The sequence below is a fragment of the Sesamum indicum genome, linkage group LG3 (genome assembly GCF_026168435.1).
Source record: "Sesamum indicum cultivar Baizhima isolate 11 linkage group LG3, ASM2616843v1, whole genome shotgun sequence".
NCBI lineage: Eukaryota > Viridiplantae > Streptophyta > Magnoliopsida > Lamiales > Pedaliaceae > Sesamum > Sesamum indicum.
The window spans coordinates 22966045-23037079 of NC_142659.1; the positions used below are offsets into that span (position 1 = coordinate 22966045).

The window sequence follows — 71035 nt, forward strand, 5'->3', positions numbered from 1 at the left end:
ACCATCTCCCGGTCTTTGTCTAGGGTATGGAATTAGGTGTTGACTCCCATCCTGGACTAGACGCTATGGATAATACTTGGGATTGCGTTACGCCAAATTGCACGATAAAAGAACCTCTTTTTCCTATTCCACCAATGACTGTGGCCACAGGAAAAGCATAAACACATCTCTAAGTGCATAGGAGATACCTCTATCACGTTTTGACAGGGGATGGATCCTCTTCTTCAAATTCACCGTCCTTACTATATGCTTTGACTGCACTAGAAAAGGCTTATGATGACCGTATCTGAGACACGATCACTTCTCGCACAAATCTAAGATAATGTCATTGCATGTACGTAGCTGTCGTGATTCCTCAAGTCTGAGGATTACTTCCGTACTATCGGAACTGGGGATTCGAGTCAATCGATCAAGCCTCTAAGTATTCCATATGAAGATCGCCACGTATCAGTTCAGCCGATTTAACACCTAGCCAATCGACCTAATAAGATCATATAGATGTCTCACGTCTTTCGCTGATGAAACACGACACTCATCAAATGAATGCGACTCTTAATGCAAGTCTCCATAGGACACTCGATGCCCATTCTCGAGGTCCTCGACTTGGAATATTTCAGACCTAATCCTTGCTAGTTGGTTTCATGACCGCCATCAATGCACAGTCCAACTGTTGCATGGTTGTCAAAGTGGCCTGTGGGCTTTGTTGTGATGTTTAAAAGAAATAAAAACATATGTGTAATGAGCACAAAAATGAAATGCCAATAGCGAATACTCATTTTATTCACTGAAGAATATTACATAGAATCGAGTTATTGTCAAAATGAATTATAAGTATGCCAATTTAATTGGTTTTCAGGTCACCTATTCTAACAAAAAGTACATTAAAAAGAAAAAAAAGATTGAAGGTATTTGACCACAGTAGTACAACACAGAATGGTATTTAACCATACTAGTCTAAAATAATGTTTTTAAACTCAGATCGGACCTACCGGTTCGATTGGGAACTGGACCTGAGATCGGTTCGAATATATTGGTATACAAACTGGTATGATCAAACTCAACTTGAACCGATATAAAAATCGTCAAAACCAATGAAAATTGGCCAACTTTAAACTGGGCAATTCGGTTAATTTAAAAAAAATATAGAAAAGAAGAAGAACAAAGGCGTGAAGTTGCTTCGGCTAGCTGTGCGCGATGCTCGACGATGGATTCTTGAGCGAGTTGTGGATAGGGGTGGGTGTTAGATCAAGTTTTTCGGATTCTTAATCGGCCAACTTCTAGTTTTTCCTCAGTTTCTGCATGCAGAAGAAGACTCTTAGTTTCTAACTAATGCATGAAAGTAAGCGGCGATACTACAGTCTGTGTCTTACTCCTCCAATCACCACGATACCTTCAAGGTCACAACAGTAATAGGACAAGATGCATATGAATTGGAAGACCCCGAATGACGTCCTCTATCTCGACCTTCGAATATTCACAATCTCAAGTGGTATTACTCGTGAAGATGGGTGCCTCCGCCCCACATATGGCATCCTCCACAAAAGATCCTCCGGAAGGACCCCTTCCTAAAATGTCTTTCCATAGGGCATCTTTCGAAAGGTGCTCCAGAAGGACCCCTTCCTAAAATGTCCTTCCATATGGCATCTTTCAATAGGTCCTCCAGCATGACCCATTCTTAAAAATTTATCTTCCTGAAGGACATCTCCAACTAGTCCACCCGTAAGCACTCCCTTTAACAAGTCTACCTCTATAGTGTCCTTCTCGAAAAAGGTACGATGCATTACATTTATCAAAATGAGGCATAAAACTTGTCTAGAAGTAAGCCCTGTCAAAGCTCATGCAGGTTTCCATCATTAAAGGGACCCTTTAGGGCTCCCATCCTATACTTCATTACTTTTTATGGAAACATATATTTTGTGACGTACTTTTCAAACACTCATATATGAAAAAGGTGTATCCTATAAGACAAAAATAAAGGGAGCTGACCAGCCTAAAAAAGTTAAAGGGGAGACCCCCCCTAAAGAAGTCAAAGGTGACCTCCCTACCTAGAATCCCTAGAAGGTACCGTTCAAGAAGAGTGACAGGAAGTTTCGGCCAAACAACTTCATATTTGGACAAGATGAAAGAGAGACAAAAGAGAAGACAACAAGAGTAGTTTAGACTGCATCTTCATCTTGTAAATGGCCTTTTTTTTTGGGTAAATGTCCTGTTCCTTTTGTAAATGTGAAAAAAACTGTCTATAATATGGCACTAAGTTCCTTTTGTAATGTGGCAGTAAAAAGAATATCAAGTTTCAATCCTTTCTAATGGAATTCAATTTTATGTTTTTGTCAATTTTATTTAGTGTTGGTGTTTATTTTTTCTGTACATTTTCAACTCCTATTTCTGAAATTTAAGCATGAGGATTCCAGTCACAAAAATGCCAAAAAAGTTAAAATATGGAATGAGGTAGATGACCTTAACATTTTCTCTATTTTTAAAGAAAAAAATGTGAGAAACAAGTGGAAGAAGGAGAAATTGCAACAACATATGAGCAAGCTGCTACACTTTTATTTGGGAAAAAATGCAGGGGGGTAATTTGCTCGTTACACTAACACAGGGGGGTATTTTGCACTTAATCTCTTTCATTTGATGAAAGAGGGGCAAAATTATCAAAAAAACAACATAAATATGGCCCCCCCAGTCGCAACATTGGCGCGTGCCCCACACCTTCCACTCGCAAGGGTTCAATTGCTCCAATAAAATTTTCACAGGGAGGTAATTTGATATTTTTTATATCACAGGGGGTATCATGCACATTGCCCATATCACAGTGGGTGCACTGCATTTTTTTCCCTTTATTTAATGGTACCAAAAAAGCATTTTGCCGGACTAATCATGCAATTACAACTTTTTACTAAAAAAGATTAAATCTAATCCAATTTGAAATTATGCCTAAGGGACATTAAGGAAAAGGTTCTAATTATCTTGCTGGAGCAAAATTCAGAAAATTACAGGTAAAAATATTTTTCTATTCAGAAATGCCTGTTAATTTACTTACCATGTGATCCATATAAAAATCTCATAAAGTTAATTTGAACTAGATAATTTTTTACTCCTAAATTAAATGCGCGCTCCGACACTATATATATTCCATCATAAATACAGTATCTATCAATTTCAAGTGCTATTATAATAATTTGTTATTTCATTATAATTTGTAATTTGATGGTTATATATTGTTTGTATTAAAATGATGTTATTACCACCTTATAACGAAACATTCATCTCAAATATTTACGTGAATTATTATAATTTATTATTTATAGTATGATATATATATATAGTTCATTGAATGTTGCATTAATCGAATGATGCAATTATTATTATTTTTATAAAAGAAAAATAACATTTATCAAACCGGACATAAAATAATATTGATCATAATAATATCTAAAAATGCAACCATATAATAAATAAGAATAATAAATATTCAAAACGATAAAGAAGGGTACGTATAACAATATCTAACATATATCTCCAAATGGTTGATAGGTTATATCAAAAGGTGGTCCTTTTCTTATTCTATATATATATATGTATATAAATTTGAGGTCTCATTTCAGTGTCTTTTGAAGGAAGCAAAGGGTTCATGCATGCATGCATGCAGAAAAGTGATTTTTTTCTTCTGATATTGACACTGCAAATGCTGTTTGATTTTGAGAGTAACGTACAAAGCAAAGGACAATAACCATAAAGGTGAAGACGACAGCTTCTTCATATGGAGACAACATTTTAAGGCTTAAAATTGTTCCCAAAAATGCTTTCCTCACATGCTACTTACAAGTTCAGAAAAGGAAATTTGAAGATTGAAGTTGACAAATGTTAGGTCTTGCCATCTAAAAACGTATGTTTATTATTACTTTTTAGAGTAAATTATGCCCAACTTTCGGGTATAATTACGGATCACCTTTTTATTATTTGAAAAAGCATTGATGTTTATGATATGGTGTTGTATTTGATTAGAAAAGAAATACGATTTTTAGTCTTGTAACTCATGGGACGTGGCAATTTTGATATCCTATGAATTAATTTTCTTATTTAGTGGTATGACTTTAAAATTTTTAGTAATTCTAGTCCGATTTCGGTCAATTTGACTGAAAAATCTTGAAACTTAGAGGGAGTTGGCGTTTTTAGTCTTGTAACACAGAGAGTTGGTATTTTTGGTCTGGCAAGTATTGATAATTTATAAGACTAGAATTACAGTTTAATTGGGTGATGTGCAAATTATGTACAATTGTTATGCCAAATTGACTTGAAAATGACTATAATTACCAAAGTTAATTTTAAAGTATAAGACTAAATTGTGAAAATTAATTCATATAGGACAAAAATACCAGCGCTCATAAGTTATAGACTAAAATTATAATTTTTTTATATAATTATGTAATTTTTGGGCGATAAGGTGAAAATATGAACTATATTTTTGAAATTTTTTATTTTTTTAATTTAAAAAAATATTAAAAAATCAAGTTTCTGCAATGTCCCATTTGTCCCTTTGTGTTTATGCCTTGTATATTTCATTTTAGTGCATAAAAAAATTTAAATAAATATGTAAAATTACAATCCAGGATAGAGTGCTCATGGTACGATTCTATTTCTTTAAAGTTATTTTTAAATTGCATTGTTATCCATGATTTTATAAAATAATTTTTCAAATTCCCACTTTAAAAAACAAAATGGTACGATTTTGTACGGTTTGACGATTTTAACATTTATAATAAGAATAAGATGTCGAGATTAACAAAATCAGAAAATGAAGTAAGTATTTATGTTTAGCAAGCAATAGAGACTAAAATCATGCACCACACACCGCCAACATTCTCCACAACTTTGAGTAAATTAAAATATAAGAACATATATAGTAATTAATTCTTGAACATGTGAGTTTGAAATCAATATAATCTAGAAACTTAAATAATAAGGAAGCACTTAACTTCAACAAAGGTAAGCATATCAAATTTAATTACAATCTTAATAAATATTTGATAATTAGTACTAGATAATAATCTAGATTATGCAATTAAGAATCTGTAGGCACTAGGCATAGATACCGACTTTCTAGGCATAAGAGAGAAGAGGGAAAAGAGAGAGAAAAGGAGAGAAAAAAAGAGGGGGGAAAATGAATGAGAAATGGGAGGAAGGATCTAGTGGGCTTATAAATATAAACACTTTTTTCTTTTTCTTTTGTTGTAAAGTTCAAATTTAAATTCTATAAAAATGGATTTTGTAATATGGGTCTTGAAAAATATATGAATTTTGGACTTATATAATTTGAATAGACCTTCTCAAAATTTTATTATTTTATCAAATTATTATATATACTTTTAAAACATAATTATATATTTAGCGATTTTTTGTTCAATTTTTGATAGTTATTTTTAAGTTTTAAATTAAAATTAAACCAATAGTGTAATACGATTTTACTCTAAATTTAGATTAGTGATCTTAAAAATAAATTATAATAAATGATTTGAATCTGTTTGGTTTGAGCGATTTTAATTTTTTTTATTATCCCTAATCTAGAATTTAAAAAGACATTTTGAACAGTTCAATACAAAATCTAAATATAATCCTAATGGAAGTTAGCAGATGAATCTATATTTTTGGATGGATGTTAATTTTAGAAGAATATCGATATATAATTTCTCAAATAACGATGAGAAATTTATAATTATATCAAACGCCAAGTGAGCTCAATGTAATTTACCATAGTTTTTAATCACTATTATTGAACAATTTTCATGTTTAATGTATCATATTATGTGTGAGGGTTTAAAAATGGTTTAATAGTAATATAGCAAAAAAATATGTAGTTTTAATACACTTAGGATAATTCTTTTTTCGATAAATGTAAATTTCATTAAGTAAAAAAGGGGTATATAAGTACATTACGTCGATCATCAACTAGGTGGATTCCTCGACAGGCCAAGGAATCCGCCATAAACGATAAAGTGCTCATGTACTAACAGCATAAGGAAGTTGAACACTAAGAATCCTCTGTCGCACATCGTCGAGAATAAGTGTATCCAAAGTTCGTGAATCACGATGGCTCCCATCAAAACGTCTAAGATTACGCTCACACCATATGTGATAAACTAAGGAACTAAGTAAGACACGATAGGATACATCACGTGTTTGTCCCTCCATTTGCTAGCAGCCCACGACACGTCGGTAGGCCACTGACGGTTCGATCAAGGGAAGCCAAGTGTGAGCCGTATCACCCGCAAGCAACTTCTCGAATAGAGGCAGTGAAAGAATAGGTGACTGTGACTTTCCACAGCACCGTCCGTACAAAGAACACAGGAGCTATCCAAGTGGGATAACCGAGGCCTGTCTATGGTAGAAAGCTTACCAAGTATGGCTAGCCAAAGGACAAAGGATGTCGAGGGATTTTATAGGGACCCAAGAGTAGTGAAAACCAACCTAACTTGGAACCCTCAGCCTGGAGCGATTGGAGCACCATAGCTGACGACGGAGTCGCAGTCTGAGCTTGCCATGAGATGCGGTCATCACCCACATGAATGCATGGAAGGAAATGTGTAATCTGCTGAATATCCGTGAGCTATCGTAAAGGGTATGCGTGGGATCGCAGGAGGGGCCAACGCCATTCCCTATCCTCAATGCAAGCATCAACTCTGTTTGTCAGTCATGTATTCGTGAGGTTCGGTCCATTTGAAAATTGTCGAATAAGAGGGCCTAACTCATGCCAGGGATCCTGTCATAAAAAGAACGTTGCTCCATCTCCAATAACATACTCAACAAATGGTCGAATAAGGGGACGAAGGTGGAGGAGTTTCCTCCAACCCCATGAACCCCCTCAATCTGACACCATCCAGATAGAAACATCTCGCAGTCTCGTGTGATAGATCCAATCCACCCAGATAGAAGCCCTATTACCGCGAATAACTTGCCACAGTTTAAATCGCAGTTTCATGTGATAGATCCAATCCACCCAGATATAAGCCCTATTACCGCGAATAACTTACCACAGTTTAAATCGCAGTTTCGTGTGATAGATCCAATCCACCCAGATATAAGCCCTATTACCGCGAGTAACTTGCCACAGTTTAAGTCCCATAAGAGCACGATTGAGGGCAGTGATGTCCTGGATGCCTTGATCACCTTCATTAATAGGTCGACATACACAATCCCAAGCGACCTTCGCATATCCATGAGCAGTCGCACCCTTCCATAGGAAAGCCCACAGTCGCTTTACTACCTCCTGAATGACACTCTTGGGCAACATAAAAGTAGAGGCCCAATAGACACCAAGAGCAGTAAGAACAGATTTAATAATTTGTACTCGTCCCGCATATGACAAAGACGTACCTTCCCAACCCTTGATACGCTGATCGAGTTTGTCAAGCAGAGTTTTACAGTCCAAAAAAGTAAGTCGGGACGATATAAGGGAAAATCCCAAATATTTCATCGATAAGTGTCCTTTCTGAAATTGCAGGCTATCAAGCAACTGGTCACGAATCTCAGAGAGAATCATGTGACTCTTTTGAAGACTAACGCGAAAGCCAGACAAGTCACCATAGATCGAGGGCTCGTTTAAGGAAGCATATCAATTCAATGTCAGCCTGACAAAATAGCAATAAATCATCAACAAATCCAAGTTGAACCAATCATAGATTGGGCTCACAAAGGAAAAACGTTATGGAGATGCGGGGTATCGATCCCCGTACCTCTCGCATGCTAAGCGAGCGCTCTACCATCTGAGCTACATCCCCCTGCCTTAGGATAATTTCAGCTCTGAATAATAGCTGGTGGTTTAGAACTAATCAGTTGTCTTTTCTTCTCAAATATCATCCTCCTATTAAAAAAATTTTATTCAAATAAAATTTGGAAGAGTTTAGTCATACAATAAATACGATACATTTATCATGTGACTAGTCACTCTCCCTTAAAGCCTTATTTACTTATGGGGATTGGGATAGATATCCAGTCCAATCCCTTGTTTCTTTACATTTAGGCCAGTCACTCGAGCCCCTGATAGAGAATGATAAAAAGATGATCTAAATCCGGTTGAGTTTGGTGAGATTTATTATCCTATCAGATTCGCTTGATGGAGTTGCATGTGATTTTATACATTTGACCTTACAGATAAAAATATTTGGTCCAAAATAAAGCCAATTTTTCAAATATCTACAAATTTAGTTGATTCTTTTTTTTTAATAATTTATTTCTCAAACTTAATTTTATCTGAAATTGTAGCAATACAAGTAAATAAAATATACAGTGTGATAATTTAATCTCATCTTATATTTTATCGATTATTAATTGATTCCAACTTAATCTCATCTTTTAAAATAAATAAGGTCTAATTATACGCTAATTATATAATAAGTATATCAGAATTGTGGTCTAATCAATTCGAATTTGGTTACACCCCATCTGAATTGAAATTTCCCGAGTCACATATTTACATAATTCTGTAATTAAGGAAAGTAGTCTGCATTGACCGATTTGTCCCATTTTTTCCATTTCTCAAGGCTATATTTGGTACCTTTGTTAGGGGCGCCCGTGTAATTTCACTTCATTGACGTCCCATTAACCGTCACTTGATTACTTAACTTCATTATTATGTATTTGGACTAAAATACCCTCAAGTATTTCTAACATATTTAAAAGTTAATTATTTTATCAGTATTAATTACTTATTCATCTTATATTTAATTAAATAAATATAATAAGTCAATCAGTGTACTTCGATCACATCTACTACTATTTATTAAGTCGGGGGGGGGGGGGTACGTAGAGTTACTACATTAGATGTATTTAATTTATTTGTTAAAGGAAAAATGACAATAAAATATTTGTCATTTTTTTTCTTTTCAAATTTATCATTCAAACCCTTCTTCCTAAATTATTTTTTTTCATATAATTAATCAAGAAAATATTTTAATGATAAAAGTTTTTAGCATATAATAAAGAATAAATTACAATGAGCTCCTCTAAGATTTGACATAAAGACGAATACCTTCTTGATGCTTGAAAAATTATCGATACTTCTTAATATTTGATGAAATTATATAATTCTTAGATTGAGGTACGAAATTATCAATTTTATCTTTATTGTATTTTTATCTTTCTTTTAATGAAAAATTAGAAAATTATCAGAAAATCGGACGAGATTGATGAAAAAAATTAATTGTAAAAAGAAAATCCTCAATTACTTAAAAAAAAAGGTTTCGTATAAAGAATAGCTGAAATTAAAATTTATAGTCCACAAAGCATTTTCGTCAGTTTATCACAAAAACTGAAGGAGGACTGATAAATTAAGCTAGACATTGGACGACTGTTGAAATATTAAGGGAATATTGATAATTTTTTAAATAACGAGGGGGTATTTATAATTATGTAAAACTTTTGGAAAGCTCGTTCCAATTTACCAAAAATAAATTTAAACACACATCAAATGTGTCACCAACAAATTAGATTTTCTAATTCAATAATATAGACACATTATGTATACAAAACTAACGTAATTTGTTTTATTTAAAAAAATTATAAACTTAATATGTATATATTAAATAAAATTAATGATAAATTTTGAAAATAAAAAATTCAATTCGATTTCACCGAACGCAGTTCCATTTATGCCCTTATCCGTTTAGCGCCTTCATAATTAGACGCATATCATTTCCGAGTCAATGAAAATACAATAAAACCACAACGCGCCGCTCATTTAAAATACCGTTACTCCAAATTTAGCAACTGAAGAAGTAAGCAATTGGCGCGCACATGGATTTGCAAGGTGTGAACATCAATGATACGAACTTTGGTTTTCACGATTTTAGTTTTTCTTTTCTCCATAGTGGATTGAAAGAAGTTATGATTGTTGAATTTTTAGTTTTCGGTTGTTTTTCTTTTTGTAATTGTAATTAGTGCTGTATCTGTTTGATTTTAGTGAATATTATAATGTTTAGGGCACAGAGGTTTTAATAATCCGAAAGCCATGCTTTCTTCTCTGCTGAGCAAGAGGGAAAGGCTTCAGGAGGAGCTCCGAAGTGTTGAGAAACAGGTGGGTTTCTCAAATTGGGTCTGTAGTTACTTTAGGTTATAGTTGTTATGGAATTGGTTTATATTCTGAATATTTCTACAGTAAAGTGATGGTTGTTTTCCCCTTTTTGGCTAATTTATGAGTAAATATTCTCAGGAAATGCAATTTTTGTGTTTAACTTGGAGCATCCAGGTTGTGAGATGGTTTATTGGACTGCAAGTTTGATTTTCTATTAATTGAATTCTTAAAGGGTTTTTGAAAATATGAAAAGAGTGGATACAGAATCGATTGGTTGAATTTAAAGAATTCCATAAATTATAATTTTTTTCTCCATTTTGGGTTTCTACCTGATGGAAATATTTGTAAGCAGGGTATCTCTGTTTCTTTTACTGTTTTGCTCTGGAAGTGTTTGTTTATTTTTCTCACAGGTATATGAGTTGGAGACGAGTTACTTGCAAGAGACGACCACTTTTGGTAATGCGTTGAAAGGCTTTGATGGGTTTCTTTCTTCGTCAAAGAACACGGCTAAGTAAAGCGGCTTCATTTTATTTGTATTCTCTTAAAATCTAATTTTTTTTAACCTATTCTTTTTTGAAGTTTAAGTTCGTGATCCTGTGAATTACTGCATGTGCATTTTTTTTTTAAAATCTTTTTTTTTTCCATCTTTCATCTAAGAGTTTGTCCATGATAGATGTTAATATTTAACTACTTTTTCAGTACTTCAGGAAAGCTGAGTGATGTAATAATTGAGTAATTTTTTTCCCACAATTGTGGGAATTGAGTGGAATTTACAAATAAAACAAGTTAAATATCAATATTTACAGTGGATAAGTAGTGTTTGCATAGAGCAGTGCACCGTATCGGAATAAATGGGAACTATATAACTTGAAGAGTATACTTTAGACTCTTTCTGCTTGCGGGATTGTGCGCACTTTATGAGATTAAGAACAAAGTTGCAATCCTGTCACCTTTATGCCAAACCTGTTTGGCCGCTGTCATGCCAGATGGACTATCGATGTTAGCGTTTCTTCTTTATAAGAATGAATGGAGTAAAGAACATTTTTTATTTATCATGATAATCATGAAAAATGATTAATTAGTCTAAGATGATACATGGGTGCTACTTTTATTTGATTATTTCCACTTTTATTGTCTGTTGTTTACGTAGTTCGATGCTAGCAGCATATGATACTTACTGCTTTTATGTTCCAGCTTAAAAAGGTCCAGAAAGTTTCAGCCCGAAGATAGGGTATTCTCACTGTCTTCAGTCACCTCACCCGCGGTATGTGCAAATTCATATATTAAACGTTCACATTTTAATCTTAGACCCATTTAGCATTTTCATAAAATAGTTTTCAATTTACTTGTTTATGAAATGACTAGGACGAAGACTTTTGGTTAAAAATTGGGTATTTTAGCCGAAGCAGGTAACTCCCATGTAACATCGAGATTAATATATGATGTTCCACTGACAAAATTAAAATTGAAGTCCTGTGACTAAAGGTGAATGGCATTTTCAGTCCTGTTACAACAAAGGATGGAAAGTAAGGACAATGATTAAAAATTCACACATTGACACCAAGTTTTGCGGGAAATTGGCCTAAAGAAACTTGCTTGGGAAGATGCAACTGCTTGGGTTCTGTTCTTGGCTGAAGACATTTTGTTTTATGGTTTATGCAGTGTCCATGATATGTTTTATCGCATTTAATTTAAAATAATTGTCCGTCCTGAATGCTTATTAAGTTCAAGTGTTTGATCCATTTTATGGTGAAGTGACTTAAAACCAGCAGATGCTTCAAGTGTTTGGTCTCTTTGCTGTGGATCGAGATAAATTTAGCTTAGATTCCAAACAAATCAGGGCTAACATCATCTATCTAAGTGTACTTAATACACTTAACTTAGAAAGATAATGCTTGCTTTCTGAAACTTTAAGGGGGTACTAGCCAAGGAATAAGTAAAAGTTGCATAACCATGACATAGTAACATTTTAGTCCTTTTTGGTTAACATGCCACAGATGATATTAATTGAAGAATTTTTCTTCTTGCTTTTGCCACTATCTTATTTTGTTGCTTTTAGGTTCTTTCGCCTGTTTTTTGCATTTGTTGTTCTCAAAAAGCGGATTGAGCATTTATAAATGAAATTGAAACAAAACCTATAAGGACGTGCCTATGAGGTCTTGGTCTAATTGTGTGAAGAACAAACTCAGTGGCCTAAGACTAAGATGTCCCTGGTTTGGCCATTATGGAGAAATCCGGTATGAGTGAGATACTTAGTTATATTTATACGTGAAATATCAAGATCTAGTGAGATAAACCTGGCCGTCTGGGGCTTCAAGTCCCACCTTTACGTGAGCTCATTCTTGATTATCAAACAATCATCTTTCACATAAAGAGAAGAGAAAATTGGGGGGGGGGGGAGGGAAAGCATACTGAAAGGTCATCTATATTGCCTCAAATCTACTAATCACTGTTGGATTACCAGGGGAAGGAGGTGGTTTCACCACCCCTCTCCACTTTATCTAATGGTTTCGGATAAACAATCTCCATTTGAACTGGCCCATCCAATAATTATCCATACCAAAACCATAGTGCTTGTATGTGATCAGCAATATTCTCATTTAGCCTTTGTATTGCTCATCTTGTTTAATTACTTAATGCGTAGGTTGAGGAGCTTGGAGTTGGAAAAGAAGGTGAGTCTTCCGTTCCCTTTTTAGTAATTGTTTATCATTTCTTGCTTTTTTGAAGAACTGCGGTAGCCATTCCAAGGTAACATGCCGAGATGTGACACTAAAACCAATTTGACCCCTTCCCCCTAAACTGTATACTCCTTTGTTTCGTGATGAAGTAGTATGTCATGGGAGTTTTCCTTCTCTGCTGTTGGTAGATGGCAAATCAGATATGGTTCAAGGTCGGCTAAAAGGTGGAGCCTTGGTCACCACCTCACAGTAAGTACACTTTGAACTGTTCAGACTTTGAACAAACCATTAAGAATATAACACAACTAACTACATTATTTTCAAGTCTGATGGATGGATTTGTCAAGTAGTTAATCCAAATGAACGTCTACCTGGTGCTCTTCAGCTCTTGTATTCACCATTTTAGTCTGGTATATAAAGCAACTTATTTCTTTAGGGGAAAACCAAAGAAGGGAAGAACAGGCCAGAGGGATCTGAAAAAGAACAGGCTTTCAAGCGACGTACATCCCGATGAAGACGAGGATCTTTGATCGAGACAACTCGGGTTTTTCAGTTTTGCAGTTGATCTCGGATGAATCATATTCTGTTGTAAGTTATTGCCACTTTTTTCGTTAAATTTGTTAGTCGTTTTTCCTGCTCATAGCTTATGTTGTAAGGTCACCGTGCACAAATTTCTGTATCTTCCAATCTCTTAACATTATCAAAACGAAGACTTAAAGACATGTACACGTATTCTTACTACGGCAATTTTTCCTGGGTCTTTTCCATTATGCTTGGATTTGTGTTTTAGTTGTTTTGTTTTGTGTTTTGGAAATAGAGAGAGAGAAATAGAGATAAGTGAGTGTGTGTTGAAAATAGATGATATGTTTGGATTTGTATTTTGAGAAAATTTAAAATATTTTAAAATAAGTTGTGTAGGCTTGATGTTGGGATTTGGGAGACAAAAATTATTATTCATTGTCAAATCATATATTTATATATATATTTTTACATATTTAAAAATATGTATATATATAAATATTTTATGTTTAATGTTGTACTTTTGGGAGACAAAAATTATTATTTATTGTCAAATCATATCTATTTTATATTAAGTATATATATAAATGTATATATATATATATAAATGTATATATATATATATTATATATAGAAAGTTGAAAAACAGAAAAACAAGCAGATAAGGTGTAAAAACACAAAAACAAATATTGAGTGTGATTTATCTTGTCTCGGGAAATGCAAAAACACAAAACCAAACAAGCCTTCATGTTTCTTTGTCTTGTAGTTTATGGTTCAAGTTCTTTCAAGGACAAGGAAGGATTTTTTACATGACTTGTATATATTAAGGGAAAAATATTATTTTAGTCCACTAAGTATACCTAATTTTAATTTTAATCCGATAACTATGTCCATTTTTGTTTAGGTCTAGTAACTTACGAAATTGCTTACTTTTAGTCATCTGACAGATTTTCGGACAATTTTACCCCTATGAGTGCATATGGATTAAAACTGTCTTTCAAAAGTTGCATAGGGGTAGCAGAAGATGTAATATGATCTTTTAAACAAGTGAATTTTGCACCTAATTAATAATGATAAATGATAAGTAATATATTAATTATCAATTATATTTAGTTTTTATTTTATTTTGAAGCTTACTAAATTAACTGCATGTATAAATAGCCAATTTAATTGATATTCTATATATATATTTATCATCAAATCAACGGCCCACAAGTGTCAAAATGAAGTATTTTGGCCAATCAAATCTTGCTTTTGCAGTCAAATATTCGAGCCTATCAAATCGCGCCACCTGGAGTACTTGCATGTATGCTCCAATAGAATCAAGACAAATAATTTGATACTTATCTCTTTAGAAAATACAAAATACTAAAGAGATAATGCCAAATTGACCAATCATATCATTTCAAATATATGATGTATTTATCTCTTCAAATTAAAATTATAAAGAGATAATACAAAAGGTGTTCAAATACATCATAACTTTACCTTTTTTAGGGTTCATGGAACTCATCCAAAACATACAAAGATAGAGAATCAAGACTCAAGCAAGCGAAGAAGACAAAATAATTTTTGCGTTCTAGAATATTCAAAGCGCTCAAGGTGGAGATTGTTCTTTCGTCATAGGTGCGCAACAAATTATATCGTTTAATCGAAATTATAGGCACCAATGCATTGTATTAGCGTTACAACTATCTAAATACATTATCAAGAAGATCTAAGTGGCAAATCCACTTTCAAATCCTCAACTCAAGTTAAGACTTTAGCGTTTAGTTGAGAATACAGGCGTGAGCCCTCGACTTAACGTTATAAAAATTCAAATTCAAGTCCAAAAGAGTTCTCCACGAAAATTTAGCTTTTGAATGTAAAACATATTTTCGAAGAGAATAATAGGGATAGAATAGAGATTGTATTCATTTTGATATTTTAATCCAAATTTATTTGTGATTTGATTTTTGGACACATTAAAATTAGCACTCATAGATTTTGGCATGCTTGGTGGGACATCTCTACCCTTTATATTTTTCCTCCATCAAGATTCAAAGCACTTAAATGGATACTCAAGAAAAAGTTGTCAAGTCAGTGATCTCTACACTCGAAATCTTTGATCTCTAGTATCTAGGATACTTGTGTTACTACAAGGAGTATATCGAAGAAACTTAAAGAATCTTCCTAGATGACACCCCTCGTTAAATCTGCCAAGAAGGACTTAATTCTACCTAACTATGCAAGTGAAGATAACGAAAATAAATTTCTTCCTTCCTCTTATCGCTCCGTTCTAGTTACTCCTTCACAACGAATGTGGCTCCGATTATGGTGATGAATGCTATAACTACAGAGGAGCAGCTTGCAAATCTAACATGGGTCATCAAAGACTTACGGAGCATGTCCAAAAGCACAATGCTCAAATTGCTAGGTTGATCAACACTACAAATAATGTTGACATGAGCTATATTATGGGGAAACAAGTTGAGGCTCATGATGAAGCAAAGGTATCCATGAAGAACATTATGCTGAAAAGGATAAGTCTGCGAAGGAGTTTCTAGTTTCATTTGATGGGTTCATGTAAACTAACTGAAATAATACATTGAAGGAACAATTAGAAGCAAGAATCGAGGGAAGCTCAAAATAATCCCTTACTTACTCCAAGCCCTACACTTAAAGGATTGACAGCTTGAAAATGCAGATGGCTATCAACTAAAAAATAACCAACAATTTGATGGCAAGGGTAATCCTAAGCAGTAGGAGGCTCATTTCATGGAAACGTGCAACAATATGGGAACATATGACGATCATCTAGTCAAGAAGCTTGTTCAATCACTAATCGACAGTTTATTTGATTGGTATATTGATTTGGAGGCAGCTTTAGTCGATGGATGGGAGCAATTAGAGTAGGAATTCCTCAATCGTTTCTGTAGTACTCGGCGGACAGTCAGCATGATTGAGCTTATTAATTCTCGCCAATAGAAAGAAGAACCAGTCATCGGTTATATCAATAGTGGAGGAATCTAAGTCTTAAATGCAAAAATCGATCATCTGAAGCTTTCGCTATTGAGATTTGCATTCAAGGGATGCATTAGGGCTTTCGGTATATTGTCCAAGGAATCTTACCCAATCCTTCAAAGAATTAGCAATTCGAACACAGGATATGGGGTTGAGTATAACAACGAGTAGAGTTTAGAGACCACCTATTTAGGAGCTTTGCAGAACTAAGGAAAAACAAGAAGTAAAGAAAGGGGGCAAACCCTTTTCAAAAGCTCCAAGCAAGGAATCAATGACTGTAAGTGTAGCACCCTTCAAGCTCAGGAGCACGATATAAGACAATGTTATTCCAAAGAATAATGCTCTTTACGAGAAACCACAAAGAAAACTAACTTTGAAGAAAATGCAAGCCAAATAATATTTGTTCCTTGATTTCAATGTCTCTCAAATATGTCATAACTTTTTGGAGACTAACCTTATGAATCTACCACAAATGAAGTGACCTGAGGAAGCCAAACGGATGATGATCCAAAATATTGCAAATACCATCGCTTAGTTGGGTATTCAATACAAGATTGCTTCGTGTTTAGGGATAAGTTATGCAACTGAGTTTACCAAGATAAAATCTCTCTTGAGGAAGATACTGCAGCAACAAATGTTATTACAATCAACTCTGAATCTTTGGATGACAATAATGCTTCATGCAACACCTGTTAAAAGCTCTAACTTTTCAAGAGATTATGGTAGATAATGTAAAACTTAGATGCCCTAAAGGATGGAAAGAAATACAAGTTATATTTGATATCACTAAGAAATAAAACTATTTCCCTTGTGATGGCTTATATCATTTGCAGCAACCTGTTGTTGGTAGCTGTGAAGACATGCTAGAAATAGTCGGTCATGAAATTCTAGTTGTAGACGTTGCAGGACGAGAAAATGGGAGTCCGCCTATCTTAACTTGTTTCAAAATTCGATAGGTCAAACTCGTCGAACCTGATTTATTATTATTATTTTTTTTTAACAAAGCTTATGTCTACAAATGTCAAAACTGACTGTTGTTATATTAAATAAATTTTTTTTTGCAAATACATTTTGGATATATATTAAAAATGTGAAATATATTACTTCTACTTTATATGCTTAGTTCAGGACAAATTTTGGAGAAGCTCAATCTAAAACCCAAGACCCACATTGAATTTGACTAAATTCATAAAATTAAAATTTGAATCATTGACTAAGGCTATGGCTATGCAACAATTATCGGTCTTAATTTTTGTGAGTGCAGCTAAAATATTTATTGTACTCAGAAAAATAATTTTCATAGTAGATAATTTAAGTTTTTGTATCGATTTTATTTAACCATAATTAATATAATTATTTATCAAGTTTAGTCCATAACCAATAAAACTATAATTAATAATAATCTTTTTTCAAGTCGGTCCCGTTTACTTTGATGTATTAGCCCTAAATAAGAAAATAGTAATTAGCTTAATATAGTGTTTACTTTGAGGTATAGAGACCCGATTTTAGACCATGGCCGTGTACTAATCACTGTTCCACAATGATCTACAATGTAAATAGTCTTTCTTCTTTTTGTTGTTGCTTGAATATAAAATATCCAATTGAGTATAATAATATAATAAAAAAATAAAGTATTTTGTTTTCAAATCAGATATTAGATAAATCAGTATTTATCTATAATTCCTTGGAACAATTAAAAGGCCCGGCTAGGTACTGACCTGGCTAGGCCGTCAGAATAAGAAGGGCCTTTTCCACCTCCGCATAACTACGACCAACCTGGTAAGTATGTGATTTCTTAATTTTGCCCACATTATTTTTGTTTTTAATACATTTCAAATCGTTCAATAGCAATTTCTCTACTCAACCCAAGTAAACATATGACTAAATTTTATTTAAATACAATAACACGTATAAATAAATAGCATATAATTAATTCAGAACTTGTTTTATTATTTATTTAATTAAAAATAATCATATGACTCATTTTACTCAAAATTTACGGGACCTAAATCTATTTAATTAGTCTCAAACTAATCCACAACGGGATAGATATGAGGTGGGACCTTTTAATACTTGGACTCATTATCAAATCTAATATTTTGCTCACAAAAAACAAAAAATAAAAAATTTTAATTCTATGCAACTTCTTTATTTAATTATAGAAAAAATACAAGCACCCTCTTGTGATATCGCAAATGAGCAAATCACCCCCTTATAAAAAAATAAATAGCGATTCACCTCCCTATATTTTTTAAAATACAACAATTTACCCTCTATGATTTCTAAAATGAAGCAATTTAAAAGTACAAAGGGATAAATTACTATATTTTTTTTCGTATGAAAGTAATATGCTCATTTTCAATATCATGGAGATAAATTGCTATTCAATCTTTAATTATAGTAGGAACAACTGTACGTAAGATTTGACACACGAGTCAAATAATTTAGTGTGCATATACGCATTTTTCTCGAACTGCGTACAGTTTGACGACGTTGTTCTTCCGCTAGATTTTGTGTCTGATGTTGGATTTTTGTGCAAAGACATAAATTTTGATCTCATTTTTGCAGGTTAAGTGTTGAGGAGATAAGTCTATTAATTTTACTTAATCTACTAAAATTAACTTTATTATTTACTCAAATCGCATTGTCTCTTTTAAAATAAATAAAAGAAAGTTTATTGAATTGGGTTTTCATGATTAAAAATAGGAAAAAATACGAATTGACACTGTGATATGATAAATGAGTAAAGTATTTATGAGAAAAATAAAATAGAAAATTATTTCAGATATTTTTGGAAATTGAAATAAATTACTCCCCCGTCTAAAATCATTGATAGGGGGTAATTTGATAATTCCTTTTTTCATAGGGGGCATTTGCTCGTTTCACATATCATATGGTAAATTGCATTTGACCTTTAAAAAATAATTAAGAGTTTCTTGAATATTGTTTTTAGAAAAAGATTTAGATATGTTCATCCTAAAATATTTAATATTTAAATAGCCTAAATAAATTGAATCACAGCCTCTATCTATTATTAATTATTGAATTGTATAGATGTACATATATGTTAAATGTCTGCTTCATATAACAATTTAAATTATTAGACATAATATCATTTAATATTCAATAAATTAAACCCCCCCACCCCACCCCCACAAGACAACTCTGCAGCTGGGATTCTTTTTCCATAAATGGATGCAATGAAATTCACACCCGAAACCTCTTAGTTCAATGTAACTTTGAAATTATATTAAATAAAAATTTTATTTAAAAGTTTAAACTATTAAAAAGAAAAATTATTTAATATTTTATGTCTAAATATAGGGAACTATACGTGGGTGCAAGCTTATAGTTATTAACGTTAAAACAATGCACACAAGACTTGACCCATTAAAAGACAAAATAGACCACAAAAGATTGTCTTAATTAAAAGATTTGGTCGCCGAATTCGCACATAACAAATAACGTATGTTAGTGTCCGATCCGAACTGAAAATTTTCAAATCCGGACTAAAAATTTTCGGATCAATAAATGGATATGTTTGCTTTCGTGGAGCAAAGTATAATTTTCATAAAGTTTCTTGCCTAACATCTCAATCCAACTCTAGATGAGTTCCTCTTTATTTTATTTTATTTTATTCAATTTTCGTGCTACAATGTGTAATTTTTGCTAGGGATAGTGTTCTAATTTATATCACATATAATTAAAAATATTTTATTGATGTCTTTAATTTATTCGTATATTTATTTTTTTAATTAAATATTTTTTTTTTGTATTTCTCCACTCATCATAATCTTTCATAATTGTCTTTTAAGTAATTTTTAACTGTATAAAAAGTATATAATATATTTTTATTCTAAATATTTTATAAAATTTTATGCAATGTGTTGCATTTACTAGTATTATAATATTTAATGTGTGGTTCAATATAAATAGTTCATAAGTGGTGTCTTATAGCAATTTACACGAACCTATTTTATTAGCAGAGAATTCTGAGCAACTGTGGGTGTAGAAGAATTTTCCGGACAACATAAATCTTGTGTTGTGTATTTATTTTTATTTTTTTTAGTATTTCTTTTGCACATGTTCACAATATATCGAAATGATTTCCTAACAATTAATATGTAGTTTAGATATAATTATAATACCATATGTCCCCAACATGAAAATTTTTCTATAGTGTAATAATGCATACCAAGGTTCCAACACAGTGAAAATCAAAGAATCCGATTATTGAAGGACTATTTTGTGATAAATATGTTAGCACTCGATACTCAAATTGGTAAAGTTCTGAAATAGGGAAAAAAAGAAAAACAGAATGCTTAATGTTGCCTAAGGAGTATCAGACATGTGAAGAAACAGGGTAAATTACATTTTTGGTCCCATAAGTGGACTCAATTCCAATTTTAGTCCCATACTAAGGGCAATTCGCACATTTGGTCCCATAAGTGGATTTTTTTTCCAATTTCAGTTCCGGTTGGGGATTTCCGTTAAAACTTAACGGCAGCTGCTAAAATCCGTTAGGTGCTGTTAAATATGGAGGGAAAGCATGTAGAATTGGAGGGAAAGCATGGAGAATTGGAGAAAAAATCAACTTGGTGGAAATTACACTATACCCTCTTCCTTCTAAAACAACACCATAAGCCAAGATACAATCAAAAAATAAACTAAAACAGTTTGTCTTCGTTGCATCTGTGCAATTTTGTCCTCCATTCTATTCAGTTTTCGAAGCAATCCGGGTATGATAACCTTTGCCCTTGTTCGGTGGATCTTCCCAATGAAAAAAACCACATCCGATTCTTTTTTTCGTATACCCAAAAAACCTCCTACCTGAGTTGTCGTCGGTCCATGAGGTTTTCAAAATCGCAAGCCTTCCACAATGACAAAAATTTTCTCTATTACCAGTCATATTTTGTGAGATTTTTTTCTACTAAATGCAAGAGAGAAATGAAGAAATGGGATTTAAATAGAAGGAAGAGGGTATAGTGTAATTTCCACCAAGTTGTTGATTTTTTCTTCAATTCTCCATGCTTTCCCTCCAATTCTATATGCTTTCCCTTCATATTTAACAGCACCTAACGGATTTCAGCAGCTGCCGTTAAGTTTTAACGGAAATCCCCAACCGGGACTGAAATTGGAAAAAAATCCACTTACGGGACCAAATGTACGAATTGCCCTTAGTATGGGACTAAAATTGGAATCGGGTCTACTTATGGAACCAAAAATGTAATTTACCCGAAGAAACATGAGGAATTTGTGCAGGGAATGTTGAAAAGTATACAAGAGTGTCTCAAGAATAGGGATGATGCAGGCAAGTTCGCATAAGATTAGGGATGACAATGGGCAAGTTTGGACGCGTTATTCAGAATTTAAGACTCGCCCCATTGGACCTGATATATATGGTAATATTTTTAAAAAGGTGAATAGCAATTTACTCTCCTGTAATATTAAAAATAAGCACATTACCCCCTATAAAAAAATATAGCAATTTATCATCCTGTACATTTTAAATCATAAGGGGCAAATTGTTGTATTTTATAAAATACAGAGAGGAAAATCGCTATTTTTCTTTCATAAAGGGATATTTGCTCATTTGCGATATCACAAGGGGGTTGTTTGCATTTTTCCATTTTTAAAATATTAAAAAAGTATGTTTTTTTAAAAATAATACTATCATTATTTTATAAATATTAGACAATAATATTATTGAAATGTTTATATTTTTTTAAAATTTATATGTACATATTTTAGGCATTAATAATATTAAAACTTTTAGAATCTATATTTCTTGTATAAACTTAATTTATAGTACTATTATGAGATAATGGAGTTTTATCCTAAATTCATGGTCAGCCAATAATACCTCCACGTAATAAGGAATCATCTTTTTAGGACAGCAACAAACGTCACCACTCTCCACCGATGCAACTCATTAATTTCTAATTTTGTTCAATTTATATATTGTAATAAATTATTCTGTTGATATTTATATCTTTTAAGATAATTTAAATACAAATCACACCATTTTTACAACAGTTTTAATGGGAGTTGTGCAATTACGAGGACTAAATTGTTCTAATCATAGTTTCAGGGGTTTCCCCTAAAGTGAAAACACATAGATAACTATGCACGTTATGCATCTAATTTGTCCATATTAAAATTAAAGAAAATTATATATATATATATATATATAAAGAGAACTGATTTTTCGAGAAAGATGACAATAGAAAATGGTTTTCTTATCTGCATTTCAGTTAGTATATAACTAATGTAATTACCCGTGCCATGAAATTCATGCGGACAACACCGTTGATGTGTTTTTTTTTTTTCCCATTATCGGTTTCCCAATCTCATATTAAAAAAATGAAATAAATTTTGTTTGAAGGGAGTGAAAAAATTAAATCTTTTCTATTGAAACTTTCATTTTAAAATTTAATTCGCTTAATATGTATTAATAACGTCTTGGTCCGTACATGTGAGGAATATTAAAATATCTATACTTTTATTAAAAAAAAAAAAAAATGAGTTCCACACTACAAACGGTATTAATGACACTGTCGTACCAATTTTTTTGTGAAGTAAGAAAAGTCCTTCAGCTATAAGATAACTACTTATTCAACTTCTTAAATTTTACATTAACTCGTAAATTAGTTTTTTTTTAAATTATAATGTATTGATTTATATATTTTACTCTTATGCATAATATATTTTAAAGAGCAGAAGATTATTTATTATATGCACACAAAAACAGCGTACCACAACTACTAGTGTATCAAATTGAAAGCGATAGTTGATTTGGTACAAAAATATATTGATTCCAAATTGAACCTTCAAAGATAGGGTTCTTTTGCTATTTTGGACACAATTCATTGCGTTTTGGACATGTACAAACTCGTAAGCATATACTAAAGTCCCGACATGTATTAGGATTTTTTTCTACTTTGATGAGAACAGAAATAAGACAGTGATGCAGGTCAAAATTACACGTACATATGTTTGAGTATTTCGATCTGAAAAGCTTGGAATAAGTAGAGAACAAAGACGGACTAGGTCTTTGGGGTGGAAATAGTTTATAACTATTTCTTGTATATTTCTTCCTTTCAAATTGTGATTCAAAGACTGAAAGTATATTTTTGGATGTGGATACGTAATCTCTTCTAATTTTATGGTATAAACCACGAGTCATCTCGAAATATGGTAACTAGACTATGAGAATGTAGTGGTAAGGAAAACGTAAAACCTTCACAGTTGTAGAGCTTGGAAGTGATAGAGAGCGTTGGATTTTACGCTATGACAGTGATTTGTTCTTGAAGCCCCTTCTTATATGCATGAATAAGGATTAAATAGTTTGAGTCCACCTCTATTCGGTTTGAACACAGTGGACTTTGACATGGATTAGTCTCTAATGAGTTGTACTTAAATATATTTTTCCAGTTAGTCAATCCAAAATAAAACAAAATTTTGTATTTTTCTTCGATCGGTCTGTAAAAATGCATAAGGACCGATTTTGGTATAGGGCTTACTGCAAATTTATTATCTTGAACATATGAAAAACTTAAATTTGTCATTGACTTTAATTTGGAATTAATTATTAGCTAATTTGTTTGGATTTTTAATTAATTACTTCAAAATTCAACTATGAACATCCCAAATGTTGGGAGGGATAGGATTTGAAGTAAAAGTAAAAATGTTTTATTTTCAATCCCATCTTTTCATGCCTCAATCAAAAAATTGAAGCTCAACGAAAGTGACTTTGTCATCACAAATGTATTCGAAACAAATTATGATTCCTTACAATAGTATTAGTTATAGTAACAACTTTGTACTCACAAAAGTTTATGACATCGTTACAAAAGAAAATGTATTCATTGCTAAAAGTATTGACTTGCAATAATATTTTCATTATGAAAACGTACTTATACTGAGAACATACTGTCTTTACTAAAACTCAAAATGAATAATATTTTAAGTTTATTCATAATAATATATTTGTCACAACAAGTTATTGTGAAAAATTCGATTTCTTACTAATGGTAACTTTTAGTGATTTATTTTTTGCTGAAAAATACTTACAAACCCATTTTCTAAAATGAAAAATAACAATAATACATGTCCATAATAAACATAAGGAAAGTAAACTTAACATAAAGAAATCAATAATAACTACATAGCAAGCCAACAATTGAAACAATACATAAGTCTAATGTAAAATATGAATGCACTTGCTACAAAAGCGCAGTAAAAGAATATCCTAATAAACTTTCAAATGTATTAGCTTCAACAAGTCAAAAGAATGTAACGTATTTTCAAACATAGGTATCGTCAAGAATTTGTATGTGATTCTTTAAATTCATTTTTAGTTAGATTTGGATTTGTAAAAGTATACAATTTAATTAAAAACTTGTATGCTCGATATTAAATTAGATCCTATCATAATTTAATCGTCCTCAAATTAATTACTCAATTGGAAGGTACCTATTGCATATTGGTGACCGTCAAGAAACGATCCATGGGACTAATATTAGGTGAATTTAGCATGAACCTGTGAGCTACAGTCCTACTACTGCTAACCTCCAAATCAAAGTCTAGGATATGGAATTGATTACCAATTTCCATTATTGACTTCGATGTCTATGTATCAACTATCCAAATTATTATGCATCCAATTTTATCAACATAAAAAAAAGAAAAAAAATCTTTTTCTATTTGATCAATCGTCATGGGCTTCATGGAACAAATACTGAAGAGAACATATGAGGTTAGTTATCATCTCATGATAAGGAGTGGATTCTATCTTGAAATTTACCAACCTCCATATATGCTTTGACTATGCTGAAACATGATAGATTTAACCATATAGATCCTTAGACTATGCTGGGCATGATCAAGTTATAGTCTAGTGCACTATCAAAGTTTAAGAGTTCTAGCCATACCGATCATGCTACACAGGATCTCCATATGACAAGTCATGGAAGTCATTTCAGTGAACTTGACAATCACCTGTCAAGCACCCACTAAAATGTTAGACGACATATGTGTATTATCAATGAAACACGACACTCATCGTATGAATGCAAGACATAGTGCAAGACTCTATAAAATCCTACAATCCCCCTTCTTAAGAATTCTTGACTAAGAACATTGTAGACCAGATCTCCGAAATTGGTCTCTTGGTTACCATCATATGCAAAACCCCAACTTCCCTAGCTTCTACGATCTAAAGGCTTCAACCATGATATACACAGATAAAATGCATGAATTAAATATGATGAAATTTGGCCAAAAAGCAATTCCAATAATACTTTTTTTGAATAAGATCATTTACAAATTGGTTACAAGAAGGTCAACTGATTGACTTGCCGATTACCTATTCTAACAACCGCTAATACAAAAAGCTCGCGAGCCTGAACAGAGAGGATTGAGCTCGTGCTGGCTTGACTCGAGCTCGATTTTTTTGATCTTGAGTCGAACTCAAAATTGAGTCAGCTCGACTCGTCTGCCACCCCTGGATCTCATAGGACTTGCTGAGTTCGAACCATCAAAATGGATCGTGTAAACGATCTTGCCCTCAATCAGTGGAGGATTGACTAGTAGGGATGACACCAAACAACGTTTTTTCTATTCATCGTAAATCGATTCTTCTTTGGTGGCGTCGAGTGTTTAGATGAGAAGAATTGAACTTTTGACATAGGAGGAAGAGATTAGAAGTAGAGATTGTCCTACTGAACGTGCGTAAAATTTGTTAACACAAATTTCAAGTAATCTCTGAGTATTTCAGTAATCTCATGATTTTTGTATCCAAATCACAATCTGAAGACTAGAAGAGTATTCTTGGTGCAGATGCGTAATCACCTCTGACTTTCTAGAGTAAACTAGTACTCACCTTAAAATATGGTATCAAAACTTTGAGGATTTGATGTCATGAAAGATGTAGAACCTTCATGGTTGCCATGATAAAGTCTAGAGTAAACTAGTACTCACCTTAAAATATGGTATCAAAGCTTTGAGGATTTGATGTCATGAAAGATGTAGAACCTTCATGGTTGCAAAGTTTTATCATGGCGTAGATTGAGCTTTAGACTTGGAAGCTTGGATTTTGTTGTTTTATGTAGTGTATCCTGGAGACCCTTTCTTATAAGTATGAGTAAGGGCTTATATAGTTTGGGTTCAGTTTTATTGAGCTCGAAAGCACAACCTTTGACATTGATCAATTTGCTAATGGTTCATAGTTGAATATGTATTGACCCAATTATCTAATTAAAAAAAATTATATTTATCTTTTCCCGCCCACGCCACATCATCAGCCCCGCAAGCTGCTGGGTGCTTAAGTTGGGCTCACGTAGACGTCGGAACCCTAAGCCCCAAATTCTCCTCCGGTATTTTGGCCAATTTTGGTCAGAAGGACCAAAATTGTCACAAAATCAATACTTATAGGACTAAAATTGCCAGTCCTGTAGTTCTTTTTTTTTTGGATAAATGTAAATTTCATAAATGAATGGTAGTACATCGGTACAAAAAAAGACAAAACTATAATTGTGGCTGCTGGGATTCGAGCCCAGGTCTCCACGGCCACAACGTGGAATTCTTACCACTAAACTACAGCCACTTTTGCTAATCTTATAGTTAAGGCCCTAATTTTGCCACTCTCATAATTACAGGATCGATTTTGCAATTTTATTAATCAATTTATTTAAACTTTTAATTAGTCATTTATTTTTAGAAAAACAAATTGATTTCAACACTCACTAATAGACTTTGGCTTTCTTGCTAAACGATGCTTGCTAATGCTAATTAGGAGTTATGGATTGAGTCGATTGACACATTATGCATCACATGTAATTACAAAAATACAAATATAATAGAAAAAAGGACCAACATCATTACTATCCTTCCAAGTTTGGATTTTTGTGTTACTCTAATCCTTAACATTTAATTTATAAACATTTATACAGCTGTTCTGCTGAGTTTATAAATCCGCTGTGTTATCGAGCACTTTCACTAATTTAATTTGTTGATTTTTACTTCATATTTTGTATAGTAAGTCATTCAATATATTTACTAACTTTTATAGAATAGTTGAAAATTTTCTATTTATTATTTGAATTTTTTACTGCAAACTATTTGATCTTTAAATTAATTTAATTATTTCAATTAAGGGAATGTTTTCACTACACAATATGTACCGTTTAAGTTGAAAATTTTATCATAATAAATAGCAGATGCTTATAAAATGTATTGGATATTGAGTTAGGTTAATTAGTGAATTCATGACCCAATTGGCATTTATATTGGAGATAGAATTTGAAATCTGCAATTTGATGTTGGGATAAGAACTCCTATTAGATAAATTCCATCTGATAGAGTCTGTAGTTACCGAAATGCAGAAAAATTGTAATTTTCATCCTATAACTTAGGTGGGGTGGCAATCTTAATTAATACTTTAGAATTTATTTTCGTAATTTAATCATTTGGTCCCATTTGGTGGGAGGCTCCAATTTTATCGGTCATATGCCCCGCACATGCCTTTTTGGGCCAAAAAAAAGATCAAAATTGTCAATTTTTTAAAGTTACGGACTTTACTCTGAAATTCAATTCGTGCAGGACCAAAATTGTCAATTCATAAGTTATAGGACGAAAATTGCAAATTCTCCCCCCCTCCCCCCCAAATGCATTTCCAGAGAAGGATTTCTCTAAAATAGGCTCTATATAAGATCCAAATGTATGTTGGAATAATGTCTAATTGAAATAGGGTTGAATACTCTCATAAAGAGGGTATATGATTGTGATCAACAACACAAATACAATAAGTGAGCGATCACAACACAAGTCTCCTCACAGAACACTTTATCCAAATACTCTATGGATTTGAAGTATATAAACAAGTGGTTTGCGTTGGTAGTAATCCATTAAGGCGAGAAAGGTATGTTCATGTATTTTCCATAATAATTGGAGCAAGGCCTAGAATGGGTGATCTTGAATATATCCGTGTGGGTGATCTTCAAGGTAACAAAAAAAATATGCTCGTGATCTAATCAAGATAAGGGTTTATAAATGAGCTAAATTCTGATACATGAATCGACATACGTCTGCTATCATAAATTCACTCGATCTGTGATTTTGCGTCAATGTACTAAATATTTTATGCACATAAGTTTTTTTATATTGCGAGATTATTTTATTATTTATTCTTCGTTTTCCAACAAAAAGAATATCACAAATTTTTATCATAAACTTGATTGCCCAATTAATTAAATAAAACCTTTTGTTCTATAGTCTCTTATTATGTCTTGACGATTTTGCCTATATATTTTCATCAAAAAGTAACTGGAATGATTGAGAAAAGCATAATCTAGAAGTTAGAATCTGTAAAAAAGCAAATTAAATATTAGAGGAATTAATTAACGTGAAGAAAATTTTTTATTTGGATTAGGTTTGGTCGAACAAAATCAATCATAGAGTAAGTGTATGATCACAATAGCTATGTAACTGGTTACTTTTCCTGAACTGTACACCAATCACATGACAAGTGTATTTCATTTGCCATATGATTGGTTCAAGAATGACCAAAATATTTATAATATATATATATTTATCACATAATTGATTAACTTTATGGACCCATTAATAATATTTGCCCGGTGAAAATACTTATACATAGGGTAAGTTATAGCTACCTCCACTGATATTTGATATAATATTTACTAATATCCCTTATTGTATAAAAAATTATAAATACCCCCCTCAAATAGAAAATAATTATGTAGCCTTAGAAGTTGAAATAGACATTACTATTTTATCCTTGTTGAAATTTTAAAAAAAAAATATTTAGAAAAATGTATAAAAAAATAGAGTGGGTAAAATATTCCATAGGGAATATTAATTCATAATAGTATTTTAAAAAAAATTCTAAAAAGTATATAAAATTTTAATTTAAAAGGGCATTTTGGTCAGTGCAACACAAAAATTTGATGAATGGGCTCATTGTTAGATGGACGTTAAAATCAGGAAGATATTTATAGTTTTGCAAACAACAAAAAAATATTTACAATTATGTCAAACCTCAGAGGAAGTGGCAATAATTTACTTTATATATATGCATATATATGAAAAAAATTGCAAAATTAATCCTGTAACTAAGGAGGGGGTGGCGTTATTAGTCCTGTAACTCTATGATTAGCAATTTTAGTCTTGTAAGTTCCAAAAAGATCGCAATTTTAGTCCTCCTTACAAATCTGGCAGAATTATGGACGTTTTTAACCTTTCCCAGTTTTAAAATGAGCATTTTAGTCTTTTTTCAATTATTTTGCATTTTAATGCATATTCTTGCACATGCTCGACTAGAATGGTATTAGAGCTTATAAAAAACCCCAATCCTCTACTGCGTGACATGTGGCGGCCTTGCCCAATCCTGAAGCGTAGCTCTGCGTATGGGGTGACCTCTAAGGGCCTGGCCAATAAGCCACCGATTTTGGGTTAGCAAGTTGATAGGTGCCTGCTATTGGGACACCCCAATTACAAGGGGTAAGCGGCTAGAATGGTATCAGAGATTTAGATTTATTGAAAAAATATTTGTTTATATTGTATTTAGATATTTTTTCTACTAACGGAGGAGACTCTTCAAGAAAAATGAAACCGAAATGAAAGTTCGAGTCACAATAGGGAATACATTCAAAATTCTGAAAGATCAAAAATGGAATTTCTTTATGGAAGTTCTAGAAAAGGGAGAAGATTAGCTCCAAACACTGAATGAGGGTTCGAGTGACAACCAGTAGTATTTTCAGATCTAGGAAAAATAGAGAAAGAATTTTGTCCTAGGAATTCTAAAGAAGGCTACAAAGTCAGATCCTGAACCACTTAATGAGAAGGAACGAGAAGAATGGTGAAGAATTCACCAAATTTAGAAGGTGCTGACAGGAAATAGGGTGAAAAATATCTATGCAACCGAAGCTCCCTTGTATCAGCTATTACTGAAGACAATATCTCTACTAGAAGAGTTTGGGGATTATGGGTCTATCTCACTGAAATAGACAAAGTCAAGCATCAATTCAAGATTTTCTTAAACAAAATGAATTGATCATTCCTATTAAACTCCATGATGGAAAAAAGTAATGAGTTTGCAGAAAGCTTATTTGAAAAGAAGAGGATGTTGATTTGAGGAAATTAAGCTACCAGTGGCCGAAGCAACAAGAATGAAGACGTGCAACATGCTGCATGTTGGACAATGGCATAACCATGTATGCCCTTGCTCAAAGAATCAAGAGAAACCCCTGTACGGGACAAAAATTCGGGTTACCCAAAAGAAACTTGAACAAAATCAAGATAAGGGTAAAAGAAAGAATTTTTACAAAACAAAGTAAAAATTAGTGAATATAAAAATCAAGAAAAAGATTGTCGGTAGAAAACAACAAAGACCAATAGTCAACAAAGCAGGAAAGCCAACTAACAATCACATGGCTGACAAGCCATTATGACCAACAGCCAGAAAGGATGTGGTTGATGACGAACACAATGACGTCTTTGAAAGATAAAAGATGATGACGAACGTAGACGTCATCAAAAAATAAGTTCGGAGTCCGGTCTGAAGTCCGCAGACGCTATAAATAAGAAAACATGAAGCAAATGGGGATTATCGAAAAACTTCTCCAACTCTTCAAAGCATCATATTTTGAGTGTGAAATCTTGTAATTTTTCGAATTCTTAGTTTATGGAGGTTTTCCCAACGAATCAAGTCCTCTATCCTATGAGAGGCTAAACAGTTGTCTCCTCCAATTAAGGAAATAATATCTATGTAATATTTTATATATTTTTTCAATAAATTAAAGGCTTCTATGCAACTTGTTTGTCCAAAATTCTATTAAATCCCTATATTGGAGTGTCTTTTACGCCCTAAGGTAGAAAAAGAAATAGGGGTTATGTTGTTTGTTGTTGAAGGAGTCAAGTACTTAAGAACCATCTGCTGTGTTAGTGTGGTTGGAAAAAATCTGTAAAACTGAGAATTTGAAATACCCGAGAACAAGACATTCGGAGCAAGGTATGAATATGAGGGCTTAATTTATTTCAAAAATATATTGGGCCTAACTTGGAGCATAGTGGACTATGGTAAAATTTTAGCTAGAAGGGCAAAATGGCCATAAAATGGCTGAAGGACCAAAATCTTGAACATTTGAAAGTTAAAGGACCAAAATTGCCAACTCCAAAGTTAGAGGATCAAAATTACCAACCTCTTAAAGATACAGAACCTAAATTGCAATAAGTCATATGAATGCATACACCTCTTGATCTTTATTCTTAATACCCATTATATTATACCCTTTTGTATCCTACATTATGATTTATAATTATATTAGTTATGGTGTATTTTATAACCACAATTTTTGTGGTCTATAAATACCACCATGTATTTCATTTGTAAATGAACTTTTGGAGAGAATAAGAAAGTGATTTGGAGGAAATATATGTATTGTTTCCTTATATTCTATTAGGAGTGATAGGCCAATAAACTTAAAATTTCTCTAAGTTTATAACAATATATATATATATATAGATTACATACTATCTATTGTGCCGGAGCAATATATTGAGTCCTAAAATGTTTAAAAAATATAATCATCATGTTCTATGTCCATATTATGTTGTGCCTGTAAATTATAGTTTACTTAAGCAAATTGATCATTTAGGTGCCAATTAATTAAAAACCCGATTTTAAGCTAAAAATACAGCTCCATCCATATAGGATGACAATTTCTTACTAGCCAACACATTACCAAGTCTTCGAGTGAATATTTTATGGGTGAAGTATGTGGGTTAATTAATTATCATGAGAGAGAGAGAGAGAGGTAGAGAGAGAAGTTCCTGGAAATCGTCATATTCAAGACTAGTAAACCCTCAGAAGATGCTGAATCATGTTGACGATAAATACCGACACTTGGTCGATACAACACTACTGTACATCATCCCTCAAATCAACAAATTAAACCAAAAACGCTACCAAAACTGAGAGAGAGAGAGAAATCATTTGATGAATTGAAGAATGGTGAGAGCTCCTTGCTGTGAGAAGATTGGACTGAAGAAAGGACCCTGGAGCCCTGAAGAAGACAAGATTTTGGTGGATCATATTCGGAAACATGGCCATGCAAATTGGCGGGCACTCCCCAAACAAGCTGGTAATAATTATCCGATCATTTTCTGAAAAGGGTTCGTCTCAGAACCCTTGGATCGTCCTGAGTCTTGTCAGTATCATCACAAGCATCGGGAAGTTTCTAAATTAGGAAAGTTTCTAAATTAGGAAACTTGTGTGTCCTGATCACACAGACAACACAGAGTTGTAGTATTAGGTTGTTCTGATCACTTGGGATTCACTGTTTTGAGGTTTCTCAGGTTTGCTGAGATGTGGGAAGAGTTGCAGACTGCGGTGGACGAACTATTTGAGGCCGGACGTAAAGAGGGGAAATTTCAGCAAAGAAGAAGAAGAAACCATCATCAACTTGCATGAAATGCTTGGAAATAGGTTAGACTAATTATCATCTTTAACCTAATCTGAGTGGATTTTGATCATACAATTTAAATTTTGATTCCTTCTATAGCATGTAATTTAAGATTGAAGCTAGTTCATATATTACAAATCTTTTAGTGTTACATATAGTAATTTTAATAATATTTCTTTAATTGTTTTATATATTTTTTAGTCTTGTAATTTTGACATTTTGGTATATGTATCCTTTATTTTTTTAGAATTGCAAAAGTGTCCTGTAATTTTTTGGCATTTCTCAACTTTGGTCCTTTCGGTACCTGATTTTGTTAAAATTGTCGGAATAAATCATGTGCATCTCACGTGGTTCATTTTTTAAAATAAATAATAATATGGCACATGATTTATTTCTAGACTTTCTGCAAAATCCTGCTCGGTGAAGACCAAAATTATGAAATGTTTAAAATGTTACGGGGCTCTTGCAATCATAGAAAGATAAAAAATAAAAAATTTCACATTATAAAATTACAAGATCAATAGTATATCTAATTTATTTCTTTAAATATAAAGATTACATGAATTTTTATATACATAGGGTATATATATATATATAGATATATGAATAAAATTGCAACACTAGTTAATTTTACAATAGGAAATACGTAAGACTGTTGATTCCACGACGAGTATAGATTATCCCTTTGTGATATGAGAAATAAGGTAAAAAAAAGAAAAAAAAGCCTAAGAAAAAAAGTATAGCAAATTATCTTCTATATTTCAAAAAATAAAATAAATCACCCCCTCCCTCCTATCTAAATCATTGATTGGGGTAATTTGTTTTATTTTTTAAAATATAGGGAGGTAATATGCTAATTCTTTTTTTACAAGGAACTTTTTTACTTATTTCACATATCACAAGGAGATAAAAATTACATGCAACCGGATAAAAATTAGGTTTTATCAGTATAAGATTAAGTCGACGTTCTTACATTACTAGTTTTTTCTATGAATATTGTCTATCCAGCATGCATTCGTGCATCGTAGTTGCAATTTCGATGCAAGTATAGTTTGCTTTAACAAAAATTATACGGATTTATGTTGAAAAAACGTCTCATAGGGGTAAAAAAACTTTTAAAACTAATAAGTCTAGTAAACTTTTTGTCTATTCAATGTGAGATACATATTAACATTATGAGTTTTCCAATGGAGTGGTTTGGGATAAGCACAGGAGCTGGATTCTTTGGTTGATCAGAGTAATTTAATACAATCATGTAGTCTATGAAATTCCAACGTTAATTTCTTGTTTCATTTTGATTAGGTGGTCTGAAATTGCAGCAAGTTTACCTGGACGAACAGACAATGAAATAAAAAATGTCTGGCATAGCTGCCTGAAGAAAAGGCTCAAAGATGACAACAACTCTTGTCAAGATGACAAGGAACTCTCAACTTCTGAAAATCCGAAATCCGACCCCAAAGTTTTAGAAAATTCCAATTCCAGCACTTCAGAGCAAGCTGTTTCTAGCCCACAAGGCCCCAAGGTTTGGACAAATTCCAATTTCAGTACCTCAGAAAGTGAAAATGAGCATTGGTTGGAGTATTTCCCTCAGATGGATGAAAGTTTGTGGTGGGATTTAGAATTGCAATTGGAAGAAAGCAACAAATTCCAGTTCCAATTTTCATTACCGAAGGAATCACAGATTGATGAGTTTTGGTACAATCTTTACATTGGAGCTGGAGAAATGACAAAGTTACCAGAGTTTTGACCCCGCCTACCTTTTTATTATTATTGTTCATCACTTCATATATTTTTTTAGGTTGCATTTCAATTCAACAAATTCCTTTGACATGTTTGGATAATTTTAAATAAGTTAAATACAATTTTTTCCCGTGAAACAAGCGAATATCTCTATGAAAAAAGAATTAGCAAATTACCCCCTATCTATGGCCAGTTTAGATGAAGTAAATTTTCAAAACACAGGAGCTAATTTGCTATTTTATTTTTCAGAGATTTTTTTATTTTTATTTTTTGTTTATTTCTCATTTCAAATGGAGTAAATTGCATTTTTCTCATTGTAAATATAAAAGATTTTAAATTCTTTCATTTTAATTTTGAACTATAAATTGAAGAATACGGATGAATTTCAAATTCCTTTTAAATGGAGTCGTTTGAAATCCTTTTTTGAAATCCTTCCTTCCAATACAAATACATCCTTTGTCAAACTCCAAATGATCATATATATTGAACTGAAACCAAATTGATGCGCTAAATAAATAAATATTGTGTTTACATAGAAGAGGGTTTCTTCTGAAAATAATAATAGGAAGGGAGTTTCTTTAGAATAGAGAAAATGCCATGGGATCTCCTTAACTTTTGATTAAAAAAAAAAAAGTGAAATAATTATACTTAAATATGAGAGACAGTGAATTTTTTTAAAGATAAATTGCAATTAACTTTCTTAAAATTTAACATAACTATAAATATCTCCTTAATGTTGATAAAATCATGTAATTCTTAAATGGAGTTTTGAAATTGTCAACTTTAGCTTATAGTATTTATTTAAAAAAATAAAAATTTGTGAAAAAATCGAAGAATATGGATGGCAAAATTTTTGAAAAATTGTAAAAAGTAGCCCTATTAATTCATAATGTATAAGAGCATTTTAGTCAGTTTATTATAAAAAAAAAAAAATAGATAAGAATCTAACAGAGACTAACGGATTGTTGGACGACCGCTAAAATGAATGTTATTAATTATGTCAAATTTAAAAAAAGCTCGATATAATTATTTGCCTTCTTTTAAAGCTCAAGAATCACATTACCAAGATTTTAGAAAGATTTTATATTTATTAGTGTTTTCATGAGGAGTCAATTAACCCGATAAAACCTAGTTACTATTTGCCAAATTCTAGAGAAGCTTTGGTTATAATATAGATCATGAAGTATCGATGAATAGTTAATTTGATACAATCATCTATTACCATAAATTACCAAAACACAATAAAACAATAACAATCACAACAATGTCGAGCCATCAAATACCTTCAACTTATATCTACATATATTGATAATTAAAGATGGATTTAAACACACTGAATTTCTTGTTTTCTGTGACTGTTTTCCGGAATGAAAGAGGTTAGAAAAACCCTGTTTTGGGGGTCTTGGAGACCCATCATATCTTTTTGGAATAATTACTATTTTTAATGTATAATGGGATAATTACATTAACATCTCTAATTTATTATCTATTTACGTAAATTCAAGATAATTACATTTACATCTCTAATTTATATGAAATAATTACAATTATATCTCTAATCTATAGTTTGTTTACATAAATTATTTTACCTTTTGCATAATTATGAAAATCACTCTTAACTGCCAAAAAATAGAGTAATTTATATAATAATATTAATATTTTTTAAAAATATATATAATTTTCGAAAAATAAAAATAATTTGTATAAATAACATTATCATTTTTAATGTGTATGTATAATTTATCCAAAAGCCGGGTGATTGGTCAAAAGAAGTGCAAATCGAATTATCCCTATCGTTCTGAAAATTAGATTGATTAGTTGGATGCTATTTGTACCTATTACTTCATCAAATTTGAGGTCAGAAGCATCAACAACTTACAAGAATTGACAACACAAATACAATAATCCGAAGTTAAAAACCATCATAAATCACAGAATACAAACCTACTAGACGAGCATAAATCTGAGGATCCAAAACTACCAAATATTTATTATCGAGGTATGAGAGGCAATTCTCCATAGTTATCATTCGATTCAGTCCACGACTGGAAAGGGTTACAAATTGAAAGATGTCCCCGCGCACAACAAATTACATGAAGAGTAAGATGAAAGCAGGCAGCTCCCGTCATTAGTCACCAACAATAATTAACGATCGCATTATTCAAATCTGCGAGTAATTCTATTATCACACACATCTGATCCTGCTAGGATTGGAGGAGAGATTAAGAAAGGCAAGAATATGCAAGTGCTTTCTCCTCACTGAGCTCTTGAGCAGTCAAATCCAACTTCTTTCGTGAGAACTCATCAATGGAGAGACCTGGATTATGGTAAAAGAAGTGAAAACAAACTTATTTCATAGAATCCCGCAAACACAAAGACTCATGTATGCATCTTGTTTCCAGGATGAAATGTAGCGGAATGACAAACTAACAATATTGGCATGGTCAAGGGCAAGCATTGAAGGAAAAACACAAACTGCGTGTGCAACCATAAAACACAAGTGTCAGAAGTAACCGGACATGCACATCATGTTCGAAATCCAACTGTACGGTCATAACTGAATCTGGTATCTACTTAACAAAGATCCCAACCAAGTGTGAACCAAATAGATCAGCAAATCACTTTTTTTGGAATCTCACAGCTCATGAACTACATGAAATTATAGGAAGATGAATCTCATGGGCAAAGTGTAACAACAGTATTCATATGTGATTATTTATAGCATTCTAGATAAAATAATGTCAAGAAATAGATGATCTATTTTCAGTTAATGTATTCTCACCTTGTACGATAGACCATTCTCCATTTTTGCAAGTAACTGGGAATGAATAAATCAGTCCAGTGGGGACATTGTATGAGCCATCAGAGTATACACCCATAGAAACCCAAGTACCCTGGAGTAGATTGAGGAAAAAGATCAGATGATCAGATTAATCCATTCTACATAGCAATTGAATGTGCATCAATCTAAAGGAACCTCCACCTACAGGTAAAGGACAGCTTACCTCCGGGGTTCCAAGGACCCAGTCACGAATATGGTCACATGCAGAACTAGCAGCAGAAAGTGCACTGGAAAACTTTCTAGCTTTGATTATAGCAGCACCACGCTGCTGGACAGTAGTTATGAACTCTCCATTCAACCTAACAAATTGAAAAAATTAAAGTTAGAACATAGGATAAGTTATGCGGCAATAAGAATTCAAACGCTTATTCATGGTAAATATAATTTTATAAACGGAACTTCTATACCATTCATCATCAGCAACAAGCTCACGTACAGGCTTCTCTCCAGCTGGAGTTTTGACAGATGCATGGTTGACATCAGGATACTGTGTTGAGGAGTGATTTCCCCAAATAATGACATTTTTAACATCTGATACTTGCACATTCAATCTCTCTGAAATCTGTCCAAGGGCCCTGTTATGGTCCAATCGAGTCAAACAAGTAATGTTCTGCTCTGGGATAGATGGCGCGAATTCTTTCAGAATCAAGGCATTGGTGTTGGCAGGATTAGCAACGACCAAAACCTGGAAGTAAAAACTCAAGAAGAATTAGCTAAACATCTCAAAAAGCACTATAACATCCACAAAATAAGTTTAAGAATTCTTATTATGTCTTTGGTTTTGTCCCCTACAAATGAATCCTACTGGCATCTAACTGCCATAATTTCACATGTATTATGGTGACAGTATCAAGCTGCAGATTTATAGATGTGTTTGTGCTGTCAGCAGAAGCACTCTTACACAGACAGATATAACTTTTAAAAAACAAAATCCATGAAGTTCATGTGTAATCACCTTACAGTTAGCTGCAGCATGCTTCTCAAGAGCAGAAGCTTGAGACTTGTAAATGGACACATTCTTTGACATTACATCTTTCCTCTCCATACCCTCTTTCCTGGGAAACCCACCAACCATAATAGCAATGCTAACACCAGTGCAAGCTTCAACAACATCAGTTGTGGCTACAACACCTGATTTAGACAACAAAAATGGATAAGTTTCATCTAACAATCCCCTTTTAAAAATAATTGGTAGGACATACATTCAGTCAAGAAAAATGGAATTTTTGCTTGACACTGTAAGGCAGCTAAATTAATACCTTTAAGAAGAGGGAATGCTGCATCCACCAATTCCATTTTGACTCCATTAAGAGCCTCAGCAGCAGGTGGAATATCAAGCATGTGAAGGATCACAGGCTGGTCAGCCCCCAACATAACTCCTCTGGCAATCATAGGAACCAGAGCATATCCGATTTGTCCTGTAAAAAGGGATTGCATTCACTAACACCGCTGAACCAAATCCAACCCAGAAAGAAACACCAGAAATCAATGAAAGTTCAAACTAGCACGAACTAAAGGTCAACTTCCTTTCATTACTAAACACCCCTCAAAGAAACTGCATCCCAATAAGTGTTTCACCCAAATCAGCATTCCAACACATAAATTTAATTCACAATATCTTTTTCCAAGTCAAAATCACTCCAGAAATACTAACTAGTCTAATTACAATATTAACTCTATATTTAAGAAAAAAGCTAGTCATATTGACGAAATAACTCAAGGAGTACATGAAGTCTCGCACTAAATAAACACAATCACATTTACGACTAGACAAATCTTATTATTCTTCTATAAAAATTATCTTTTCCAAATACTATCCGCTGTAGCACGTCATTCCTATACTAAATAATTTTGCACGATTTAAAATATATTATGAACTCGCCTTTGTGGTATATATTCTTTCACGCTTTGAAATATATTATAAATAAGAATAAAGTATATAAATCAGTACATTACATTAATTTAAAAAAGAATAAATAATAATTTATCAATTAATGTAAATTTTGAAAAGTTAGATAAATTAGTTATTTTATGTCATTTTTTACTTGACCAAAAATTAGCACGGCGGTGTCGTTGTTCGCTGCGAGAGTTTTGGGGCTTTTCTTTTTACATTATTATGGAAGTATAGATAAAGGATTTCCGCTTAGCCAGATATTTAACAAAACAAATTGAAAAGAAAGCATCAGTTAACCCAATTAATCAGCAATAATTCGAGACACATAGAATAAAGATCGTTAAATCAAACTTAACCGGAAAAGGCGACACCAAGGCACTCTATTACAAGCACTCCTACCAACAGATCCACAATCCAACAAGTTAATCAACACGAAAAACTGATCCAACAGTCATTTAAAGTAAACGAATTCTACAAAAACAAAAAACAAAAAAAGACACGAGACAGATCCAGAAACGAACGGCCAGTTACGGAAATAGTACCTGCGGCGCCGGTTACGAGAACACGCACTGGTTCTTTCGCCATCTCTAAGAACAGATCTGCGATCTGAAAACTGGTGAAATCTAATGACAGGTGAGTGAGTTTGAGAGAGCAGTGAAAAGGCTGAGACTGTACTCGAGAAGAGTGTGATTTGATTTATAGGAACGAGTGAACTCTTGACTTCGCCCACGGAAAATTGGATATTCCATGGAACACGGAATACGTCGTCGTTCACTGCGGTCTTATTAAAACGATATTTTTGTCCTATGGAAATTAATAAATAGTACTACTTTTTTCTTATAAGTATTTATATCAATTATTATAGTTTTGAATAAGGCAAAATACTATAATTATAAAAACACAATTTCAATAACACCAATTTCAGTATCGTTCCACGACCACAATCAACCAATATTCTTTCTACAGTCACGAAGTTGCAATTTCAATAACACCAATTAATGGATATTTGTCACACAATTTCATGAAATTATGAAGTAATAATGTCAATAGTCAAGCAAATCGATATCAAATCAAACACTATCCACAACATGATTCATACGTCATTAAAATTTAATTCTCTGAATTATTACCCTTCAACTCCCCAACTCATATTAAATTAACTACTCAATCAACTTCTTTTCAAAATTAATTCTATGCAATTTTCATGTACTTAAAAATTAAATTTACCCCAATTTTGTTTAAGCTTATTGTTAATTGAAATTGAAATAATGTATTAGTATTTTTTTTGTAGTTATATATAATAATCGTTATCAATATAACATATACTATCAAAGTAAATGTCAATTTTTAATTTAATTTGAGTAAAATAATTAATACATTAAAAAAAATGCAAAATAATTTTTCTATGTTTGTAAACCATGCCAAATTTTAATATAAAAAAATAAATTATGAATTTCAATAAAATAAAAATATTACTAAAAATTATGGGGTAGGTATTATGTGTTAACGAAATGAAGTAGTAGATAAAATATTAACCAAATATGGAAGGCGCAACACGTCAACCAACGAACGGCACTTTTCTACCCTCTATCTCCGCAGGAGGATATCTATTCAAAATTTTCCATGGCTTCATCGTCCGGCTCCTCTATAGTACCCGCGTTTCTCCTCAACAAAAGAAGCTCCACCGGAGGTATCTCCGACCGTCATTTGACGCAACGCTTGGCGCCGGCCCCTGAAGGCGGGAGGAATCTCGCGTTGCTTTGGAAGTGGAAGAGGAAGAAGAGGAGCAGCTTCGTTATTTTCAGCAAACAGCGTCATGAAAACGCGTTGCAGTACAAGAAGCTCGGGGACTCCGACCTTGTCATCAGCGAGATTACTCTTGGCACTGTGAGCAATTTTAACTTGGGTTTGATTTCCTAATTAATTTTCATCATCAGACTTATGAATGATGTTGATCGTTGAACCAAAGCGCCTGTTTGGATCACATTGTTAGGCGTAAGGCTCTAGGGTTTGGATATCGGGATTTACTGAATATTATTGTAGCAGAGTTTTGGTAATTGATAATGAATTTGTATTCTATGCATATTCCAGATGACATATGGGGAGCAGAATACAGAGAAAGAGGCTCACGAGCAACTTAGTTACTCGTTTGAGCGCGGAATTAATGCTCTGGACACAGCAGAAGTGGTAAGGCTCAAGGAGACCTGTTAAATTATATTATCCAACTAATATTATAGATACTGCACTAGTGATTAATTGTCCGGAAATTGGGACTAGAATGAAAATGTCAAGTTAGTTAGGGGCAGTTAGGGGCTTTGAGGTGAGAGCTCAAGATAATCAATTCAAATAATATCATTGAGGAGAGCTTTTGGAATCATAAACTTGAGTAATTCTGTCTCGAAGGATTATATTTTACTTTCTCTGGCTTTTTCTTTTTATACTACTTAGCCTATTACCACAAGACATGGCATTCACCTTTGTGGTAACTTGGTGGAGGCTGAAATTATTGCTTGTATATCTTACTTGATTCTAAACACTCAAAATTAAGACTTTTCTAGTGTAGTCAAATAACATATTTGGGATGCATTTGGTAACATACCATTGGGAACTGAAGATGAGATTTCCTCAAAAAACAAGCAAAAAATTTTGTAACTTTTGTGCCTGGTGGTGTTGAAATGTACTGTATCCTAATCAGATAACGATTCACTGCAATTCTTGTACTTTCTTTGAATGGGTGCTAAGTGGCACCATTGTGGCAGGGACGTGTCGTTTTTACTAGAACCTTCATGTGATTCTTTATGCATATTTATATTAGGCCGCATCTAGTACAAGTTACACATATTCTAGAGGGAGTAACTAGAATTTTCACCTTATTATACCTTTCTGTGTTGGGCTCTTCAATTAGGTTTGTGATGAGCTAGTTACAGATATTCGGGAGTATTCAGGTTTAGAGAGGATTTGGGTGTGAGATTGCCAAAATATTTGTAATTGCTTGGTAAATGGCAGGCTCACTGTCTTTACCCATGAATATAGGCTTTTCGATCAATCCTAACCACTTATATTACCCGATGTTATTTTGTGTTCTTCTTTGACTTCGCTTTTTTCATTTATTTTGGCATATGGATTTCTGTGACAAATTTTAAATGCCTAATTTTGGGTGGTTCAGAAGGTTCCTCCTTAGTGCTCTGGTCTAGGGTGATTCACTTTCTCTAAGGTAGAAAAGAGCTTACTATTAAGTAGTTGAAGCTAGATAGATTTTCTATAACAAGTTTCATGTACTTAGTATTTGGTGATTGAGTTTTAAGGTCTATGGGACCAGAAGGAATGACTTAGTACTATGATTCTCTCAGCTGGAATACAACTTTCTATTAAGTATTTGGAATAGACTTGATTTTGAAACTAGTTAATGACTGTCCTCTTTTTTCTCCTTAAAAGTATCCAATCCCTGCCAAAAAGGAGACACAAGGAAGGACAGATCAGTACATTGCGAGCTGGCTGAAATCTCAACCCCGAGACAAGGTACTCCACAGTTATTTCACTGATTAAGAGGGTATTTGGATAAGCTTATTTGAAAGCTTATAAGCTCTTGAAAACCGTTTGGCAAATTTTTTTTTAAGAGATTATAAGATCCTAAAATAAGATGTTTTGAGTCTTAAATCTTTTTTAACTTCAACCCACTCTTCAACATCTTACAATTTCTTTAAATCTTAATATCCAATAAGCAAAAACACCCTAATAATTTATTAGCATTTGACCTTTACCTTCATATAATTGACGTTTTTCCTTGCACAGCAAAATTATCTATTTATATCATTTTAAATTCTAATAGTTTGATGGCTTTTTGGGTCTTTATTACATTATGAAAAGCTTATAACGTCAAACACTCTAACATGTTATTGGCTCTGGCATATTATTTATCCGAACACTTTAAGAGTTTATTTTTTTTAACATTTTAGAGCTTCTAAGATGTAGGAGCTTATAACATGTTTTCAACAAGGTTAGCCAAACACCCTCTAAATCTTTATTCAGTTTTCTAATTTTTCTTTTCTTTTTCTGCTCCTAGTTTCACAATGGACTTCCCAGAGCATGGTCTTACTAAGTGCCCAATGACCCAGAGTTTTTTGAGCTATTATGCCTGAACCCTCTTATAATACATCATTTCTCTTTAATTAAGGTTATTTTGGCCACAAAAGTTGCTGGCTACTCAGAGCGAACAAGTTATTTACGTGACAACTCAAACGTAGTGCGAGTAGATGCTGCTAATATCAAGGAAAGTGTTGAGAAAAGTCTTAAACGTCTTAATACAGATTACATTGACTTACTCCAAATACACTGGTAAATTCCTTACTCGATCTTTCTGGCTTCTTATTCTTTACTTCCTACACAATCTGTTGCTTATATATTTGTAAAAGTTGCATCGCATATCTCTTGATTGATCCAATAATCTAATTATTGTATGTAGTAACCAGTAATAATGAGAAACAACCATTAGGTGACATTTTAAGTCGTTCGAATAGTTCACCTGTAGTAGCTGGTGCTGTCTTTCTAAGATCTCAAAAGTTAGTCAAGTGGTCACACTAACATAAAGAATTGAAAATGCTTACTGGTCATTAAATCTGGTAAAGGAATTATTCACATATATACGTGAGCTAGCAGTTCTTTTCTTATTCACTTGGATTTGCTACAAGTTCGAGAACCAATTGAAAATTTCCAATTCCCACCTGCTTGAGTCCAATACCCTTTTGCTTAGCTATGAACAAGTTGCCCAAAATTCAACAGAATGTAAACTTGTTTATTTCCTGGTTATCTTGCAGCAAAATTGTCATCTTAGACTCTTTCTCACACGCTCACACACACGCATGTACTCACAGACTTCATCCTTCCATTTCCTTTGAGTTGTACCTGTGTGATATCAGGCCAGATCGCCATGTTGCATTATTTGGAGAATATTTTTATGATCCTTCAAAGTGGAGGTCAAGCGTGTCTTTCATTGAGCAGCTGAGGGGATTTCAAGAACTCATTGATCAAGGAAAGGTAAATTTCCACCAGTATGACTTTTTCGTTTCTGAAATGCTTGTCAGCATTCATAATGGCAACTATTGAAGACAAGTAGCACGTTTCTGGAAAAACTAAGGTACTATTTCATTACATTATATTAACAGAAATACCCACAATTGTAATCTTGCATGAAGTTGATTGATAGTATAGAAACTCATCCATTTACTAATTTGTTATCAGAAAGTAAAATTATTGATTATCTGGCAACAGGCTTTTATGATACCTGGATAATCATGACATAGACTAAGAAATCAAGCCAAGCAGGCCTAAGATTTCATCCATGAATGAATGAGGCACCAAGCAATCCCATTGTCTATATATTTACTTTCACAACTTTTTCTAAAATTTGTATCAGTAATCAATGTGAGTTTCGTAATCAGATGCAAAACTTCATATTTTCATGATAGGATTGTTGTAAGCTGAGTGTTACCTTCTCGAATTTATGCATTCCATCCAGAGAAAGGTACATCAGTTCATTGGGTGCAGTTTTCAGTCTGTTCTGTAGAACAAGCATACATGTCAGAGAAAATGCTATGCTCAGCTAAAATTTTTCATCTCAAGAACTACAGAGTAAGCTGTATTTGGATAGCTTGTTTGGCTTAATTCTATCAAAAACTCAAGAAACTGGAGAAGTGATTTTACAAGCAACTTCTATTATTTACATCCAACTGAAATGGTGAGTCTATTATCTGTATTACGAATTTGATGGCAATGCTAGAAACTTACAGGTAAGGTACATTGGTGTTTCCAATGAAACCTCATATGGAGTAATGGAGTTTGTTCATGCTGCTAAAGTTGAAGGACTGCCAAAGATTGTCAGTATCCAGAACAACTACAGTTTGCTGGTTAGGTGCAAGTTCGAACGTAAGTTCTCTTACTTCATAATCAGGGAACAATTTTAAATCAATTCACCTTCCAGGTCAAAATTTTATCTTGTAGTACTCTTTCCGAAATTTTATTATAATAAAGCAATAAACTGTTGGTTCTGTATCTTTATGATCTTCCCATGAGAGCAAAGCACTGCTGCTGTCCCACTCCTATTCATAAGTGTAGGCTTTTTGTCATTGTGGTAGTGCGTGGGTCTGTGTTTTTATGTCCTCTAGTAAAACTCCTACAAAGATGTGTGAGATGTTCCCATAGGTGCCCTTTTTTTCCAATAATGAATAGAGGGTGGATATCCATTGATCTATGCTGAAGAACACAATCTTTACTCAGTGAAGAAAAAGATGGATAAGACTTTCTTACTTGCTTGAACCCTGACAGCAAGTGCAATAAGCATCAAGCTCAGACGACCACAGCAGCTACTGGATCAGCAAAATTTCTTTCCATTATACACCAATTAAGTGAACTTTTCGATTGGTGGAACTCTTGATCAGAGAATATACATATATATAAGTGAAATTACCTTATCTATACTAGAATTCCAAATTACCTTCCCATTGCTTTCAGAATTAAAACTACCACAGAACAATATTTGTGGAGAGATAGATGATGAAATACAGAGAAAATTGTTCCTAAGAGGCTCCTCTTTACTGCAGTGATTACTCCAAAACCTGAGCCTGGTATATTCATGCAACAAAGCCTATGAACTCAGGATAATTCTACCCCTCCATCCCTCCACACTGTTGGAACTTAGCAGAGAGAATTGTGTTTCTTTGCTATAAGGAGGTGGACATCTCCATCCATCTCCAAATAAGCATTTCCCAATTTCAAAATTCTGTCCAATTGAGCTCACATGCATGTTAAAAGATAAGGAGTAACTGAAATATGTGAGTTTGAAGACTCTTGGATTAGAACGAAACAATAATTCAAGGCTATTCTATTAGATGTTACATCTAATGATGACATTATGTTGGACTTGAAAGCTGTGGCACTTCATAGAGGTGGATCATTTTGATTATAGCAGTCTCATAGTTTATCATTTGATACTGTGCAGTTGATCTCGTTGAAGTATGCCACCCAAACAACTGCAACATTGGTTTACTTGCTTATTCTCCACTTGCCGGTGGAGCATTATCTGGGAAGTACCTAGACATTGATTCTGAAGCTGCCAAAAGGGGGAGGTTTAACCTCTTTCCTGGCTACATGGGAAGATACAATAAGTCTATGGCTCAGGTATGCATTGACACTCCAACTAAAGACTTGATGCTGATTTTTCTTTTTTTCTTTTTATTGTTATCTCATGCTTGCAAATGATTTTTAGATGCTACTTCGCCAAGCAACATCGTTATAGATTGCATTTTTAGCTCCGTGAAACTATTTAACCAGATACTTATTTATATGAGCTTCTAGTTTCCATTTCATGCCTTCTTTGGTACTCTCAGCTTGTAAGTCTTTCATGACCTAGTATTAAACTCGAGCCACATCAACCTTGTTTGCACTAACTCCAAGATTCGTGAACTAGCATATCACAAGCTATCGCGTTTACCTATACATGAAAATAGTATTTGCAAAGAAATAATATTTTCTCCTTTCTCTTCATCATGTCAAGCATTAATATTAGTTACCCCAACTAAATATCACTTCCTGATGCTCAACGTCACATATACTTGTATTGTTTGAGAACTAACTAGCCATTACAGTTAACCAAAGTACTTGGAATTTCATCTTCTCATTTCATATTGCATAATTATGCAGATGTAACCTTGACAGATCTGACATTTTTCATTGAACTCCAGGAAGTTACGGCCAAATACCTTGAAGTGGCAAAGAAGCATGGGCTAAGCCTCGTTGAGTTAGCTCTTGGATTTGCACGAGACCGACCATTTGTCACCAGTTCAATAATAGGTGCCACTACTATTGACCAATTAAAAGAAGATATTGATGCCTTTTTGAAAACGGAGAGGCCTTTGCCACCTGAAGTTGTGACAGATATCAATGATATCTTCAAGAGATACAAAGATCCAGCTATAAATTAGGTTCACAGCATTACATTGATTTCCATTTTGTTCCAATAATATGTTATCTTAGTAGCATTTATTTTATTTCTTCAATTGAAACTTACAAACATTTAAAGACATGTTTGTAAAAGGTCTAGTTCCTGAAGTTCAAATATTTAGATATATGTCTGAGCGATGAGCATATACATAAGTTGTGGATGTTCAATACTGTCAAAATTAGGACTCGTCTGATAATGAAGGTTTTGGACTGTTAGCGAGACAGAAACTTTTTAAGTATTTGGAGAAATGCCCCACAGCTGAAACAAAGAAAAGGCATTGAATGTGGCTTCTGGATTTGTAGCTTTCTTCGACATGTTTGAAAGAGAGAACAGTAGTTGTTGTATGAGACATCCTCTTTTGCCAGTTTATAGAATGAGGTGATGATGACGTAGGAAGACGTCATACATTGGTTGCAAACGAGGAGTTTAAGTGGTTTATAAGTCACCAGGCTTTTAGTTCCGAGCTACCTTTCATGGACAAAATCTTAAGATTCATACAAAATCGGAGTGAATAATAGCTTATGAAATAGTTGACTGATTGAATCGCAAGCCATGTTATTTGATGCCGACGAGGCCATATGTTCATCTTAAGTCCCTTGTCGTGAGGTTGATGATGTAAGCAAGCATCACAAATTGGTTGCAAACGAGTAGTTTGAACGATTTATAAGCTCCAATGCCTTTTATCCCTAACGAGATGCCTTTTCAAAGTAAAACTATAAAATTTGTATGAAATTAAAACAAATAATATCTGAGCAATGGAGTTACAAGTCATATTAGATGAGAATTTTGTGACGTTGAACATTTTGGTCAACTGCCGATTCCTTCAACTTATGAATATGGCTCGTGAGAATTGGCACGGGCAACATAAGTGGTGAGTTGGAGAAATCATGGTAATTTCTAATCCAATGTCATAGTAAGGCAAATAAACTTGCGATATATTTGATACAGACTAGATATTATTGGATTATGAAACGTGATCCATTATCACCTGTAGTCCTATTAAATTGCAAATTCAATCTCGCACCTAGGAATGAATTTGTAAATTTATAATATGATATAGACGTTCTAATGTAAAAAACATATGATGCTTGGCCTTTTAATTTATTCTTAAATATCTATCTTAATAAAATAGAATTTGACTGATCAGACATGGGTTCACATGGTCAATGGGGAAGTAGAATAGGGTTTTACTCTGAACTTATCCCATCCAAATTATTGGATTTAGTGATAGATTTTTATTTTGTGGACTCCACCGTGTTTGGGATGGTCTCAAGTCTTCTCTTGAACAGGTCTCGAATAATATTTATAAATATATTTAAGGAATATAGTATTTTTAGTCCTATAAATTAGGTCTGATTGTAGGTTGCCAAGATTCGGGTCGGATGGTGACCTTGGATTGCCCTTAGGTGGGATTGCAATTACCTCGTCAAGCTTCCTGTAAGTAGATTTTGATAACAAAGAACACGTTAGGCTTGTCGGGTTGCCCCCAACTAAGGCTATTCGATATTTAAATTAGAAAACGGAGTCGAATTCGATCCGGAAGGGCTACCAGGGTCGAAAATAGCATTAATTGCACCTCCCATAAATGTTTATGATTGACAGTATTTATGTTTGTCATACTGTTGTGGAATTGCTAATCCCGTAACGAATGGTAGTAAAAATAAAACGGGCCTAACTTATTAGAAATATTATTTTCCCTATATTTAATTTGTTCAAAATCAATTCTACTTTTTAACACAATAATTAGTTATTAGGTACTTATAAATAATAATTTTAATTTTTTCAAGGAACTTATATTGAATAGTGAAGAAAGTAAAAAATTTAATCAGACTTTCCACGTCAAACCCGTTGGCTCTAGAGCCGAATTGGAGCGGGGTGAATTCGAAGCAGAGTAGATCTAGGTTTTTTCCCGATTACAGACGGGTTGGTGGGACTCCGACTCTGACTCTGGTCCGGTAAAACTTGCCCCAAACATGTACTAATCTCATTCCTAGCAGAATTTTTCGAACCGTATGAACCCTTTTCTTGTATTTAAATGTATACATTTCACAATCTTCCAACATAACAATCTAACAAAAATTATCAACACCCACATAATCTACAGTAACACTTAATACAACATTAGTTGAACTCACTCAAATTTTACATGGACTACAATTTTCAAACTAATCATGTAGTACAGCAAGAGTAGTAACCAAAATTTGGCAATTGAAAGGACAATAATGCAACCCCACTACCAACAGTCATCTACACCATTTCACTTCATGCCCATTACAATAAACTTTTCTTAGACCTTTTCCATTTTCACATTTCAGTTCCATCCGACCGTTCGACTATAAACATTTGCGTTCATCAACTTCAACATCGCCTTGGCTTTAGCTATCCTAAATCTACTCGTATTATTATTGTTTTGTCGCAATTTTTTTAAAAATAGTTCGATTTTTTTAAGGTAATTATTTAAATTCAGACCCATTTAAGTAAAAAGAAAAATAGAAAGTTGAAGGGTACGTGAAGGGCCTAAATGGATAGATTGCAGTCCAAGTTGGAGAGATGACAAAATTGTTGGTCAAAGCACTAGCAACATATCATGCTCCATTGCCAAGTAAAGCACTACCTATGCATCAGTCATGTGTGCCACTAGCAGCACTCTGAAGCTTGACTCCAATACATCATGGGTGGCGCATGTGAGTCTTCACTTTTATGTGTATTGCCAATTTTATATATATACATGTGATTATTATTGCATCCAATTCTTGAAAACCATTAATCTTACGAGACTGAAATTTTGAAGGAAATTAGTCTTGTTTGAGTAAGTTAATGATGTTACACTTGGGCCATGTTTATCTCGGACATTGGATTATCTAATCTTAGTCGGCAAAATTACACTGTTAGTCCCGTAGAATACGGAGTTCTACACTTTTACTCTTTTAATTTACGAAATTTTTAAAATAATTTCAAAATTAAGAAAATTCGACAATTAGTCCCATACACCATAAAGTAGATGATTAAATGTAGCGAGTTTTCTCAATTTAAAACCATTGAGGACTAGACGTATCGAGTTTTCTTAATTTTCGAACTCTTTTACAAATTTTGCAAAGTAGAGAATTAAATGTATTGAACACCCTTATCCTATAAGAAAAAAAAGGTATAATTTTACCAGTGTTAGTATAACTTCATATTTACCCTCCCCTATTCCAAGTAGTATTGCATGGTTACATTACTATTTTGTCCTCAACAAGACAAATAGATGAAAATTTCAAGTGTCTTCATTGGAAAAGATTTATTATTGACTATATTACTAATGGTTATGGCTAAAAACTATATAAAGTAACTACTATTAATCATAGTTAAATAAAATTGATGCAAAAAATTAATTTTTTCACTATGAAAAGTTTATTTGCCACGGCTAAGTGTAATGATCAAAACATTTACCATGCTTTTAGCCACCATCACAAAAGTTACGGCTAACACGTTGCATGGCCGTGGTCAATAATTATTTGTTATGACTATTTGTTATTAATCATGACAATTAACCGTAGTTAAATGTTTATAATTTTTTAGTGCGAGTTGCCAGCGACGTACCATGGACTCGCCATATACGTTGGTCTAAAGAAATAGTTGGATTGAAATTTCCCTTGTTTCTTTTAGAAAAAATGTAATTTATTCTATGTTATACGAAAAAATGAGCAAAAAAAATCACAAATAAAAAATAAAATAACAAATTATTTTCTGTGTTTTGAAAAATGAAACAAATTATGCCATATCTAAATCATTAATAAGGAATAATTTACTTTATTTTTTAAAACACAAGGGATTAATTTGTTAATTCTTTTTTCACAAAAAGTATTCACTCATTCCACGTATCATATCATAGGGGTACATTGCGTTTACCCTTTTATGTTTTTGGTAGGGCAGTGTCCTAAATCAGTCTTTTTCTAACAATCGGAATCCCATAACATAAACGGATCAAGACGTTGCCGATGTTATTACGACGGATATAAACCTTAGCTTCAAAGGCGACAATAATGGAGGATACAGAGAAGGAAGTTAGCTCACATTTAGTTCTAACGTGTGTCAGCTTCTTAAATTTTTGTCATGCTGAAATTAAAAGGACAAACAGGGGCATTCTCGTCATTGAGACATACAAAATTGGGGGCAAAGAGGGGAAAAAAATTATTACAATTAGGCTGTGGGGCCCATAGATTACAATCTTACCATCAACGGTCGTATTATAGTAGGGTTCTTTTGATAGCACTCTGAACTGGTAAACGCCTATGTGCCTCGAATGTGGGCTACATCCAGTCTTACAAGGAGAATTATTTTATTTTAAAAAGTATATAGGAATAAATTATTATTTTTTTATTATAGAATAATAATTTATTTATTTATAATATTATAGAAGGATAACCTGCATTAAGCCCACTTTTTATGGACTCGAGACTCGACTGGGGGCAAATGTTAAGTTGTACTTATGTGTTGTTTTATTTTGAGATAGGGGTATTTGTGTAAATTTTTGTCACTAAATATATATAAAGAGAGTGTTTGTGTATCTGGACTTAATACTGTTACTGTGATTTACCCTGAATTTTTTAGGCGTTCCTTTTCACTTTTTTTTGGAAAATCGAGAGGAAGAAAAATAGAAATAAGTGCGTATGTCTTTCGGAGTTTTTAATAGTTTTGATTTCGTATTTTGTATAAGTGTAATTAGATAAATAAGTATAAGTTATAACACATTATATGATGTGTTTTGTAAAGATATAAGCAAACATTTGAATATGTTTTTGGCTATTTCGAAAGGAGAAAAATGAAAACAAACAATCTGATCTTTTCATAGTTTATCATATTGCTAATAATTGTATATATCTATATAAAGTATCTTTTTCTCTTACCAAATGACAATTATGATATCGGAATACCAATTTTATTATTATTTCAATAATACCCTTAAATTGATTTTTCTTTTTTTTGTTGTTGCTTTAATTTCTTTTTTAGAAATATGATGAATTGGTTTATATATATATATTTATTCATAATATATTTTAAAATACAAAATATTATTTATTTTATATATATAGGAATGGTGTGCTGCAACGGTTAGTATATATATATATTATTGTTTGAGAAGTATGGAAATTAAATCTTGGTAAGGACTGTTTATAAGATACATAGCTTTCAACTTGCAGTAATAGAACCATTCATCAGCACAGCACTTTTGAAAGAAATAGTCAATTGTCCACTACCTAATCTTAGGTAGTGATGAGCCCCAACTTTGGAAACTATCTAGTATTTGTAATTAAGACTAAAGCAAAAAACAAGCAATTTTCATATTGTAAATAAGTAAATTATTTTTTTATAAAAAAAAAAAAATAGCAATCTATCTTCTTGTATTTTTAAAAATACAGTAATTCATCACTTGTGCTTTTCAAAATGAAGCAATTTACCTTCTTAGATTACTACACTTTTAAATATATAGAAAGATAAATTATTTTATTTTAAAAAATATAAAAAATAAATTATTATTATTTTTTTATAGAGCGATAATCTTCATGTACAATATCATTGAAAATTGCAGACACTTGAGAGAGAGAGAGAGAGAGAGAGAGAGAGAGAGAGAGAGAGAGAGGGAAATATATGCATACACACTTACAAACAACTATATATTACTACCCTCTCCAAACTCTTAGCACAAAAAGCAGAAGAAAACAAAGTGAGAAGTGAAAACATGGCCATGATCCTTCACAACTTCCTACTTGCACCAATCCTCTTTGTTGTCTTCATCATCTTCACTAATAATCAAGATATCTCACAAGCAGCAGCACAAACCCCGCCCCGACCCGACCCCAAGAACGCCCCGTTATTCGCCCGGTGGCTGGTGAGCCAGGGCTCCTGGGGCGTACTCAACACACTTGATTACTCCGACCTCACGCCCTTTGGCAATGTGATGTCGTACAGCGATGCCGGCACCGGCACTCCCTACTTTTATCTGACGACAACGCGGGATCCCACAGGGCTTAATGCCCTTAAATACCCGAGATCGTCGTTCACGCTGAGTGAATACGAGCTCGGCACATGCAACGCCACCACCGACCCTCAGTCACCCCTTTGCGCTAAAATCACTCTCTCCGGGAGGGTATATATATGCTCTTCCTCTTTTTTCTTTTCATCACTCTATTTTAACCATAATTCTTGAATAGTTATATATGTATATTTGATATCGGTGATTATCGTATATTAATAGTTGGGTTAAATTTAATTTTACCTTCCTATTATATGTGAAACGAGCAGATATTCCTTGCGAAAAAAAATTAGCAAATTATCCCTTTATTTTTAAAAAAACGAAGCAAGTTACCCCCTATTAGTAGTGGGATAATTTGCTTCATTTTTCAAAATACATGAGATAATTTATTATTTTATTTTTTACAAATAAATTTTTTGTTCATTTCTCATATCACAGGGGATAAATTGCATTTTTTTCATTAATAGTTATACATATGTTATTGGGTATAATACACTTTGCCTCTAAACTATTTCTAATGCAACATTTATCCCCCTAAACTAATATACCTAATACTTACCCATGTTATTAAAATTTTGAGCAATATTTCCCTTATATTATATATATAGTTCAAAGAATTTTTTTCTCTCATAATTTTGCATTTTAAGTTTTATTTTTCTTAATTAAAAAAATATCTCTTAATTATAATAGAATAATAAATAATTAGTGAATTAAATAGTTTGAATTTTATTATATTTTACATACTCAAAGTCAAATAATCAATGAGTACAATAAACACACAAAAAGTTTTCATGAAAAGATTTTATTAATTTGGTAATAAAATTAAGTTATTAATTGTTTATTCTCTTAGATAAAAATGAGTAATGAAATGATTTTTTGAATATATTTTCTATAAAAATATGATAAAATATTTATTTTTTGAATATATTTTCTTTAAAAAAATGATAAAATATTTATATTTATTTATTTTTTTAAAAAATATTTAACTTTTGATTAACCATATATATTTGTCAATTTCTTTTAAAAAGCATATATAAATGATTAGTTATATTATATTTGTTGTGTAACTACTATATACATTAATTTATACTCTATTTTTAATTTAAATTCTCTCTTTTTTAAAAACTTTAATTCAAAAATAATGTGATAAGGATTTAATATGAAAAATACTAAATTATATCGAGAATAATATAATTATTCAAAGTATAAGGGGTATTTTAGTCCAATCAAGGGGATAAGTATTATATTTATTAATTTAGAAGGCTAAATCAGGAATTAATTTAGGGGGCAAAGTGTATTTACCCTATTTGATATTAGTAAACAATATATATTAATTGTTGCTAATTAAAATTTATTATGTGATCATTAATAGTTATATATAGGTACATATTTAATATTAGTAAATAATATATGTGAATTATTACTGATTGAAATTCATGATGCGATTATAATTAATTATTGACATATATAAATTGCTTTGAAATCGGATCTCATCGTCACTCATTTAAGAAAGATTTAATGTACAAAGATTGCATGTTGGCGTGTTATAAAGATATTAAATGTCTCATGATTATTTTCTCACTAGTAAAAAAATACAATTTTATTGACTTTGATTTGAAATAGTGGTAAATAATTATTATTAATCATATAAACTTAAATAAAAATTGATGCAAAATTAATTTATTCACCATAAAATTATTTTTGTCGTAACTCATTTTTATTATGACTTTTAACCATCACAAATATATTAACTGCACTCACAAAAACCACAGTCACCACCCGATAGCTTTCTTTCTCATAGTGTTTCCAGTACTCCATTTTACCAATTGTTTTTCTACTTTTTTTTTTTTTTGAAGTCCCAATTGTTTTTCTATTAAACATTAAAATGTTATATATATCCATTTCGCCAAAAATTATTTCTTTCTGTGTTCACTGATCAATTATCTTTTAAATTCAATAATGAACAACCTTTTCTAAAAACTAATTGAATAATTATAAATAATATTAAATAAAATAACAAATGCTAGGGTTTTTTGAAGTTCTGTGTGCTGTAAAATAATTATTATAACATATCAGTGACAAGATTATAGAAAAAATTGTAATTTTAGTTCTGTACTTATGATGTTGATATTTTTAATTTTGTACAAATTAAGTTTCTCAATTTTTAATTTTTTAATTTTAAAATTTGGGCAATTTTAATCATTTTTCGATCAATTTAGTTGAAAAATTATATATGACTTGTACATCGCATGCCAAAATTTCATAATTATATGACTAAATTTAAAAAAAATAATTCGTACAAAATTAAAAATACTACCATTATAAATTATAGAATTAAAATTGCATTTTTCCCCGAGATAAAAATAATCTGACTACACATACTTTGTCGAAATGAGCAATAATTACTTTTCGAATAAATTAAGGACATATGTTTTTGTTTTAATTTCTTTCTCTCAGTTATTTTGTTTATTATTAATTCAGTTGAGGTTACTCAATCAAAATTCTGCTGAAGCTGCCTCTGCTGAAGCTGCCTTATTCAGAGATCACCCTCAATTGGCAGGTAATTACGCCCATAATTAATTAATATTCTGAATTGGCATAATTATTTTTTAAGAAATAATTTAAATTTGTTCGATCCAATATAATTATATTTATTAGGAATAATTATAATGCCCTCCCCTGAGGTTGGGTGTAATTACACGTAAACCCCCTAAATTTTTAAAAAATTACATTTAGTACTCCTGAAATTTGCTTTTGTCTAACAAATAGGTCTCTTTATTAGTCAAAATTAACTGAATTTGTTGATATTAACAAAAATATTAAATAAAAAAATTGATATTTATCATGAACTGACTTATTGTAGACGAAACAAATTTTTTCTGACTAAACTACCTTTATAATGACGGAAATATACTTCCTCACATGCACTGACGCGTGAAGATGTATAAGGGTAATTTGGCCATAAAAAATTTATTTGATATCCAATAAATCAGTAATAAGTAAATAAATGGTTGATATGGGTTTTCTTCTGATTTTTTTTTAATTAATATCAGTAAATTCAATTAATTTTAACTAGTGGAGGAATTTATTTATTAAACGGAATCAAACCTTAGAGATAATAGAAGTAATTTTTCCAATTATAAAGGATTTATATATAATTATTCCTATTTATTATGTGATTAATTTGGATTGATGTTTGTGTGCATGCAGGTTGGCCTAAGCAGAATGGGTTTGTTGTGTTCAAATTGGACATTAAAAGGATATTTTTAGTTAATGAATTTGTTCCTGCAAAATATCCCAAAGTGTTTGACTACTTCAACTCCAAAATCTAAGTGTAGGAGCTTCCAATATAAGTTGTATTTGAATAAATGTGTGAAAAATGGTTCCAATTACTATAATTATATTAATTATGAATTAATGGTTGGTGTGGAAGTCATAAATGTATTATTTTGAATATTTAGCAATAGTCCTCTTGAGTTTTATTGATCTATACGTACTATTTAGTAGTGATTACACATTTCAATTTCTATGTTTCAATTTATCTAATGTTAATTTTTTTCCTAAAAAAAATATCTATTTGTATGTGATATATACTTTTTCTTAAAAGGCTCGGTAATTGAACACTTGATGGGCGTGCACATATAATTATATTTATAATTAGAGTAAATTATATTGGCATTTTTCAAGTGACATATAGATACACATATTCTCTGTTATTTTCACAATTACAAGTACATCTCTAAAAATTGTAATTGTAATTATAAATACATTCTCTATTCAGCGACAAAAATTTACACATATATCCTTTGGGTGCACAATAATACTAACACCCCTCACAGGGTGTATGTAATATTGTAAGAAAAGGGGCGTCATCTACCTTTATAATTATCATAACAAAAAGCCTATAAAAAATGTTGTCACTTGTTGAGGAGATTGGTGATCGTGGCACACTCAATGTGTGTGAAAAATAGGGCGAAAATTCACTTATTACTTATATAATTATATAACATTAATTTGATACACTAGAAAAAAAATTGGGTTATAAATGTAGTTTTGCGATTTTTTTAAAATTCAGTAAATAAATGTGATAATTATCATGAATTTGATGAATGTAAAGCATTGTAATATTTAAGGGGTAAAGATAATTATAATACAATGAAGAGGAAAGAGAACAAACAAAAAAAAAAATGAGAAAAGAGGGGGGAGGAAATAATTTAACTGTGATTTTATTTTTTATATGGAAGTGGTTTAATTCATACACATAATGTACACCAAAGTAGTTTGTGTTCAAAATGGTAATTTACAACTCTAAAATGATAATACATGTACATGGCTCTTCAAGATCATCAAGTTAAATATGTATTTATAGAGAATTGTTATTTTATCCCGAGGAAATTATTAGTCAAATTTCTATCCATAAGAAAGTGTTGTTAATTTAATGATTGCTCTCCTTCATAAAGGGTTGTAATCTTGAGGTTGAAGCATGAAAAAAATAAATGAAAAATATTTGTAGTGCAAAAATCTCTCCAATATATCTATAATTTTTTCCATCTCAATATCTTCCTCCAAATTTTCAATTTATTTGTGGTATCAGAGCCACCCTAAGTTCTGATTACTCCATCTCTTTTCTATGGCATCTTCAAGCAATCAAAAGCTTTTACATTCACATATTCCCAACAAGAAATTCCTATCTTTGTTAGCCAGGCTTACAAAGTTTGGAGTGTTCTTATAAAAACCCAATTCAAGTCACATAAACTTTGGGATATTGTTGAAGAGGGATTTATTTCTCATACTTTGGAGGAAGTAGCTGCATTTAAATGCACAAAAAAAAAAAAAAAAAAAGAGCATAAAGAGAACAAGATAAAGGATGCAAAAGCCTTGTCCTTTATGCACCAAGGAGTGAGTCGATCAATTCTTCTGCGTATTACTGGTGCCAAGACCGCAAAAGAAGCATGGCAAATTCTGAAAAATCAATTTGGAGGACATGAGAAGGTGATCACAATCTTTCCATGAAAGATTCAAAAAATGCGCAAGAGTTCCTTTCTAGAGTTTCTTCCGTAGTAAATCAAATAAGAGGCTACGGAGATACTTTATAAGAGAAGAAAATCATTGAAAAAGTTCTATGATGCTTACCAGTAAAATTCGAGCATATTGTTGCAGCAATTTAAGAATATAAAGATTTATCAATTTTGACTTTCGATGAGCTCATGGGTTTCCTTGAAGCCCATGAAAAGAGGATGAGCAGATTTTCAACTCAAAACTTGAGCAAGCTTTTCAAGGAAAAATAAATATTTTGCAAAAATAGGAAAAACAGGACAACAACTTGCAGGATGAAAAAAATATGTCAGCACAATCACGAGGAAGATGTTGTGGGAGACACCAAAAATCTCATGGTTGTGGTCGTGGTTGTAGTCGTGGTCGTGGTCGAGGTCAAGGTCAAGGAGGAGGAGGCATTTCTAACTAGAGAGGATCTAATCAAGACTCAAATTCTTATTGTCGTACTTGTTGAAAAAATGGCCACGACACAAACAGGTGTTGGAGTAAATGCAAGAGGTGTAGAAATGAAAATCACTCTCAACGAGATTGTTGGTATCAAGAAGATCGTGAGAAGAAAGATGCCAACTTCATCGAAAAGGAAGAAGGTGATCAAGTAAATGAAAATTCATGCTTAAGCTCTCAACAATTTGAGAATATTTGGTATGTGGACAGTGGATGCAACAAATCTCCTGAAATAACGATAGTTTGTAGATTTTGATGAATCTTATTCCTCAGAAGTGAACTTGGAGATAGCAAATCTCCTGAAATTAGTGGAAAAGGAGCTATTACTGTCCAAACAAAAGGAGGTAAGAACAATATCATCCAAGATGCTGTTATCTACCAGAATTGACTCAAAATTTATTAAGTGTGGGACAACTGTTGAAGAAAAATTATAAGGTGGAGTCCGATAATGATCTTTGCATCATTATCGATCATTAACAAAGGAAACATATTGTTGCAAAATTGAAGATGAGTTAGAACAAAATCTTTCCTCTTAATCTACCACAATCTCAGAAAGTTGCTCTGTAGAATACTATGGATGAATCGTTTTAGCTAAATGATTTTTTGTCCCTTAGAAATGTCTGAAATTCTTCCTTATTAAGTTGAAAAGTTTATAAAATTATGATTGGAGAAGAATTTGGTAATACCGCGACTCTGGGACAAAAACACGACCTTAGAGGTGGAATACAATCTAAGCGTGCTTTAGCCTATTCATGCACTGAAACTCATAATTGAAGGACATGACCATGTTACATAATACAGTCTAGGCGTGTAACTTTTGGTTTGAATACATAATGTGCTTGTTTGGAGAATATGCCCATGTCACATACTACTGCTAGGCCATGTGTAATTTATCTATTTTTTTAAAGAAAAATACAATAATGACAAAAATAACCCCTATAGCATAGCCATGTGCTGGTTACATGATCATTTTTTAGCCACATTTTCATCGAAAAATGGTCAAATGATCTATTTGAAATAAGAAACTAAAGTTTATAGATTGTTGGATGCTGAAATTAAAAAATATATTTTAGGTTCTAAAGTGATCCTAATCACAAACCTGAAAGACCAATTATGATGTCCACCTTTTATATAACTAATTCTTTTATATTATTGAAAAAAGAGTATTTAAGTAAGAGAATCCCTTTTAGCAGTAAAAAATAAACACTTAGCACATTCTCATGACTATTGTATATTTTATCACAACCCTAAGTTGCACTTTTGAGTATTATTTTACCTCCACAATATTGTGGTAAACAACAAAAGTATGAGAAAGTACAACTTAAAAAATAATTGTCGAATCTTAAAATTAAAATAAAATCATTTAGCTGGAAGTTACTCATATTAATTTTCAAAAGCACTTCTAATTAATTAGATTGATAAGTTTTACTTAAAGTTTCATGATATTAATTTATTTTTGTTTTGAATTTTTGAAGTTTATATTATGAATCATACGTAGGAATGGAATTAAATGGGAATGAAATCTATTTAGGAATAAAATAAAGAAGGAAAATGGATCATATTTGAATAATATTCCGATGATTGGAATACATAATAACGTAGAAAGTAATAGAATTGTCAATCCTTAGTTCCTTAGTTGATTTCATTAGCAAATTTTATAATGCATTTGCTCTTTTGAACTTTTTTTGAAAAAATATTTATCAATATTTTATTGAGTATGTTGAATTTAATTATATAACAACAGTGTTATCAAAATTACCTATGGAAAGTTATAAGCAATTTATAAAACATCTCATATATTATTAAATATATATTATTTATTTACATAATTAATAATTTATTGACTTATTAAACATATAAATTATATTATTCTGCCAAAATATTAAGAAATAATTCGAACAATCCAATAGACTAATGTATTTAATCAGTACATATACCATTATATATTCAATACTCAACTAAAGAAATTTGTTGAATTAATAAAATAATTAATTTTCAAATTAATATCACCTTTTTCTTATCACATATACATAATTATTTCTTAATACTAGATACCAAAAAGTACTCATATTTAACAATAGTTAAAACTTAATATTACATAAGTACAAGGAAAAAAAAACTTTCATTCCCTATATGTTTGGAATAGCTAATATCATGATTGAGGAAGGGAATGACTAATCCCCCGTCTGAGGGAATAAGCATTCCCGAATATAGAGTATATCAATTAAGATGTAAGAACGAACTTCGAAAAACCCATTTCGTTCCCATTCAATTTCAACATACCAATCACAACTTTAGTATTTTATATATTATTGAGACGCTATTTCAGTTTAAATTTTACCATGCTCAAGTAAAGTAATTTTTTCCTTAAGTATTTAAGAATCTTTTTGTAACAAATTAATTGCGTGGAAATATTGTTTTTTGTAAAGGATATATTTATCATTGTCTAAGTAGTTTAGAGGTATTAGGACTATTAAATAGTCTATTTTTATAATAATTTATATTCTTATAATTAATCTTATTTATATGTAGTATAAATTAAACTTTTTTTTCCATACCCTCAAATTTATTTTATTTGTTTTTACTTTTTTTCTTTTATTTTTGAACAGTCTCAAGATTCAACTAAACTCACAGCTTTGTTTATAATTTTCCTGCAAAAGAGACTATTAAACACACCCTTTAATCAAGCTTGTAATTTGTGAAGTTAAATTATTTATGAACGAATGCATTCAAGAAATAGAACCAAGGAAATCCTCAAAATCCAAGAAACGCCTCGGCTACGCTCCCTTCTCTATTAAGAAATCTCCCATTTATCTGTGTCCCACTGATCAAACTTCCGACTCGACAATTCACAATTTCTTCGAGCGAAAAAGTCGAAGAGCTTTTCACCGCTGATCATTATCTAATACCCTTTTCTTCTTTCCCCCAAAAAATTCATGGGGTGCTTTTTGTTTTCTTCTTCTTATTGAGATTGGAGGGTTCCCCACTGCTTTTCTTTTGTTGTTATAAGGGGGAAATAATTCAACCTGGAAGCAAATGGGGCAGCAACAATCTAAAGATGAATTGTTGTATCAGCAGGTGAATTATGCGAATGTTGAAGGCATCAAAGCTCTCCGAAGTCAAGGGGCTGGACTTGAGGTATCGAGTTTGGAAATTTTTGTGTACTAGTGTGCTCATCTACATGCTATATACATATGTTTATGTGTGTTGTGTTTATGTGAACGATTACTGATTTTGAGTCAATGCCCATGTCAATTTTGTTGGATTGTGTGGTTGAAAATGACTCCTGGCTTGCGTACATGAGGTTCTATGTGTGTTATGAGTATTTAAACAGGATTTTGGGTGTTTTTAGTGGAAAGATGGGTTCTTTTTACTTAGATTAAAATTTCAAGTCTAAATCGGCAAGAATTCCGTTGGAATTTCACATACAGAAGTTCTATATAGTAGTTTGTAGATATATATAATGCAAACTTTGTGTTCAAATGCACATTTATGTCAATGTTTATGCTCTTTTACTTCTAAAAGTATGGGGTTAACGTGTACCAAAATGCGTAAAGTATGTGTTGATCACAGCATTAAATGCTGAGTTAGCGGCAGCGCCATTGTTTCGTCCTCTCTTGTTGGTCTGGCAGGAAGGTTTGGCACTGCAGCACCTAGTGCTGACTATTGTTACTACCAAACACCTTGCAATTAGATTGTATATTTTAAGCTATTTGTTTAGAACTATACTCATTCTTTGAGATGTATGTTATAAGTTCTGAATGGATTTTGTGGTAGCAGTGGATTGATAGTGAAGGCAAGACTGCACTGATTGTAGCTTGCCTGAATCCGGAGCTTTACAATGTTGCAAAAACTTTGATCGAATTGGGCGCCAATGTCAATGCATACCGTCCAGGTAAATGACTTTTGGTTGTAGCAGTTGTTATCTGGTACATAATTTTCATGGTTTGCAGTTCACCTCGATTATGCATCTGTTTTTTTTTTTTTTTTGTTAACCCTGCCTAGAGTTATTATGCATGAAAGTGAAAGGAATTTTGTTAATTAAATATGGTGGCTTGTAAAAAATAGGAAAAAAGGCACCTTCATGACAGTATTTGTGATATATTACTGTGTCCACGCAACTATAATCTCAGAAAGGATTGGTACTTATGTCTAAAAAAATCTCTTGGACTTTGCATAGACTTATCATTGGTCTGCATAAACTGAAACGAGTAGCCTGCATAGGATGAGTACTAAGACGATTCCTGGGTTATGTTTGAGTTCTGGCAATTTTTGTTCTTTGACTTAGTACGTTCTCCTTTTCAATTTTCTACTGATTTTCTACTTTCCACCTGTGAGAACATTGATTTGCATCATCACCGAACCTCGTGGATTTGTGATATCCACATGTTTGGTTGGTCTGTATATTGCTCTCACATTGTTCTTCTGGCAGCTTCTTTCATATGAGGATTAGTCACTGAGATCTAGTGGTTGGTCTAAGCATTTTCCTAGTAGTTAGTTTTCTCTGTATTCATCTTCCTAAGTGTTCTCTCATTTGAAGGTCGCCATGCCGGAACTCCTTTACATCATGCTGCGAAAAGAGGACTTGAACATACTGTAAAGTTGCTTCTTTCACATGGAGGTGTGTATGCATGCAATAGCGTTATTTAGGATGATTTTTCTCAGAGAAGAGTACGTGCACTTATTATGTGTATTATTTTTCCATTTATTCTTTATCCGGATGTTCAGCAAATCCGCTCGCAATGAATGATGATTGTCAAACCCCTCTTGATGTTGCAAGAGCCAAAGGGTATAGCAATGTTGTCCGCACATTTGAGGTACTTAGCCGACTTTGTGATTATCTTAGTGCAATCATTTTGGTTCAGTTTGATTGCCTTGTAATCTGTGAGTATGACAGTTTACCTCTCTCTGTTTTGCTGCTCAGGGGCATATCTGTTTATTCTCCGGTTGGCTTAGAGAACTTTATGGACCTGGCTTTCTGGAACTTCTTGCCCCTCAATTGCTTTCAAGAAAAGTGTGGGTAGAATATCAAATTTATAGTTCGAATTGTTCACAAAGTAATATTAATTTTGGAATTTCTCTTTGGATGGTTCTTGCCATAGATTGCGTATTCTCATTTCCTTTAACTTTTGTTGCATGAGTTAGCATGCCGTGATCCACACGTCACATCCTGCTTAATTTAATTAACTGGTTGCAATATGAGCCTTATGGTTCAAGAAACGGTCCCCTTTTTCTTTTTCTTTCTCTCATGTTTCTTCTCTCCTGGTTGTGTGAGGCACATTCTTTTTGCAGTTGCATTGACGATCTCCTTTTGTTAGTTCAGTCACATTTTTCCACAATATAAATGGTTTTTTTTTCTCTGATATCTATATAGTTGGGTGGTTATCTTGCCTTGTGGTTCCCGCAACCTTAGAAAGCCTCTCAAGTTGGAGCTTGCTATTTATACTGGTTTACAGGTACCCTGGTATCTCTATCTTCTTTCATCACTTAAATGATCGCAAATCACCTGTCTTCATTAATTATGGAAGTTCTTCATTTCACTCTGGTATTGCCTTGGATGTGCTTCCATGAAGGTGATATTCCTCATGTTGAATTTTAACCATGTTGATCAGGATGCCCAACCACGCACGACAATTCCACTATGGAAGGCCAATTTGGAAGAACCAAACTTTAACCAGCCTGATCCAGCAGCAGTCATATCTGATTTTTCTAAAAGTATGTTCTCTAGTTCGTTGTATATGTACCACTAACTTTGTGTATAACTATGTAGTTTGTCTGTTTTTATCTTATGCATATCCCATGATGTTGGAGAGAAACAAGCCATTAATTCCTCGAAAGAGGCAATGCGTTAATATATTTAATCTTAAAGTGGCTAAACCTAGTGGATGTTGGATTTTTGAGAGCTGGGGATATTAGCTTAAAGATGAAGAGTGCTGCCTTGTTAGTCTAACTGATTTAATTGACATATTTTGTCATAGTGATGTTGAAGTTGTTTTTTGGTTGGTTGATTTTTGTCCTACTTTTCTGGGGGGGGAAGGAAGGAAACTATACTTCGGCAATTGGGGAATATTCTGATAAGATTGGCTTTATCATCATGATAGTGAATATCAAAACAAATGTTTAGTTGGCTCTCTGTGGTATTTTCTATGCATTAGCTCAATGATCAGGGTGCAGTCAATGCAGCCAAGCCGAATAACTATTCTCTCCAAGTTAAATTTTGTTAATTATTACCGTGCTGTTCCTTCCTTCGTCCTTCGTGTTACTTGAACTGTTGCTATTGTGTATTTGAGAGGAAATGGGTATCTTTGTTTAAGCAGGCAGATGAGAAGAGAGGTCAAACAAGTTATTTGCTCGGTAGTTGTACACTATGCCTTAACATGTGTTCTTGAGTGTGTCTCGTTTTCTTTCCCTGGTTTTGTAGGTACTCGAATTAAACTTGCACCTGTGCATGAAAATGAAAAACACCAACTGCAGAGGTTTTGTAATGCTTGTAAAGGAATTCCTCAGGTATAACACTTGATGTTTTAACTTCGATACTGTGTTTTGAGTCTTTTAAGTGGAATCTAACCCTCATTTGTAATGCTGAATGTTGAGTTGGGTTCATTACAAAGCAAAAGTATTCTCAAATTTTCCAAATTTTAGGTGTCGTTTTCACTCAGTCAACAAGGATATCCATTCTTCGAAGATTCATGGGATAATGATTCTGGAATGCATTCTTAAATCATATTTGGAAAGGATTTTTGTGCTGTGTAAAAAATGGTGGTTCTCTTCTTCTGAGGATTGGATTTTCTCTTCTTCTCTTCCTTTCTTTCTGTATATACATAATAGTCTTCCGATGCGTGAGTGAGTGTGTGGGTGGGTGTGTTTATCTCTTCTGCTGTTTTTAAAAGGTTCAGAACTCAGTTACTTAAATATCAGGTGACGCACCCATTATTTCCTTTCAACAATCAAGTCCCTACTGCTCCTGCGCCAAATTCAGAAGATGAAGAGCTAGCTATGGCAATTAATGCATCCCTTCAGTCTGCTGCACATCAGAGACCTCCACATAGTGATACATACATAGGATCTGGGACGGATGCTTCCACAAGTACAGCTAACTCCATGAATAGCACAAGTCACCAAGAGAACTACACTACAGGAACGGCATCCACTAGTCACGAGACAAGCGGGAGCAAATGTGAAGTGCAAGAAGCTGGTTCAACTAGCAGCCCAGCTACGGACGGCGAAATTTACAATCACGTTCTCTCTGTCGTGCCAAATCTAGAGAATCCATCTCTCGCTTCTATGCCATCAGCTCCTCCAGCCGTGGATGCGGCTAACTATGATGGTCCGATTCTCTATCCATCAATTGATATGAGCCCTGTTGATTTATCTTCACCAAATGTGGACGCCTTATCTAGTGAAGTTGATGAAAAAAACAAGGATAGTGTTACATCGTCTTGTACTATATGCCTGGACGCCCCGCTCGAGGGCGCTTGCATCCCCTGTGGCCACATGGCAGGGTGCATGTCTTGTCTGAATGAAATTAAGGCCAAAAAATGGGGCTGCCCAGTTTGTCGTGCCAAGATCGATCAGGTGGTACGCATTTATGCCGTTTAGTTGCTGGTGAAAGATAAGTTACTGGTGAGTTTATCTTTCTAGCATGTGTGGTTGAGCCAATCTATTTCTTATGACCCATGGCCAATTTCTTGCATGTACAAGCAAGCATTTTCATCTCCCCAAGACGAACTTGGTTTGCCTGCGAAAATGAAATCTTTCTTCTTTGAATCCCTCCAAAAAGGATTTCAAATATTTAACCATCACTCTAATTATTACATATTTCTGCGAAAACATTATATACATATCTTGATCATGACCTGCAGATTGTAGCAAATATTAGCGCCAAGACAAATGGGCATCTGCAGCAGAGTATCCATTCGTCCACAGAACCGGAGAAAAAAGAACTGCAACAGAACTTGTGAAGCCAATTCTTGCGTAAGTATTTATTTGGTTATGTACATTTCTGAACAAAATTAAACACGTAAAGTTTCGTAAGAGACAGTGATGAAACTCATTGTGTGCAGCTGTATAATAGATGATGAGTATTATGATGTGTATGTCATCATAGTTTTCTCGTATTTGTTGTCATTGTTGTGAGGTGTTGCTGTAGTAAGCTTTCTGTATAAAATGAGCCAATTTCTGGCTTTTTGTTCGATGGGAATTGGGAGCATTAGTTGAGCGGTAATATATGATAATTAAATGCCCGTTTGGTCGTTGACGTTTCCATAAAAGCTATTTCTTCATCTTGGTCCTGCTCTTGTCATTTTTCATCTAATTATTCATTATTTCATTTTTTGCTCTTTCATTCAACTTAAGAATGTGGTAATTTGGAATACGGAAGATGATATTGCAAATGAGCAGTTTGCCTCCTTATGAAAGAAAAATAGAAAATTACTTCATATGTTTTTTAAAATAAAGAAATTTACCTTTTTATTAAAGGAAGTAAATTGTTTTTTTTTAAAAAAAAGAAACACGGGGAGGTAAATTAGTATTATTTAATAATTTGCTCACTTGCAATATCACAGTGTATAAATTGCACCAAACCCGTTTGGAACATGTTTGTACTTTGCATTTGCATAAATAATTTTAAAATTGTGAATTCAGATGCTCTTGTTAACTTTTCTAAAATCAGTTGTTCCGAGACTAATTAGTATAATTAATTATTGCAACAGTCAGACTAAATTAAGCATAATTTGCATTTAATCCTAATTTGATAAATTTTTATTTTAAACTATTACAAACATTTTTTTAAAATTTTTTTGACAATCGTGACAATTATGATCGAGTGAAATCAATTGAAGAAAAGACGACCAATTTTCTTATTTTTATGATAAGATGTTTTTAAAGTAATTTAAAAATATCTTCATGCAAATTCAAAATTTGCAAGTACAAAACAATTATTATTACATATATATCAATTTATTTAATGAATAAAAAGGAAAAAATTCTACCAAAGGAGCAAAATTCATTAATTTCATAGTAAAATAAATTGAAGAATAAACTAATTCAAAATCACGAAAGTTTGAAAAAAAAAATCGTGCAAAAAATTAACGATCCGAAAACCCGAATTGATATTTCAGAATTTTTTTTTTTTTGAATAAAAAGATTATGTGATAAGCTTTTTTACATAATAAAATGTATTTTTAAATACTTTTGGACATAAAAAATTTTATTTCAAATATTTGTTGGTATTCTCCGTTTGTTAATTTATCCTCAATATTATGATAAAATGTAAAGTGTTAATTACACTTAAACCTTTTTAATAATATAAATTACACTTCCCATCTTTTTTCAAACTTACATCTATACCCTTCCGAGCATTCTTCATCTACAACTATATCGTTTCTGTTTTGGACGGAAAATTCTAATTTAAATTTCTAATTTTAAACCCTATTCGCCATTTCGTATAAATTATTGATAACATGATTAGTTTTTTCATTCATCGGTTACGTTTTACCCAGTGATGATTGCATTTACAAAATGCTAAATAAGGAAGTAACAGCCTTATATAAATTTTTGGATATATTACAGCTATTTTTATTAAGATTTTGGCATAATGACGGATACCTCCTCATTAGTCATAGAATTACAAATATTCCCCTGCAATGAAAATAATTAATCCATAGACGGTGATATAAAAATTACTACTTTATCCTTAAATTTTTATTTTAAAAAAATATTTGAAAAATATAAAAAAATATGAGGGAGGGTAAATTAAATAATTCATTGACCATATTAGTCCTAAAAATATTATATAAAACTTTAAAAAGTATAGAAAATTATAGGTCATAATAAAATGAATGTTTTAGACAGTTTACTATAAAAATTATATGAAAACCTAATAGAAAGAGCTCGTTGTAACACGAACGTTAAAATCATGAAGTATTTATAATTTTTCAAATAACGAGTAAGTATTTGTAATTATGTCAAATTTCAAGAAAGACACCTAAAAAGTGCAAATTAATTTTGAATTTATTTTTTTAAAAAAATATGATTTCTTATTTTAAAAAGGTGTCTAACCGTAATTAACTATATTATTATATACGAAAATAAAATTTCATTGAAAAAGATTCGTGTAAGTGCAGATGAATCCCCACTGAGATATGACAAGACAGGGTGATGGTGTATGGTCCACGTCAAATGAGACAACACAACGTCAAGGAGTTAGATTCATCCACGTGGCGTGATCGCCATGAATCTCTGGCAACGTTGAAAGCGGGCCGAGGGACAGCGAGGGGAATACCCACGTGGGCTGGGCCCACCGAAGAGCTTTATGTCAAATCCGATGGGCCAGATCGAACTGAGAGTTTTTACACTGATGGACTGATTTCAGAGGGATTCTCGTACCCATTTCTTTTTAGACAGACAAAGTAATTTTTTCTTTTATCTTTTTTTAACTTTGGTTGGTGGGTTCTCTTTAGAGGGAAAAGTTTGTGAAAATGACAGCTAAAAAACAATTGCTAGTCTCCTATTTTTTAAATGATATTTTTTTTAATTAAAATTCATTAGTCAATACAATAAATATAATATTTAATTATAAATATAATATTTAATTATAACTAAGTATTATAATTTTTTAAAAAAATAATTTATTGATCATGATCATGCAATGGTTGTTGATCGTGATTTTATGAATATGGTTAAGACATTTATTATTGTTAAGAGTATGACAAAACTATTTACTATGGCTCGTAAACCATGACAAACTATACCTTTTATGGTGGATAAACTTAATTTTTGCATCAATTTTTATTTAATTATAATTAATAATTATTTATCATGATTTTTGTCCATAATCATTAAAAAAGCGTATGCAATAATATTTTTTTCCTAATGAATATTACCTCAATTAACGATACTTATTGGGATATTGTTTGACTTAGTCACAATAAATCCACAAACACATTAGGAATTATGTTTTATTTTTGCTGGATCAATCGTTATAAGTTGGGTACCACTTTGTTGTTTTTGGTTTTGTTTTCATCATAATTGTCCTGATTCCATATTGGAGATAAAACTGATCCTTGTTAAGACGAGATTGAAAGAGTTAAGCGTCTTTCAACAGGTGTGATTCCAAAATTTTGATCTCTACTAATTGACAAAAATTCGCTTTAAAATCTAACTCGCTTGTCACTAAACCAACATTGTTGGTCTAAATTATGTTGTAATTGGCAATGTGGGATACTAATTTGTAACAACAAATTTATCAAATAAGTTGGATGCCAATTTAAAAGTTAATTCATAAATTAGATTTTACATTGAAAGTTCTTTAAAAAAAGAATCTTCTTGTATTAGGTTCAGAAATCAATTTGAGCTTAAAGTATTATGCGAGACTAGAGTGAACTTGTGGAAGCCCCACACGTGCCCTGCTGCCTGCCTGGCTTGGCTCTGACGTTGGCGTTAGTGCGAAAGTCTCGGTATATCTTTTTGCAGCAAAAATATTTGTTCTTTTTTTTTTATTAATTTAGATAGTTTCAAGTTTTGTAACAGTTGACAGTTTCGTAACAATCGATCGTTGCTGGCGATTACTGCGTTGGTCATTCATTCAGGTTTAATGTTGGTTATTATGGTTTTGTAACTACTGAAACATTCAGACAGTTACAACTTATGGCATATTTGTAATTTTCTAAATTAAGATAATTTTAAGTTTTGTAACATTCGACAGTTTTGTAATAGCCAACTGTTACTGGAGGTTATTGCGTTGGTCACTAATTCAGGTTAGCCAATTGTTACTGGCGGTTATTATGTTGGTCACTAATTCAGGTTTTAATGCTGGTTGTTATGGTTTTGTAGCTCCTGAAACATTAAGACAATTACAACTCATTGTTTTTGTGCCGTTTATGGCTGCTGCTACTTGGGTGCTTTATATAAAGAGCTCTTCGGCTATGCTTCAAAACACACTGTTTTCATTCCTCTCACTTTCCATTCAGTCTCGATTTTGCTTAAGTGTTCTGGTGATTGAGGTGTTGTTTGAGATGAATTCCAACGGTGTAATGTGAAATTTTGAAACTGTCTATCTTAAGAGAAATGATGTTGTAACCAGTGCATGTGTATTATGGGGTTTCTGATTTTTTCAAAACAAATAGATTTTCTACGATTCAGTATTTGAAAGGAGAGTTGTTATGGTACGATTTACAGATAGATAAGTTTTATGTTTACAATTTGTTATTAACAATAAATTTGTGTTTTGTTTGTATTCTAATTTTTTTTCGAGAGAAAACAGTAGATTTATTCCACATTGAAAAAGTTGAAACACAGA

The 71035-nt window shown here is 32.4% G+C and overlaps 6 protein-coding genes, 2 non-coding genes and 1 pseudogene across 12 annotated transcripts; 6 read left to right on the forward strand and 3 right to left on the reverse strand.

Annotated features, from left to right (window-relative positions):
* Nucleotides 1–7702: 7702 nt before the first annotated feature.
* TRNAA-AGC (transfer RNA alanine (anticodon AGC)) lies at nucleotides 7703–7775 on the reverse strand. The gene has a single exon. It is a non-coding gene; the product is annotated as a tRNA-Ala (tRNA).
* A 1906-nt stretch (nucleotides 7776–9681) lies between these two features.
* LOC105158460 (histone acetyltransferase subunit NuA4-domain protein) lies at nucleotides 9682–13514 on the forward strand. Of its 3 annotated transcripts, none has more exons than XM_011075224.3 (7): nucleotides 9682–9802; nucleotides 9975–10069; nucleotides 10477–10577; nucleotides 11261–11330; nucleotides 12711–12738; nucleotides 12894–12993; nucleotides 13181–13514. In XM_011075224.3, exons 1-7 carry the CDS (start codon nucleotides 9790–9792, stop codon nucleotides 13272–13274), a joined length of 501 nt encoding a protein of 166 aa, XP_011073526.1. In that variant the 5' UTR covers nucleotides 9682–9789; the 3' UTR covers nucleotides 13275–13514. The 3 variants fall into 3 exon arrangements, with proteins under 3 accessions (XP_011073526.1, XP_020548050.1, XP_011073527.1); XM_020692391.2 differs by having other exon boundaries at nucleotides 12897–12993; XM_011075225.3 differs by having other exon boundaries at nucleotides 12933–12993.
* Nucleotides 13515–15623: 2109 nt separating this feature from the next.
* On the forward strand, nucleotides 15624–16459 carry LOC148788803 (uncharacterized; annotated as a pseudogene).
* A 10341-nt stretch (nucleotides 16460–26800) lies between these two features.
* Nucleotides 26801–26872, reverse strand: TRNAH-GUG (transfer RNA histidin (anticodon GUG)). Its single transcript has one exon. It is a non-coding gene; the product is annotated as a tRNA-His (tRNA).
* A 5194-nt stretch (nucleotides 26873–32066) lies between these two features.
* Nucleotides 32067–34580, forward strand: LOC105158537 (transcription factor MYB15-like). The gene is made up of 3 exons (XM_011075319.3): nucleotides 32067–32429; nucleotides 32644–32773; nucleotides 34053–34580. Exons 1-3 carry the CDS (start codon nucleotides 32297–32299, stop codon nucleotides 34495–34497), a joined length of 708 nt encoding a protein of 235 aa, XP_011073621.1. The 5' UTR covers nucleotides 32067–32296; the 3' UTR covers nucleotides 34498–34580.
* A 1874-nt stretch (nucleotides 34581–36454) lies between these two features.
* LOC105158461 (malate dehydrogenase) lies at nucleotides 36455–39928 on the reverse strand. The gene is made up of 7 exons (XM_011075227.3): nucleotides 39769–39928; nucleotides 38592–38750; nucleotides 38288–38463; nucleotides 37740–38017; nucleotides 37496–37631; nucleotides 37273–37384; nucleotides 36455–36807 (listed from the first exon to the last, which is right to left on the reverse strand). The coding sequence occupies exons 1-7, from the start codon at nucleotides 39809–39811 to the stop codon at nucleotides 36713–36715; spliced, it is 999 nt and encodes a 332-aa protein (XP_011073529.1). The 5' UTR covers nucleotides 39812–39928; the 3' UTR covers nucleotides 36455–36712.
* An 839-nt stretch (nucleotides 39929–40767) lies between these two features.
* Nucleotides 40768–47346, forward strand: LOC105158462 (NAD(P)-linked oxidoreductase superfamily protein). 2 transcript variants are annotated; one of them, XM_020692224.2, is made up of 8 exons: nucleotides 40768–41113; nucleotides 41318–41413; nucleotides 42662–42745; nucleotides 43401–43561; nucleotides 44041–44260; nucleotides 45013–45148; nucleotides 46221–46399; nucleotides 46963–47346. In XM_020692224.2, the coding sequence occupies exons 1-8, from the start codon at nucleotides 40850–40852 to the stop codon at nucleotides 47200–47202; spliced, it is 1380 nt and encodes a 459-aa protein (XP_020547883.1). In that variant the 5' UTR covers nucleotides 40768–40849; the 3' UTR covers nucleotides 47203–47346. The 2 variants fall into 2 exon arrangements, with proteins under 2 accessions (XP_020547883.1, XP_011073530.1); XM_011075228.3 differs by having other exon boundaries at nucleotides 40770–41113; nucleotides 44143–44260.
* A 5544-nt stretch (nucleotides 47347–52890) lies between these two features.
* LOC105158463 (uncharacterized) lies at nucleotides 52891–56761 on the forward strand. Its single transcript, XM_011075229.3, has 3 exons — nucleotides 52891–53352; nucleotides 55720–55798; nucleotides 56449–56761. The coding sequence occupies exons 1-3, from the start codon at nucleotides 52945–52947 to the stop codon at nucleotides 56568–56570; spliced, it is 609 nt and encodes a 202-aa protein (XP_011073531.1). The 5' UTR covers nucleotides 52891–52944; the 3' UTR covers nucleotides 56571–56761.
* Nucleotides 56762–61460: 4699 nt separating this feature from the next.
* On the forward strand, nucleotides 61461–66929 carry LOC105158464 (putative E3 ubiquitin-protein ligase XBAT35). Of its 2 annotated transcripts, none has more exons than XM_011075231.3 (10): nucleotides 61461–61875; nucleotides 62518–62632; nucleotides 63278–63358; nucleotides 63466–63554; nucleotides 63662–63753; nucleotides 64112–64193; nucleotides 64350–64452; nucleotides 65159–65244; nucleotides 65641–66360; nucleotides 66600–66929. In XM_011075231.3, exons 1-9 carry the CDS (start codon nucleotides 61774–61776, stop codon nucleotides 66334–66336), a joined length of 1446 nt encoding a protein of 481 aa, XP_011073533.1. In that variant the 5' UTR covers nucleotides 61461–61773; the 3' UTR covers nucleotides 66337–66360; nucleotides 66600–66929. The 2 variants fall into 2 exon arrangements, with proteins under 2 accessions (XP_011073533.1, XP_011073534.1); XM_011075232.3 differs by having other exon boundaries at nucleotides 61463–61875; nucleotides 65656–66360.
* The last annotated feature ends 4106 nt before the right edge of the window (nucleotides 66930–71035 follow it).

What these genes read in the sequence shown, in the direction of transcription:
- LOC105158462 (XM_020692224.2), top strand. Translation starts at nt 40,850, where the DNA reads ATGGCTTCATCGTCCGGCTCCTCTATAGTACCCGCGTTTCTCCTCAAC. An exon ending in CTCTGGACACAGCAGAAGTG is followed by an intron (nt 41,414 to 42,661) that starts GTAAGGCTCAAG and finishes TCTCCTTAAAAG; the next exon opens with TATCCAATCCCTGCCAAAAA. An exon ending in AACTCATTGATCAAGGAAAG is followed by an intron (nt 44,261 to 45,012) that starts GTAAATTTCCAC and finishes AGAAACTTACAG; the next exon opens with GTAAGGTACATTGGTGTTTC.
- LOC105158461 (XM_011075227.3), bottom strand. Translation starts at nt 39,811, where the DNA reads ATGGCGAAAGAACCAGTGCGTGTTCTCGTAACCGGCGCCGCAG. An exon ending in TCTCGTAACCGGCGCCGCAG is followed by an intron (nt 38,751 to 39,768) that starts GTACTATTTCCG and finishes CCCTTTTTACAG; the next exon opens with GACAAATCGGATATGCTCTG. An exon ending in AGCATTCCCTCTTCTTAAAG is followed by an intron (nt 38,464 to 38,591) that starts GTATTAATTTAG and finishes TGTCTAAATCAG; the next exon opens with GTGTTGTAGCCACAACTGAT.
- LOC105158463 (XM_011075229.3), top strand. Translation starts at nt 52,945, where the DNA reads ATGGCCATGATCCTTCACAACTTCCTACTTGCACCAATCCTCTTTGTT. An exon ending in AAATCACTCTCTCCGGGAGG is followed by an intron (nt 53,353 to 55,719) that starts GTATATATATGC and finishes TTATTAATTCAG; the next exon opens with TTGAGGTTACTCAATCAAAA. An exon ending in AGATCACCCTCAATTGGCAG is followed by an intron (nt 55,799 to 56,448) that starts GTAATTACGCCC and finishes GTGTGCATGCAG; the next exon opens with GTTGGCCTAAGCAGAATGGG.
- LOC105158460 (XM_011075224.3), top strand. An exon ending in CTTCAGTCACCTCACCCGCG is followed by an intron (nt 11,331 to 12,710) that starts GTATGTGCAAAT and finishes CTTAATGCGTAG; the next exon opens with GTTGAGGAGCTTGGAGTTGG. An exon ending in GCTTGGAGTTGGAAAAGAAG is followed by an intron (nt 12,739 to 12,893) that starts GTGAGTCTTCCG and finishes TTCGTGATGAAG; the next exon opens with TAGTATGTCATGGGAGTTTT.
- LOC105158537 (XM_011075319.3), top strand. Translation starts at nt 32,297, where the DNA reads ATGGTGAGAGCTCCTTGCTGTGAGAAGATTGGACTGAAGAAAGGACCC. An exon ending in GGCACTCCCCAAACAAGCTG is followed by an intron (nt 32,430 to 32,643) that starts GTAATAATTATC and finishes GAGGTTTCTCAG; the next exon opens with GTTTGCTGAGATGTGGGAAG. An exon ending in CATGAAATGCTTGGAAATAG is followed by an intron (nt 32,774 to 34,052) that starts GTTAGACTAATT and finishes CATTTTGATTAG; the next exon opens with GTGGTCTGAAATTGCAGCAA.
- LOC105158464 (XM_011075231.3), top strand. Translation starts at nt 61,774, where the DNA reads ATGGGGCAGCAACAATCTAAAGATGAATTGTTGTATCAGCAGGTGAAT. An exon ending in ATGTTGTCCGCACATTTGAG is followed by an intron (nt 63,555 to 63,661) that starts GTACTTAGCCGA and finishes TTTGCTGCTCAG; the next exon opens with GGGCATATCTGTTTATTCTC. An exon ending in CAATTGCTTTCAAGAAAAGT is followed by an intron (nt 63,754 to 64,111) that starts GTGGGTAGAATA and finishes ATATCTATATAG; the next exon opens with TTGGGTGGTTATCTTGCCTT.